Source organism: Magnolia sinica, chromosome 7, assembly GCF_029962835.1.
Source record: "Magnolia sinica isolate HGM2019 chromosome 7, MsV1, whole genome shotgun sequence".
Taxonomy (NCBI): Eukaryota; Viridiplantae; Streptophyta; class Magnoliopsida; order Magnoliales; family Magnoliaceae; genus Magnolia; species Magnolia sinica.
In genome coordinates, this window is record NC_080579.1 from 92,725,947 (window position 1) to 92,798,035 (window position 72,089).

Here is a 72,089-nt window from a genome sequence, read left to right on the forward strand (position 1 = left end):
CCTTTAATAGATTGGCCTGCGTGTAGATTGATGGTTAAGAAAGAAGACTCAAAGACTCGCTGGTAAAACGGTTAAATAATCTCTAGCTAGGATTTTCTAATCTTGGAGACTTTCAGTGCATCAAACACCTAGGGTGAGGCCCATCATACCAACGATTCGGATCACTTGAGCATGGACATGTGAAAGTCCAACACACTGCACCCCTTTGGGCTGATCAGTAAGCAAAGATGGAAACTAAATCAAACGTCAAGCATTCCACCGGCAAGAGAGGCTCCAATGGTGGGACACCCTCGACAGTGGATATTACAGCTCACTACAGTATCCAGGCATGTCTGTATTCACATTCAACGTACAAGTGGCCCACATGATCATCCAATCAGAATCTAGTTTTCGAGACAAGGCATTTGAATGGCGGGGCCCCACATGACGATCCACTTCCACCTTGCTCTGAGAGGCCTTGACGATCCGTAAATAAACCCAAACATGCCAAGACAGCAAAAGCATACTCTACAAAGCAAACAGCATTTCTACATAATCTTGAGAAAATAGAAATTGTGGAGAGAGAACTAATATCTTCAGTTCCTCAAAAACAAAGTATAAACAGTCACACAAGCGCAGCCCTCTGGAAACCCAGCACCAAACAGCCACTAAATTCAGGGATTGGGAGAAACAAGAACAAACAGTATATATATAGATGTCAAGTAAATAATATCCCTGATTCCATTTCCTTGTCGACCTTTGGGAGCAGCAGAAAGAGAGGCTACCCTGGATAATGCATTTGCCGGGCCAGCTCTAGTGACCGTACTTCTGAAATTCCCACTCGCTGTTATCTGCATACACAGAGAGAGAGAGGTTCTGTCAATGGATAGACAGACGGAGTGAGATATCTGACTGGCAAAGGTTTCGCTTAAAATGGGCAAAAGCATAAGAAGGCTGACTGTACCCAGCGGACACACTTGGCGAGTTTTGAGCCATCGGCTGATACAGTGGAAGTGGAATGCATGATTGCATACACCTGTCGAGATGAGAAGCACACATGATCAGGTTAAAAATACATAATAGAGATTAGAAACATTCTTAGGCTAGAGTTGCACCCTAGTCCTGCTCATGAAAATGGCATTTACATCCTCTCCATTAAACAAGAATGTCTGCTACAATCACAAGATAGAGCGCATTGATGCATGACATGAATCAAGAGAGAATAGCAGAACAGAAATAAGAAAGCAACCTTAACAAAGGGTCTTTTACAATAAAACAATAGCCATAATAGGACTAGCAAGGTGATTTCTAAAGAGACGGCACACGCATATACGCACTTCCGAATGAAGAAACTTGTCAAAACAACAAAAATACAATGAGGTAAGAAAGAGGATATGATTTTCCAACAAGGAATCACCGTCTCCCATCACATGATCTCCAGCAAGAATGTTTGCAAACTCATTATTAGCATGTAGGCATCACTAAAAATCCTAGAAACAAAGTCAAAAGAAATAAGCCCCGTCTCTCTTGATCAGGCATCATATTTTGGGAAGGCAACTCCCGAAGCAGGGGATTCACTCTACCAGCAAAATTACATGGACAAGCAACAAGACCAATGGCAAGTTCTACATTAGTAGAGGCCTGCTCCAGCAGCTCACATAGGGCCAGCAACTCTGAATACAGCCCTCATTAGAGACGTGACCTCAGTGCTAACTAAAATTCTCCGATCATTATAGTGATAGCGGGCACTACGACTGCTGCACATTACACATAAAGGACAAATAATTTTTGATAAATTTCACAAATGATGGAGAAGAGCTCCATGGTTCAGCACTGGGGAAAAGAAGCCCGCTTAATGACAGTGGGAGTGAAGCAAGACACGTTACACTACCAGCAGTTTGGAGGAAGAGAAGATGGGAGAACAAATCCACTGTATTTTTCAAGAGAAGCCTTTGGAGTCGCTTCTTCAAGCTTTTTGGGGTGTCCTCAACTATCAATGCCCCCTCTCACAGATCTATCTTATTGTGGGTTGGGAGAAAAGTTCATTTCGCGCCCCAGGTAATACTATTGGAAGTTGGTATAGCTAACAATGATTATGTATTAAAGATCTCGACCTCCAATGCATAATGAATTCATGTTAACAGTAATTATGTAATAGAGATCAAGCTCTCTAATACATAACTACTATTAACAAAAATGAGATAAATGGTGTTCAATAGCACTGGTCTAAATTACTTTGAATGGGTACTCATTTGGCAATCCTGGGCCTGAAAGGTGTTCAATAGCAGCGAGAGGCTATTAGCAGATTTCTTGGGCCTGGTAGGAGTTGCTGATTCAAATTATGCAGAGGCTGCCGCGGGTGTTTATGCAATCAAAGTGGCTGTTAGATACAACTTCGTTCTGGTAGGGGCCAAGGAGATTCTACATATGCGGTATATTGGACGTTCTCAAACACTTATCCTGGGAGGATGGCTGGTATAATTGATGAGTTGAGAGACTTGATTGTTAATCAAGAGTGATTTTCTCAAGGGTTAATAGGGATGCAGACGAGAAGCGGGAGCATGTAGAGACTCAATGTCGATGGGCGTCTTATTGTATTTTAGTTTTCCTTTTCCCTCTTGTTTGTACTATAAATAAATAATAATTAATTAAATGAGATGAACTCATTTTTAGGCATCTACCAAACAGGGCATTAGAATCTTTGAAGACAGAATTCTCTAGGGTGTTGTCCAAGCAGAAAAAAATCAAGTCATGGTGGCAAGGGCCATTCCTAATCCAAGTTCTGAGGGATTTCCATCCCTAACCTTATTAGAGATTGTGGTCTTTGACTGTCTCAAAGAGACGTTAGGTTCAGCTTTGTCTTCATGGAGATGGGGGGAGGCCTGTTCCCTTTGGGCTATGTTCTTTTCCTCTTTGGTTTTTTGGTATGACCCCTTATCATCACTTTTTGTTTCTTTTCTTTTGGTAAGAATAAAATTCCCATTGCAATTCAACTAAACATAGTAAATTGGGGAAGTTGAGTTTGGGCTGAGATATGGTAATTCAGCAGATTTGGGAGGGAAATTAAGGTCCAGGATGCAGCAAATTTTGAAGCAAAGAAAAAAGAAAAGAAAATCTAGGAATCTACTTGTTTTGGAAAAACAAATGACACAACTAAATCAAAAAGAATAAATTCGAACTAGCTACATACTTTTGTTGTTAATAAAGCTCCAAAAACAAATTTCATATTTAAGACCAAAGAAAGTGATAATGAAAACAAACATTTCCAGCACTTGCTTCCTTGGTGGTGTAACTCCATTTACCCCTTTCAAGGGCGTGATGTCTCTGATTGATTGGTGTGACTCCAATCAACCTTAGACCACTAATTCAAGATTGGAGTCACACCAATCAATCAGAGACAGCACCTCTGAAAGGGGTTAATGGAGTTACACCACCATAAGAAGCAAGTGCTCGAAATTGTTGTTTTCATTCATTCATGCTCAAAAGAGGACTAGTATGTAGCTTTTTATACAAGAGAAAACTTGCCAAAGAAGCTACATACTTACAGTTCCTATACAATCAATTCATCTTCCTCTGCAACTATCTTAATTTCCAATGCCACGCTGTAGTTGGAAAACCAACTTCAGAAGGTTCCCATGCACAACAACTTTCTCAAGCCAAACACCCTCTTTAATGACACTTCAAGAAAAACATAAACCTTTAGGGGGTGTTTGGTTGCTGCTTTTATATTTCTCAACTTAGTAATTCCCTGGTTTTCACAAATATATATATATATATGTTTGGTTCACACTTTTTTTTTGGTTTCTACATTCCTCAGGTCAGGAATTCCTTCCCAGCTTTCCTCAAAAAGCTGGGGAATGGAAAACCTAGAGAATCAATCAAAATTTAGACGTTTTCAAGGTTTCACCAAGAAACCCGGTTTATCATCCAAACAAAATTTAATCATTCCCAAGGAAATACTAGGCCAACTCTAACATTCCCTAGGAAATACAAAAAGTACAGAATGAACTCCCCAACAACCAAATGAGCCCTTAAGCAACCAGGGTTTACAAGATTAGATGCCTACCCCATGCTACTGTGCACTCCTCACTTGTTGCACTCGCTTGATTCGCTTGGCACTCGATACCTACAAAAGCAAAATCAACACAGATAATAACAAGAACAGCAGCAGCAGCAGAAGCAACAGCAACAGAAGTAGTAATAACAAGAAAATTAGCACTTAGGTTCTCTATTTTGTAACAAGCAAAGAACTTCCCTAGTTAGCATGGAGTCCATACAAGCATAGTTGTCAAAATCCTACGATTTACTACTCACAATCTACAATTTAGGGTGAATTTAAGCAGAATGAGTTGAATCCCACTTCCAATCCCTTTTCAGATGAATCCTACAATTTACATTTTGAATCCTATCCTTTAGGATTCAAATTATGCTTGCTCTCTTCTTTTTAATTTTATTTGGCTTTCATTTTATGTTTTTGAATTTGTGGGGGCTTTAGAGATCTTTTAAAACAGGTTAATTATTTTATTTTATTTTATTCTTATAAGAGATTAAATGATGGATCTTTTCTTCAACCTTAAATTGTGGATCTTTTTCTTATGATTTCCTACTTCTTTAACTGGTCGAGACACCAAACTGATCTATGAGTTCACTATAATGTTTGTTGTGATCATGTTAGCCTATATGTATTGTGATTTGTGCTAATGATGGTTAGGATTTGACTTCAACCTGAGTGTGTTTTCTTCTTCTTCTTCCTTTTGGAATTTACAATCATCCACTCTTCTAGGGGTCTCTACTCATGGCTCAGTGGTAGAAACTGTGTTTCTACCTTGAGGTCAGGGGTTCGTGAACCCATGTGGTGTGTGGGGGGGTGTAAGAGTGTGTGTACTCACCTTTCAACAAAAAAAATCCACTCTTCTAGATAAATGGCTTTGGAGGCTTGAGGAAGAAAAATGCCAGCTATAAAATAGAGTAGTTCAAAGAAATATGGATCTGAGGAAGGGAGTGGAGTTGCTCTTCAAAAAAAAAAAAAGAGGAAGGGAGTGGAGTCTGCAGCTATCTACGTTCTGCAGGACTTAGGGATTGTGGAAAGCAGTGTTGAAAATTGTGCCTTCCTTTAGAAGGGAGATCTCTTTCAGACCCAGGGAGGGATCCAAAACCCAGTTTTGGATGGATTGATGGGTGTGGTGATAGTCCCTTTGATGCTTTTCCTAGGTTATTCAGAATAGTGACCATGGGAGATGACCCCATTTCTCTGTTTGTGCCTGCTTCAGATGTGAACCTGAGGTGGGCTCCAACTTTTTGCAAAAATCTCAATGAGGAAGAGACCAAAGATTCACCCACCTCTTGGGCCTCATTCAGCCAGAATAGTGACCATGGGAGATGACCCCATTTATCTTTTTGTGCCTGCTTCAGATGTGAACCTGAGGTGGGCTCCAACTTTTTGCAAAAATCTCAATGAGGAAGAGACCAAAGATTCACCCACCTCTTGGGCCTCATTCAGCCATACAGGATAATATTGTCAGATCTACACATGCTGTTCAAAAAAAATGTACGATCTAGACTCGTGGGTGTGGCATGTCAACACCTTGGGAAGGTTTTCAGTCAAATCGTTGTACTCAACTTTAGCTGGTTGCTATTCCATTCAGTCCATTAACCCCCCTCTTATTTGGATTTACAAGAGTCCTTGGGTCCTGGCCTTTGAATGGTTGATGGGTAAAAACAAGATTCTTAGGATCAACAATCTCAGGAAGAGAGGGATGTGTTTTACAAATGGGCGCATTATGTGTTTGAAGGAGGCAGCAACAGGTTCATTTGTTTATCCATTGCCCATTTGTGAACCACATTCAAGAAATGCTTCTCTCTTTTTGAGATGTTGTGGGTAGTGCCACAATCCATGGGAGAGCTCATGAGAGCCTGGCGTGGGGACATGAAAGGTAGCAGGAGTATTGTGACTATTTGGTGTCTGTCAATTATCGTGGTTCGATGGGTGGAATGGATCGAGCACACAATAATAGAGCTTTCAACAAGTCGTACCCTCCTGATGTTGTATTTCTCAAAGCTAAGAGCTTTGTAATTGAATGGGCTAATGCGTCTAAGGTGTTTAGGATGAATACAGGGGCAGTTGTGAAGGATTGCTGGGGTGCTTTGTCTTCCTTGTAACTGGGATGATGCCTTGTCGACCTTCTCTTTTGAATAAAATCTTCAAAAAACAAAGTATCTTGAAATTTTTATATTTGCTTTCGGATAAGGTAATCGAAAGGATCGAGATGAAGTTGGTGAGTTGGAAATGTAGATATTTATCCTTGGGAGGTCATTTGACTCTTTTGAAGACGGCCATCTCCAATATGCCCGTCTATTTCATGTCTCTCTTCAAGTGCTCCAAGACGGTGCTAGATAGGCTTGAGAAGTTGCGATGAGCTTTTTTTTTTTTAAGGTGCTAAAGACGAGAGAAAGTTTCACCTTAAGTGAAGAGGTTTGCAAACCAATCAAGGCAGGTGGGGCCGGTCTTAGGTTTTTGGTAGACATGTATCTCGCTCTTTTAGGAAAGTGGATTTGGAGATTCGGGAAGGGGATGGAAGGCTTTGGAGGGAGCTTATAGCAAGCAAATATGGCATTGAGGAGGGTGGTTGGTTTGTTAAGAGGTCACCTCTCTATAGAGCTTTTGGCACTTGAAAGGTGATCATGACGATAGAATACTTAGTTCGGAGGGGGATTTCTTTTGCCCTTGGGAATGGGCATCGCATCCATTTTTTGCTTGATATTTGGTGTGGTGATAGAGCTCTTCAGGATCTCTTTCCTAAGGTAGCTTGCCTAGCTCCCGATCATTTCATTTATCGGGAGAGCTGCTTCTCTATTATCGATGGCCAGAGTATCTGGCATCCTCCATGCCATAGGGATACAAAAGATGTAGAGATTTCCGAATTCACCAAGTTATTGGGCCTCATCAAGGATGCGGTTCCTTCTCTTGAAGTGGACTCCATGGTTTAGTCGGCTCACCTGTTGGGGAAGTACTCTGTTCGCTCGCTATATGAATGGATTTGCAACCTGCATAACACCTTCAACCCGCCTCATCCTTTTCATCATTGGTTTTATGGTGCTTCTCGAATGGTGGTTTTCGTGTGGTTGGTGGGTTGGAAGAGGATTCTAATGGTTGACAATCTTCAATGAAGAGCTTGAAGAGCTTTAGTCCTCCCCAACATTTGCTAATGTGTATGGACAACACACAATCGATCAACCACCTTTTCCTCTATTTAAGGTGTGGGCTCATTTCTTGTCTTTTCTTCGTATCGATTGGGTGATGCCGGAGACTGTTGAAGACTTCACGTAGGCCCGGCATGGGGGTGGGGTAGGCGAAGCTAGGAAAGCTTTATGGATGTTGATTTTCATGGCCATGTTTTGGGCAATTTTAGGTGCTAGAAATGGTCATTGTTTTCGTAATGAGAACGTGGATGCAAAGGATATCATTAGGAAAATTGCCTTGCCTCATCTTGCATGTAAAAGCAAACATGGTTGATAATATGTTCGTTAGGGTGCTGTTTGGTTTTCGGGCTAATAATTCTTTTCTCGCTCTGTGAGCTTTTTTAATAAAATTGTTGTTATTTCTCAAGATGTGTGTGTGCGTGTGATCTTAAACTAAGAGATTTACTTAATTCTTCATATAGTAATGAAAGCTTATTAAAATATTATTTTGAAGACAACATTAGGAATTTACACTTTATGAGTTTGAATTTAAAACATGATAGCTTTTATGCTTTCTAGGAAACATTATTTGGAGTCATCGAGTTTGCGGAAATACTTTTGGGTTTAGGTTGGATATTATATAATACATCTATATGAGACTTTAAATTGATGATTTGACACAATTTTGAAAAAAAAAAAAAAGTCCTTATGGAATTTTTGAAAAATCTTTAAACGTCTAATTATCTCGTTTTTCTAATCATCTCATTCTCTTGATAATGTTTATCTTTAATTCGTGGTCAAGTTTTCAACTAAAAGCTTAGGTAATGACAATCAAAACCTTTTAAGTAATGAATAATTGTATTTAGCTTGATTTTATTAAAATGATGTCAAACAATGTATTATAGTAATATTCTCTATAGTTAACAACAAATTATGATATGGTGTGATAAAACAATGAGTATTTGCTCATATCCTATTTTTTACATTTTGGAAGTATTATTGCGGATTTTTCTATATTTTGTGCAAAAGATTATAAAAAATCCTATGGCTTCACATTTAAATTCTCCTGTGATTTTAGGATCAGTTTCGACTTTCAAAACATTGCATGCAAGTGGGGTTTGTGTTCCAGTTATCTGCTATCTAAATACTGATCCTATGGGTTCCCACCATGGATCGAACATTGATGCAAGCAGTCCCCATGTCACATGTGTGAAGTATGGGAGAAAACAGCGAGGCGGCGAGGCCCCATTTGGTCAAGCATGTGAAACTTTAGTCCAAGATTCAGTAGTTTTCTATTACTAACACTAGGGGTATAGCACAAGCAATGCATGTGGTGAGACTAGGGCAAGAGAAGTAGTTTTCTATTATTAACACTAGAGTATGGCACGTGCAACACACATGGAGAGAGTAAGGAAGAGAGAAAAACAAAGAGAGAGTGAGGGAAAGGGTGCAGCTACACGTAAGAGAAAAGAAAGAAGTGTTTTGTTGCTGGGAGACACATGCCCACTTCTTCAGGTGTTGTGACCCACTCCAGCTTTAGATCCGTCTCATTTTTGGACCGACATCCTAATATGAGCCAGAACAACATACGTACAGTTTGGCTGTTGATGATTCTTCATAGTGGGCCCCATAAATCCTTTGTCACACGGGCTCCCTAACACTGTCTTCCGTGTGGGCCACACACTAAGAAACTAATAAGTAGATGCAGGCTACTCCCAGGAAGGAGTTTAAAAAGGACTAAAGTTCCCTCAGGTTGACGGGCTACGCAAATGGAAAAACCGAAGGTTTTCGCTCCCCATGACAAATTACAGGAACAAAAATGTCCGAAAGCTACTCGCAAGTCACAACATATATAGTATAGATGCATACAACGTACATGTCAAATCACCACTTTCTCTAAAGGCTCGATTTGTCAGAGGATGGCATATCAATGTATATCAAGGGACCTTAACACTCTTAACACTTCCCCACACGTGCGGGGTGGAACTCCGCACGGGAACATATTGGGCAAGGGTGTAGGGACACTCACAACTCACACCCAGATGGAGGGATACTCACACCATAAACAGCCCCCGTGGGAGAATATATTAGGGAGGCATATTTGTTGCTCCCGAGATTCGAACACAAGACCTTCCGCTCTGATACCATGTCAAACAACCACTTGCTCTAAAAGCTCAAGCCGTTAGACAATGATGTATCAATGTATATTGACGGACATTAACACTCCAACACTCCCCCGCACGTGTGAGGTGGAACTCCACATGGGAACATACTAGGCAAGGTTGGAAGAACACTCAACTCACACCATAAACGACCCCCCATAGGAGAATATATTCCGGTGGCATATTCGCTACTTCCAAGATTCGAACCATTAACCTTCCACTTTGATACCATGTCAAATCACCACGTTCTCTAAAAGCTCGAGCCGTTAGAGGATGGTGTATCAATGTATATCAACTATCAAGGGACCTTAACACTAACATATGAAAGGGAACTTAGGCAGCGCCAAAAACAGAAAAAGAAAAACATCAAGGAAAACTAATACAAATGGCACAGCCTCGAGACTAGGAGAGAAACCCAAACAGACCCTAAAAGACTTGAGGCGCCCAATCCCTGAAAAACAATAAAAACCTACAAAACACCCTAGCTAAAAAGACCCTCAAATTTCAGAAATAACAAGTATTTCTTTCAAACCAAACAGCCCATAGAACAACCATAAGAAGTGTCTCCACTTCTTTCTCCAAATCACCCCTCATGAATCCACATGCCATGAACAAAGGAGGCCATTAATAGAGGCGGGCATTACCAACGAAATCCCAGCCAAATCGAGAACAGACCAAATTTCTGAAGTAAAAGAGCAATGAAGGAAGAGACGACCCACTGACTCGGCATCTTCAAGGCACAACAGGCACGCATTAGTCAACGGCATGCCTCTTTTCCTCATAGTATCAACTGTGAGCACCCGATTCTTGCCAACTAAACACGAGGCACCCCATAGAACCAAATAGTTCTCATGTGACAGCATCTCACTAACGAAACTGCGAGAGCAAGGGATCCATAGAAGGATCGCACCAAGAAGGAACCCAAGCTAGCAAGGATCCATGAATTTTTTGAAAGAAAATAAATAAATAAATAAATAAGAAGGATTTTTGTTTCTTGAGATGGGAATCCTCTTTCAAATGGTGTGATGCCTTTACAAACCCTCAGGGCAGTGCCTTAAGTTTAGTTTGAACAATTTTAGTTCTTTATCCTTCTTTTAATGATACGTGCTTTTATACTTTGTTCATATAATGTGTAACTGAAACAAGGATGTCGAGATGAATGAGTGGCAAGACAAGGAAGGATGGAACTGGAAATGAATGCATTCTAGGAAACTTAGCAACGGTAGATTATAAAATGAGGTAAAGTAGAATTAGATAGTTTGGCCTATTGCAATGGAAACGAAGAACCGCACTTGTCAGAAGAGTGCATTATTTAAGTTAAGGCTATAGAAGGGCAAGGGGAAGGACCAAAAAGACATGAAGAGAGGTGGTAAGAAAAAATTTGATCGCCTATGGTTTAACTAAGGATATGGTACCCAATAGTTTGGAATGACATAACAGGATCCATATAGCCAACCATCACCCAAAACCCGGCACCCGAGTATAGGTACTCAAATCCCGAATTCGATGGTGTTAACTAAATAATGAACGAATGCTTCTTTAAAACATATCATTTTTTTCAATCCACTTTACACATTCGCATGGTATACATCACACAAATGTAAAATAAACTGAACTTTGTAAATAGAGTTCAAATCAATACTTAAATCAACTAAACTTGTCCACTCAACTGGGGACTGATAACAAATTTAAATAATTTGTTTGAGTACCGATAGTTTTACCAAATCATAAGAAATAAATATGTTTATTTGTTGAGTTCTAAGAGTTCCGTTGCACTCATGTAAGGCATCTAGTCCACTAGATCCTCATTTGGTTCTTCAGTCGTATCTGTGTCTTTTAGTTATGCATCATCTATTGTTGTTTTTAAACATCGATGTGGTAAGTGGCAATCTCAATGAAAACTCTCCCCAAGATTACACATCCATCATCACAGTCCAGTATAGTTTACAAACATAAGACAGAATATACAATATTCACTTCACATGCGAATCTTGATTAATGCATGGATGCATAAATGCAAATCAGGCTAGCGGTATGAGTAAAACCTACATGCAAATAAACTACCACAATAACCCAACAACCACACGGGGCAAATCATCAGCATCATGACCTGAGAATAACAAAAGATATACATCGACATCATGACCTGGCATCTCGAAAGACACAATTCATCAGCATCGTGACCAAAATCACAAATGACATACATCAGCATCACAACCTGGCATCCCCGAAGGGACAATCATCGGCATCATCAAGTAGGAGTGCTATGAATGCATAATTAGTCAATCCTTTATTAGTCTGATTTACAAAACAACCAATTATGAAAACCGTATACACTTTGTGGCCTTTTAAATCACCAACCCATGATCAATTTAATAATCATTGTAAACATTAGTCCATTCATGGACACATAACAAAGGGTTCGTCACATATACCTCTTAGGGTATGAAACATGTCACATAGTGATGGTAAAATCACAAGACATCATGGTATGAAATCCATAACAATATAGACGCAATGATGCATGTGTAATCTTGGGGGGGTTCACTGAGATGATCGCTCACCACATCGATGTTTTAAAAAAAAAAACAACAAATGATGTAGAACTAGAAGACAGATACGACTGAAAAACCGAATGAGGATCCAATAGACAAGATGCCTTACATGAGTGTAGCGGAACTCTTAGAACCCAACAAATAAACATATTTATTTCTTATGCTTTGGTAAAACTATCAGTACTTAAATGGATTATTTAATTTTGTAATAAGCACCCCAACTAAGTGAACAAGTTTAGTTGATTTATGAAATAGCATCCATCCAATGCATCTTTAACAATTTATGAAATCTCCTTGATGAGCTTTGATGAAATCGTGTCCCCCAAGGAGGACCCATTTGTGTTAGTAATTCTTAAGTATGAGAGCAATGATCAGCTACAAACGTCTGTAGGTTAGATTAAGCTAGAACCTATAACACAAGCCAATGCATCAAGAGTTCACATCATCCAAGCCATGCAAAAGTTGGGTCCTGCCATCAAGATCGCCATGTTGAAATAATCAGGCTGGTCCAACCATCAGGCAGGCTGCTGTAAACAAACCAATATGGGGTTAAATCACACCTGCCAATAGTGTGATCCAACGTGCACATGCAGCCACCAAATGATTGGATGATGTAGGACAAGCTGCAAACAACTTCATGGAGCACCAGAATCAAAACAAAATCAGGCCAAGGTAGGACATAAACTGCCTAATGTGCACTATAGATTATGAATGCCATAGCCTTGCAATCAGTTATCAGAATCACTGTAATAAGATATTGTTGGAAAGTCACTGAGGAGCCTACAACCTGGCCAATTGACTACGGTCCACTGTCCCGTGAACGATTCTGCAAAATAAGGTTGTTTTAGGGGTTGGAAGTTGTCAATTTACTACTTTCAGCCACTTGAGGGTCGGTAAAGTCCAGATATAACGCAAAGTCCTTTTTGAGGATAGGTTTAGACTATCATTACTATCTTTAGTAAGTTTATTATTTCTGGAAAAGGTCCACTATTTTAAGTCACATGAGGAGTCTAGGCCTGTACAAGCCATATCAATGGCGTTGAGAGGAAAATTCAATATTTTCAATTTTATTCAATTTGAGCGATTTTCTGTTCTCGTCTTCTCATGGATTCAAGGTTAATCGTACAGTAAGAAGACTGATCTTTTTCCTCTCCTTTTCTCCACGCTCTCACCATGTTATTCAGTCACCATAACTTTCGTACCCAGCAATTTTCATCGTGGGTCCCACACTTATTGCACGGCTCAGATGCCATATGCACTTCACCCATCAACAAGTGTGATAGATATTAGCTTGAGCTAATAATAATAGAAACATCATGATCAACAACAATACAAAGGACTGGAAACAAGGGGCAAAAACGGAAAGAGAAAATAAAAGACTCACAGAGATCCATGATATGGTTCCTGCAGATGGCGCAGTTGTCAACGACGATATCTGCATCGATCCAACCCAACAAAAACATAATCAGGTGAGTCAAAAGCAGGAAAAAAAAAAAGAAGGAGAAAACCCTAACCCTAGCTGTCTAGGGTTTCGAAGCGGAAGAGGTAATAAGTGCGTACCCCAGGCCCAAAGAGCAACGGCGTTCCACTTCTTGATCTCGAATCGCTTCGGTTTCTTCGCAGAAGAAGAGGAGGACGAAGGGCCCGCACCGCTCGAACCCTCCCCTGCTGGGATCATGTTGATATCCGTATCCAGAGACGCCATCGTCAACAGAGAGAGAGAGAGAGAGAGAGAGAGAGAGATATATTCCTTTCGGTTTTTCTTTTTCTTAGTCTCTGAAGGAGATTTTCCCCTTCTTTTTTTATTCTTTCTTTTCCTTCCCTCTCTCTCTCTGAGGACGTGTATGTAAGTTGGGAGAGAGCGGAGAGTACTGGTTGTCACGGACTCGAATTACCTGCTGCACGGAAGCGGATTGCGTACTGAGTAACTCAGTACGCTTAAGGGGGTGTTTGGCGCATGGTATTGGGAAGGACCAGGTGGGATGAGATTAAAAAAACATAATTATTACGTATGGATGGGATAAGCTTAATTTCATGATATGTTTGTAATATTATGGTACATTTAATGGATATACTCATTATCATTTGAAACTATTGAGAATAACACATATATATTATATCCAAATTGTTCATCTGTTTTGTAACCTCATTTTATGGCATGGGCCTAAAAATGAGTCAGATCCAAAATTATGTGGCCCCAAAGAAGTTTTCAACAGTAGGTATTCAATCCCCACTGCTTTCTATGGTGGGGTCCACTTGAGCTTTAGATCTACTTGATTTTTTGGCCCATGCTCTTAAATGATATCAAAAAATGGGTGGATAGTGTGGATATAGCCCACCCATCATGGTGGGACCTACACAACTTGCTAACATTGAGTGGAATTGGCACAAGACCCAATGCAATTCCATCTAATCTAATTCCAAGCTTTTCCGGTCTTCCGAAACATGGAGTGGAATTAACACCGGACCAAATGCAATTCGACCTAATCCCATCTAATACCATGCGCCAAACGCCCCCTAAAGGGCCTGTTTGGCCGGGCAGATTGGATGGGATTGGATGGTATTATAGTGGATTGCATGGATTTCAAGGTAATGATAGCTGCATCAGTGGATTGGTGCAAGATCTATGGGATTACTATATCCCGGGATTGCTATATTGGGCCTGTTTGGCACGCTGGCCAATCCCGGGATTAAACCTTCCAGTCCCTTTCAATCCCTCGAGCCAAACATGTCTCAGGCAATTTTTAAGGGATTAGGGTGGATTGGATGGGATTTAAAGGTAATGATGGTGATGTCAGTGGATGTCTTAAGATCCATGGGATTGCTATATCCCGAGATCAGGATCCCGTGCTTGTTTGGCATGCCTGGCCAATCCCGGGATCTATCTTCCAATCCCATCCAATCTGCCTGGCCAAATAGGCTCTAGCATACTAAGTAAACTCTATGGAGTTTACCATGATTGATGTATTTAATCCACTCTGTCCATCCATTTTATTAGAAAATTTTAGGGCCTGCTGCCAAAAATGAAGTATATAGAATGTTCGAATGGATCACACCACAGGAAATAATTGAATCGAACGTCTACTGTTGCAAAAATCTTGGAGGTCACGGAAGTTTTGGATCAAGCTTACATTTCTGTTTCCCCTTCATCCATGCCTTTATGATCTCATGAAGAGGTTGGATGACAAATAAACATCACTGTGGGGCTTAGAAAGGTTCCAACGGTGGAAATCATTATCCCCACTATTTCCTGTGGTATGATCTACTTGATCTTTTGATATGTTTCAATTTTGGGGTCAACCCCTGAATTTAGATGGAAAAATGGATGGACGGTGTAGATAGACCATATACATTCAAGGTGGGCCCAACTGAGTTTACTTAGTAAGATAAGGGCATATTGAGTAACTCAGTATGCAATTGGATTTCCGACCGAATGGGGAGCGGATTAGATGCTGCCATTACCGCAGGGCTCACCTTGATGTATGTATTAAATATCTACTTGGTTCATCTGTTTTCACAGATCATTATAGGGTATGATTCCAAAAAATGAATAAGATCCAAACTTTTGTATCCCATTAATGGTCCATCGGTACTGTTTTTAGGGTATTGTCTACAGGCGGATTGGCTATGATGGGTTCTAGCGATCCCGCCACTCAAGTTACGTAACCAAATTCTTTGGGTCCCACTATGATGCAATTGTCATATGTACATTATCCATTCATTTGGAGTGAGATCATTCTAAGGCATGACCAAAAGAATGAGGTGGATCTAAAGCTAAGGGTACCCACCACAGAAAACAGTGGGTACAGTTACACACCTGCCATTGAAATTTTCCTTAGGGCCCCATGATATTTATTTGAGATCTTACCTGTTCATCAGTTAACACAGACATTTAAGAAGAGGAAACAGGGATATCAGTTAGATCAAAAAGTTCCGTGACCCCTAATAAGTTTTTAATGGTAGGTGTTCAATCACCACTATTTTTGGTGGTGGGGTCCACTTGAGCTTTATATCTACTTCATTCTTTATCCAATCTCTAATTATTGTCCTTGTCTAGGAGAATTGGATCCATTCATTATTGGACTCATGCACAAAAATGATTTCGCAAAACTGATGCAACGTTTGGATATGAAATACATGCATCAAGGTCAACCCACAGTAAAGAGGATGCACCCTAAGTAGCGGTCGGAGCCGTATCTAATCTGGTGTTGATTGCTTAGGCAGTGGAGAGGGTGCAGGGTTATTAATTAAAATAACTATCTGATCAGGTGTAATGTAGTAAATGAGTCGATATTAGATTTTAAAAACAATTTTTTGGGGGTTTTTGAGCATTTTTGGCCTTTTCCAATGATGAAAATATCCATCCGTCGGCCGCTCTCTCACGAGGCGGTAGCTTTTTGCAGGAGTTCAAATAGACTTTTGAAAATGGGGTACAAGTCCACTAAATCAACGATTGAGGCACCCCTCCGTTTACTTTAATTGGACAACCATGAATCCACGATGGGGTCATTTCAAAAAATTCTTTGGAGTTGCTTGTGGCCCACAAACTGCATGAGCGTTGTGCATTAATTTCATATTGTTTCCACTAATGTGGTCCATCTATGATGAGTCCTGTCATCAAATTACGTCTAATTGCCTGAAATTAAAATCCATTTCATGCGAACAACTTAGATTTGTTCTGAGACAATCTAGTGGACCGTACATAGGGTCTCGTGTGGGGTTCAAAAGGTGAGGCCCTTTCGGAGCAAGCCGTTTGGCCTCTTCTTTCTCTTCCTTTTTCATTCATCGAAGCATGGGACCACCGTGAAGAGGCAAATCACCCACGTCAATCCAATGGGCACCATTGTGGGATTGATTGAAAAAGGTGGGGGCCTTGCCACAAGAGGCCACTTGGCCTTCTTTGGCATCTTTCTTTTATTGTTTTTTTTTACGAGAGGGGATTACCCAAAGAGACAAAGCTTCTTTGACGGTTGGTAGTTGTATTTGTGGGACTTAACATATATGCGGAATAGGCCCACGGATCTATCTATGTATAGGATATGGAGATCGAGTGTTCGGATTGCTTACCTAAGTGGGACGCCATTGCTGAGAATAAGAATACCGGAATATCTATAGAGCTTAGGATCTTCCTCTCCTTCACACCCTTTCTGTAACTCAAAAGATGGAACTTAAATTCTGTCGTGGTGTAGGATTGGGGACCCAGCTCTCTTATATAGAGTCTGTGGAGAGGGAGTTTGAAACCCATCAAAACTCTCTCTCCCACACTCCACATCACTATGTCCTAGTTCGACTCAAATTGCCTTGTTTAAGGCTATAGCATTCCACCCTGAATACGCAGTGCTGCGCAGATATACTGCGCAGTGCATCACCTTAAGTGGGGCCCACTGATTAACTCAATCAAACCGTCCAACTAGAGTACAATCCAGACCGTTGATCAATAAGGCCCACTACATAGAGTTCTTACAGTCTCCCACTTGGGCCTCATTGAGCAACGTCAATGATTGTCATATATAATAATTTTGAAAACAAGTTTTGATTTTAAGAAAACATTTAAATGGTTAACCAATAAAATAGTTGGACAATATAAGTAATGCTATTCAATCTGGTCCATTAAGACTGTCAGTATTAAAACGTGGTAGTCGTCACCACATTTAATTTAGGCGAAGTGAGGCTAAGCGCGATCACAAGTACCTTCAATCTTAACGACATAGATCAAGAACTAGGAAATGTGGTATAAGGATTACACACTTTAGTGTGATGATATGTGCCTATCCTTAAGAGGTCCTGAAGCTTTTACATGTCTCCAATAAGATTCTGCAGTTCTACTTACTCAAAATTTACACATATATATAGAGAAACAGAAATAAATATTTGTATCAAAATCATTCAAAAAACAAACTGTATAAAATGAGATCTCTAAATGTCTGTGAAAATCAAAATACGTTCAACTCTCACTAACTGAAAACATCTGTGGGATCAATGACTCTCATGGATATCACATGCTCCTGAAATGGAGTGATGGGGAGCCCTTTAGTGAGTGGATCTACAATCATCTGCTTGGTGCCGATGAATTCCACGGACACTTGTTGATTCTGAACTCTTTCTTTTACAACAAGATATTTGATATCGATATGCCTCGACCTTGACGAATGCTTGTTGTTACTAGAGAAGGAAATAATATCTGAATTATTGCAAAATATTCTCAAGGGTTTCGAGATATACTCCAGTATCCGCAAACCTAAGAAGAAAGTCTGTAACCATAGCGCTTGATTAGATGCCTCATGGTAGGTAATAAATTCAACTTTCATGGTGGACGAGGCTGTGGTAGACTGTTTCACGCTTTTCCATGATACAACTCCTCTAACCATCATGAAGATGTATCCTGAAGTGGACTTCTTAGTGTCAATGCAGCCAACAAAATCTGCATCTTAGTATCCAATCAACTCCAATCGATCAGATATTCCGTATGTGAGTCCGAAGTCCTTCGTTCTCTGTAGATACCGTAATACTTTTTTTGCAGATATTCAATGTTGCATTCCTTGATTAGATAGGTATTTTTCCAACATTCCAGTGACAAAGGCAATGTCCGGTCGCATACAAACTTGAGCATACATGATGCTCCCCACTACTGATGCATACAGAAATTCTTTCATTCAATTCTTTTCCAGATCATTCTTTGGATACTGAAATAGGTCAAATTTGTCGCCCTTCATAATGGGCGATTGTCCGGAAATACAATTTTTCATGCCATACCTTTCAAGTACCCTAGTAATATAGGCCCTCTATGACAGGCTGAGCAGTCCAAGTGATCTGTCAATACGAATCTCAATGCTAATGACGTAAGAAGCTTCACTAAGATCTTTCATTTCAAATATTTGAGATAAGAATTTCTTGGTGTCGCTTAACATCCTAGTATCACTGTTAGCCAATAGAATGTCATCAACATACAAAATCATCATAACGAACTTACTTTCACTGATTTTAATGTAGATACATTCATTTGCAGTGTTTTCTACAAAGCCGTATGAGGAAATTACTTCATGAAACTTTAGGTACTACTATCGCGATGCCTGTTTCAACCCATAGATGGATTTCTTTAGTTTGCAAACCAAATGTTCTGAGCCATTAGCTACAAAACCTTCGGACTGCAACATGTATACATTATCATTTAGATCCCCATTAAGAAATGCAGTCTTTACATCCATCTGGTATAACTCTAAATCCATACGAGCTACAAGAGCCATTATGATCCTGAATGAGTCTTTCTTAGATACCGATGAGAAAGTCTCTTTAAAGTCAATGCCCTCACGTTGGTTAAAACCCTTGGCAACAAGTCTGCCTTTATATCTTTTGACATTACCCTTGGAGTCTCTTTTGGTTTTAATTATCCATTTACAACTAATCGGCTTTATTCTAGTTGGTAACTCTACAAGATCTCATACTTTATTGTTCCTCATAGATTTCAACTCATCTTTCATTGCATCAAACCAACGAGAAGGATCAGCACTTTGTTTGACTTGTGTAAAGGATTCAGGATCATTTTTTACCCCTATGTCAAAGTCGTGCTCCTGTAAGTATACGATGTAATCGTCTCGATTTACAGGCCTTCTTTCTCTTTCAGATCTTCTAAATGGTTCGGCTTGTTGGGTCTGATCTTGATTTTCCTTATCAGTGGTTTGTATATGAGGTTTTATGTGGTGTGCTGCAGTGACTGTAGAATTGACTACATCATTAATATCCACGTGATCTGGATTGACTATGACTAGAGTCATAGTCCTTTGTTCCTCAAATACAAAATTTCTTATGTTTGTGCTCCCACTATTTTCAGTGTCCTCAATGAATCTAACATTCTCAGTCTCAACAATCCTAATAGAGTGGGAAGGACAGTAGAATCAATAGCCTTTTGATCTTTCTGGGTATCAAATGAAGAAACAACTTACGGTTCTAGGATCAAGCTTCTTTTCAAGCGGGTTATAAATTTTGGCCTCAGCAGGACAACCCCAAACTCAAAAGGAGTTTTGTTTACTGCTTTGCTGGGAACCCTGTTAAGTATATGAACTGTGGTTTTGATCGCATCACCCCACAGAAATTCTGACAATGTCGAATTGCTGACCATGCTTCGCACCATATCCATATGGGTGTGATTACGCCTCTTAGTGACACCATTATACTCTAGAGTACCAGGCATAGTGTACTGTGCGACAATGTCACAATCTTACAAGTATCTAGCGAATGGCCCTGGATTGCGTACTTATTCGTCATATCTGCCATAGTATTCACCACCATGGTCAGATCTGACAACTTTAATCTTTTTATCGAGTTGATTTTTAACTTCGGCTTTATAGATCTTAAAAGTATTTAGGGCATCTGACTTCTCAGTAATAAGGTAGAGGTACCCAAAACAAGAGTAGTCAGTCATCTTTAAAGGTAATAAAATATTTGTATCTACTCCATGATGCTATAGGGAATAGTCCAAAAATGTCTGTATGTATCACCTTTAATAGACTTACACTCCTACTTGCACCTTTCTTTCTGGTTCTAGTCTACTTTTCTTTTATACAATCAATGCATACCTTATAGTCAGAGAAGTCTAGAGAATGCAAAATTCCTTCTTACATAAGTCTGTCTAATCTCTCACGAGATATATAGCATAGCCGCCTGTGCCACAACATGGAGGAATTCTCATAGTCTAGCCTTCTCTTAGATTCCACTTTATTTCCATGCAATGAATTAATATTATAGACGTGAGAGGCAATTAAGTCTAACTAGTATAAGTTGTTTACCATAGAGCCGGTCCAAACTTTAATCGAATTAAAGTAAATGCTAAAGTTATTATTTCCAAATTGAAATGAATATTTCAATTTATCTAAACAGGAAATTGAAACTAAATTGTGTCTTATAGACGACACACAAAATGTATCTACTACATCCAAAAAATAACCAAACTTCAACTTAAGCCTATATACTCCTATTGCCTCCACGTCTACCTTGACACCATTGCCTACATATACTGAGTGCTCTGCATCAGTTGGTGGCCTAGCCTGTAGTAATTCTTGTATAGAATTGCATATGTGAATAGTAGTTCCTAAATCTATCCACTAGGAATCCCCCGGTACATCGGTAAGATTAGTTTCAAAACAAACAAGAACAGAATAATTACCTTTCTTTATGAGCCAACTCTTAAACCCTTCGCAGTCTTTCTTTAGATGACCTGTCTTTTTACAAAAGAAGCACGGTTTGCCTTTAACCCATTTGTGTTTAGATCTATTTCTAGATTGATTCTTATGGTTTCCAGATGGAAGACCAGAGGATCCATTATTAGAACCTTGTTTCTTTTTTCTTTTACCTTTATTTCATTGCCCATGCCCTTGACCTAAAGTCACCATATTAACATTTTGAACTTTGACCATCTGCCTGATCCTGTCTTCTTTTTGGACGTACTGAGTGATAAGTTCATCCAATGTCTACATATCCTTCAGAGTGTTATAGCTTACTAGGAACGTGCCAAATTAGATAGGTAGGTTGTTCATGATCAAATGAACCAGTTGATCATCAGTGAGTACAAGCCCTAGAGAGCGGATCTTAGAAACAACCTCGATCTGTTCTACAATGTATTCACGAATATTGCATTTTCCGTCGTAAGATGAGCGAGTCAATTTATTCAAAAGAATGCCCACTTCAGACTTATCAGATTTCTTAAATCATTTTCTCATTTCAGTCAGAAAAGTTTTGGCCTTATCTGTTTCAGGCATGGCACCCTTCATCGATTCAAAAATTAAATACTTAATGACTTTCAGGCATGTATCATTTGATCTAAACCATGTCTCTCATCGATTATATTCTGCTTCAATGGCATTATCAGATGGTTTTGGTTGTTCTGGTGTTATCAGGGCAAGATCTAATTGAAGGCAGCCCAGTACAACTTCAATGGCGTTCTTCCATTGAGCATAATTAGACCCATTTAGGGCAGGGACTTAATCTGTATTAGTTGGAATTGAGACTGAAATATAAGAGATACACATATACTCACATTAGTTCATTATTTCACAAAGCAATTTCGTGAATGCAAACAAATATCAGGCAAAGTTAATTAACTCAATTGCTAAGAAAGGTATCAACTGAATCATCCAAGATGAAGATGGGCCCAACCATTACATCTTGATGAGAATGTGTAATATCATCATCATTCCTCCTGTGGGCGGTAATAATAACATGCTAGTGACCTTCCTGAACATGAAGCTAAGTGATGTTAGTTATGTAAATCTGAGACACTCAACACCTATGGGTGAGATGAGTCTTTCAGCTTTATATCACTAGCACCATTTACTTCACCCGTTCACATGACTACCAAATGATAATCGTCTGTGTTTTCGTTACCGTACGCATGAAAATGTGAACGCAACTATATACAATCCTCCTTATTCCAATGTTACAAGTCTGTACTTGTAAAAAATTTCAGCGATTGAGGTCACCATGGTGGCTAACACAACCAAACCCAACATTACAAATATACACTTAGGATTACGATTATAATCTTACCTCTCAATGAATTATATCTTAATTAGTCTAATACGGCCCACAAGATGGTTGGTATTGATCATCAAAAAATATGGGAACCTTAAAGTAAAACATTCAGATAATTTTCACATTATATAATCCAATGGTTCATATCAACTCCAAGGATGGGTGATGGGCTAATTATAAGGCCGAATTAGTACTTTTATGTGATCTACACATATTCAAGTGAGCATAACTAAATCTGGCCTTTAGTCATTATATGATAGATGGTTAGAATGGGATGATTCATATGGATGGTTAGGTCTATGTATCAGTGTCCATTGGATGGACAGTCCAGACCTAATACTAAAGAATCCTTATGATTTATGGCACATGTAATTACATTGTCTATCTAACGAAAGGAGCAAGTTATATGCCCAAAATGAACTGACCAGATCAAATTATGAATTTTACGCAATGATCCAATCTGGGATCAATGGACGTGGATAGACGATATGGCCCACCAATCAGAATAAAATAAAAACCACATGATACACATGATTTGAAATCCACATGATACATATGATGCACATGATGGGCCCACGTATATAAGTACAAGGATGGTATAGGGTCCCAAATTGGATCCGAAATCCATTAATCGGGTCTGCATACTTGATTGGATATAAACCATCCAACTGTCCTAAATTGGATCGGAAAATCGAAATCCATCAATCAGGTCTGCATACCCAATTGGATATAAACCATCCAACGCCCAAAGTAGGGAAAGAAATCCCTAATCCATAATCCCGACTACTCCCTTTCTTTCTCTCTCTTGGCAGCCGTTCGAACGCTGGAAGATGGAAGATGGAGGATGACATCTCCATATTTTCTGGCGATACGTGACTCGCTGATTGGCCGGAATCTCCAGTAGGATGCTGATTAATGGAAGAGAGGGAAGATCGAGAAGAGGGTGGTCAGGCCGAAGATTGGGCTCCTGTTTTCCTCTATCGCAGTCGAATATCGGTGACAATAGAGGATGCAAGTTTGAGTAAGATCTGGAATCCCTAATATTGAGATTGGAGTTTGATAATGGCAGTTGGCTCCCACAATCGCAAGTAAGGGCCCACTGGATGAACCGATTTCAAAATCCCCAATCTGATATGGGATTCCGAATCTCTGGATTTGGGATCCGAAGATCCCCAATTAGCATCTGGATTTGGGGATTTGAATTCAAAATCCCTAATTTCACAATATGGGATTCGAATCCGAAATCCTTAACAGCTGATTTGGGATGGAAATCCCTAATTCCTGATATGGGGATTCAAATCCCTAATAACTAATTTGGGGATTCAAATTCGAAATCCCCAATTGCTGATTTTGGATTCGAAATCCCTAATTGCTTATTTGGGAATTAAAATCCCCAACTGATCAACACAAAATTATTTATGATTTTGAAATTCGAAATCGAAAAACCCTAATTGTTGATTTCTGAATTCAGGGAAAAATCCCTGATTTCAACTTTTCCAGGAATTTGAAAATCTCTGATATGACTGAATTTGATCATCTATACCTATGCACAGATGGCTCTGATACCAACTGTGGGACTTAACATATATGCGGAATAGGCCCACAGATCTATCTATGTATAGAACATGGAGATCGAGGGTTCAGATTACTTACCTAAGTGGGATGCCATTACTAAGAATAAGAATACCAGAATATTTATAGAGCTTAGGATCTTCCTCTCTTTCACACCCTTTCTGCAAATCAAAAGATGAGACTTGAATTCTATCGTGGTGTAGGATTGAGGACCCAACTCTCTTATATAGAGTCTATGGAGAGGGAGTTTGAAACTCATCAAAACTCTCTCTCCCACGCTCCACATCACTGTGTCCTAGTTCGACTCAAATTGCCTTGTGTAAGGCTATAGCATTCCACCCCAAATATGCAGTGCTGCGCAATCATGCATCACCTTAAGTGGGGCCCACTGATTAACTCAATCAAACCGTCCAACTAGAGTACAATCCAAACCGTTGATCAGTAAGGCCCACTACATAGAGTTCTTACAGTATTACTATATTCCACACTATCTGGGTGATGTCGAGAAACTTCATACAAGATTTGTTGAACAGAGGAGGTTGTTGTTGGGTGGTTCTGTTCCCTTATGGTGTGGTGTGGTAGTTCTGTTTCCTTCAAAGTTTTTCTCCTTTTTTTAATAAATTGTTGGAGTCTCCGAAAAGGAGGAGGATTTGGCATTTGTATGAAGGTAGAGAGTATAGTGGTTCCATATGTTTATTTTTATTTTTTGTAAAAGCCCAAGTAGTGAGGATCACTTATACAGAATATGGATCACGATACACATTGTCGATTGTCAATATTAAGTGTGGATCGCCAATATCGAATGTGTGATTGCCGATATTTACAGGGATTGTCATTACAACACAGTGAATATCGTCAATCCACACTATGTATCGGCGATCCTTGGTGTATTTTGGCAATCCACAGTTTATGGATCGCCAATGTCCACTTGTATTAAATGCGTTGTTATTCACTTGTATTATATGTTTTTTAATCATCAACCATCTTGAACCCAAACCTTTCAGCTTTAATATCTTTCACTATGGCTTCCGTTACCGCTCATTATGCCGTTACTTTCATGGTTTCTATTTTTTCGGTTAGATTTGTTGGATTTGAGTGGTGCAAATTGATGCACGTATTCGAGGACCCCATCGCTTATAAACCATAGACATTTATGTGTGGAAAATAGCCTCCGTTTTACGGCTGGTTTGAGCCATTCTTCATGAATTTTAAGAGGCCCGGTAATTTTACATTTTGATGTCACAATGATTTCGTTCTCATCAAACTCTCCAAGAACATCTTAGAGAATTGCGGGAAGACATTAGCCATTCCCAAGCCACAGTAGATGTCCTCCACACGGATCACCGTAATGGTCGTATGATGTTCATTTGCTCTCTACGGTCATTCACAGATTGATGCGTCAAATCAGAAGAGAAGGTTGCCATGCAAAACTGCAAGGTCATTTTCATGAAGTCATTATTCCACTTCAAGAAGGCAGACACGTAGCACTAATAACGTTTAAATTAATGGAAGAGGTCGAATCTCTTACACTTCAAAGAAGAGTTATGCCCGAGTTTACTCAACCGATATGAACGGGAAGACGTCGAAACAATTTTCGTTATGAGAGCAATTATCGTGGATTGATGTGGTCTTGGCCGACTACACCTCTCGATATGAGTCGTTGTGAAATGGGTCAAATTAAGATATATTTTCTTTTGCACATGCAGTCTTCCAATCATCATTTTATATGTACTCTATGACCATCTTCTTGTATGAGTATTCGCCATAGTTTTGTCTTTTGAGCCTTAGATCGAATGAGGTTAAAAGAAATGATAGCGAATCCATAGTTGACCATTAAGCACTGATACATGTTGAGGATCATTGATACATGTTGATGAAAAATCTGGTTAGCCTTCCTTGGACCTTCAAGTACTTACACAAAGAGCGAATAAAGGAGACCTTGGTTGGTGCAGGGGACCTTCTGATGCCTAAGTCAGGTAGGGAATATGGGTCGGTCGTGAATAAGATTTTAGGCTTAAGATTGTGCGTACCTTTCACCATTAGAGACTTATCCTATTTATAGCGGAGGAGAGGCGGTGGCGTAAGGGGGACCTCTTCACTTGGTAGGTGCGTATTATAGGGGGATTTAGATCTCGTATGTGTCAGGAGGATCTTCCGAAATCTTCGGCTAAGATCTCAGGCAAATTTGTATTGCGGTCGCCTCCTTAGATTTTCAGCTAAGATTTCGGGTAGACACTGTCAGGATCAGGTCATAACTAGTATAAGAGGGGTCCTGCCGATCTAGGGTTATGCCAACTTGGGGTTATACCGACTCAACTCCTTTGGTGGGTAATGGTTGAGTTCCTTTTGGCATTGGGAGGATTAATGGGTTTTCCGACCTCTCGAGGAATGATGAGAGGTTGATTTCGACCTCATTTCCTACTCGGTGGTTAAGTCTTTAGTCGTATCTGTCGTTGACCGACATGGAGAAGCACACGGTATTTCGACCTGACCTTATCTTATTGGTTAATCTATTTTTCCCATAACAATACACATTGTGGATTGATGATTGATGTAGAGCGGGTCACGGACACTTTCATGTCCAAGATGGATCAGAGAAGGCCCGTTCAAAGTAGAAGTCATTAAGACCGTCAGAACCTTAAAACAGGCATATCTCGCAAATCGGAATGAGTTACTCGATGTATCATATATGATTTTAGGCTGGGACGAGCTACTTTAGCCAACCAACCTGGCCATGCAGGGTTGCTCATGCCGAATTTATGAGATTCCATCATATCGACGGCCGAATTCCATGTTTAATTCTGTTTTTACTATAAATAGTAAGTTTTAGTTTGATTATAACTCTTCATCCGTTGGGCTTTAAGAGTTGTGTCTAACATGAAAAGTTCTTAAAATAATTAGGAGAATAATGTGGTTAAGCCATACAAGACACCATAAAAGTAAATTTACTATTTACAGTAAGTGACAAATTTTAAGGAGTTTCGTTATAGTTTGCTTCTGATTTCTTTACTATTGCTTGGTATCCCTATTTAAAGGGTTGTGAACTCATTTATTTCAATCATTAATCAATTTCAAATTTTATAGAATCTATTTTCTATTTTTCTTGCTTTCTTTCTCGTGGATTCGAGAAGCCTCTATGAGGAGTCCAGATAAGCTCCGTGGATTCGAAACAGTTATCCTCTTAAGGGAGACGGTGCTCGACCTCATCACGTTCATCCCTGCGTCAACGATACTACTTGTGGGTCGCAGTTATTCTCTTGCATTAAATGCGTCATGCAAGCACCCAAACCCTTCATAAAAAGGAAAATTTAACTTAAAAACCAAACCCCCTAAATGCGTCATGCAGTCACCCAAATCCTTTGTGAAAGAAAAATCAACCTGGAGAATCAACCCTTCCTATATGCAACCCTTGGTAATCATGTCCTTCTAACTAATATCTTATGATTTTCAGTGTCTATCCTCCTCATACATTCTTTATAACCATCGACCCTTTGTAATCCTATCATTTCAGCATTATAATCTTATTGCAAGAATCAATCTTGTAACCATAAACCATCCTTATGGTTTCCAAAGTTACTTGTCATGTCATTGCCTTCGTGGTTTCCATCTTTTATTTAGATTTATCATCTTTAAGTTGTGCAGGAAGAGATGCAAAGATTGTTGCACATCTGCAAGAATTTCATCCCTTTGAAGATTCAGACATTCTTATGTGGGAAATCACTACCATTTTATGAATGGTTTGAGTTATTCTTATAGGATTCAAAAAAGCTTGACAATTTTACATTCTGGTGACTGAACGGCTCTATTCTCGTCAAAATCTTTAGGATTAGCTTAGAGAAGTGAAAGAAGATATTAACCACGACCAAGCCACCATAAAGACCCTTCGGGTGAAATACCATGACGCCTGGCTATATGTCCTAAAACTCCATAACCTCAAAGAAAGTCTAGGATGTCAAGTTGAAATAAAAGGTCGTAATGCAAAGCTTGAAAGTTGTCTTCATGAAGTTATAATTCAAATTCAAAAAGCCCGATAAGTATAACTATTAGTAGGCAAATTAATGGATCAAGCTTAAAGATCTCATAACCCAGGAAGTTAGCCTCCTTGCGAGAATACTCACCTAGTATGAATAATAAGAGGTCCTAACATATTTGTGGATGGAGAATTTATCAGTCTCTGCCGCGGTTTTGGCTAATTGGACCTCTTGATACGAGTCGATTCAAATTCGACCAAATTAAGATATATTGCCTTTTATATATGCAGTTGTCCAATCATCTTTTTAATGAACAAATCGTGGTCCACCTTTTTCCTATATATGCCACTACACTTTGTGTTTTTGTGTCACATTCTTTGGAACGCATAAACTCTGTGGATTGCCAATACACACTTTGTATTGCTGATAAACTCAGTGGATCACTTATATATATTATGGATCGTCGATACATACTAAATTGCTCATACACATTATAGCTTGTTCACTCCCCAAGTATAGGGTTGTGATGTAGTAATAAACTCGGTAAGACTGAGGTCGAATCCACAGGGACTGATACTTGTACGTTATCTGAAACCAAGTAGAACCAGAACTAGACTAAGATGTGATCTAAACTAAATAGAATTTAAGGAATAATTGTGGAATAATTATCTAAAACTTTAAGGAATTCAGAGGAAGGAAACTAGGGATTCAGAAGATCCACTTGTAGAGATCAGGGAGATCTTATGCCTGCTTCAAAAATCATGGAAATTAAACTGAACTTCTTCTGATATAATTTTAAAGAGATGAAAGGTATATAAATTAGAATGGATTCCATCACCTCACCATGCACAGGAGACAAAGTTAACAAAAGAATTAAACTAATTACCAACCAATCAACATGCCATGAAGGTCAGGAAGGGTACCATCATCCAACCATGCCCATGAAACGATGGCGAACAACAGGGCTTCCTGACGTCATAAACATAATAAGAAAAAAGAAATACTCAAAGCCATTGCAAATCCATTGTAATTTCAGTCACAACAGGCCATTAAAAGTTAAAAATATTCCCATAATTAAATCAAAAATCCCTTCAATCTAAACAAAAGGCACCTACATAAATTCTCCCATCAGACTACAAGCTTCATCTCTTAGCCCTAGCTAAGAGGTTTAGCCTAACATGATGAGGCTAGAACACATAAGAATAAAATAAAACAAAATAAAGATCTCTAAACGAACAACTCTCCTTATCTCTAACTTCAAGTCCAGCCCAAGCCTTCACTGCTCACGTCCTCCTCCTTGGAATTGAATACCCACTCTCTCTCTTTATTCTCCCTTTTATAAGTGTTGCAATCGGTGGCTGGAGTCGGTGGAGAGTCTTTACGCATCACCGTGCGCATGCAAAAGAACAACGCAAATCGGCTTGCGTTTGACTTGAATTTCTGGACAGTGGACATCCCATCTTTGGTTCTGACTGCATGGCCATGGTCTTGGCCACCTGATGCAACGTGTGGACGGTCTGGATCAGAGATCCGACCGTGATCTCGTTCACAAAACGATCGCCAAAACCGGACAGCGTCCGGACTCGCGTATTGCGTAAGAAGTGCGAAATTTCAGATTTTCGGCGTCAGTGGGGCCCACGATTGATGTTATAGGAGAGATCCGATCCGTCCATTGAATTTCTCTCGGAATTTCAGTCAGGAAGGTGTATTTTTGACATTCTTTTGATGTGGCCCACAGGATCTTTTATTCCGCCGTCCATCCTGCGTTTAACGACTAGGATCTTTCAATCACTTGAATGATGTCAAAAGGAGAGCTAGGCGAGACTTACACGTCCCCTCTGGACACAATAGACGGTCCAAATCCTTCAACTGACTGATGTGTGGGGCCCACTATCTTCCGCAAGACGGACAGAGTCCGTCCATTACACGGACGCTGGCGAGTTCCGTTTTAGGAAGAAAGGTCGGTCAAACCGACTTTGACCAGCCTGGCTGGTCCGGTGCACAGCTAGTGTACATGTGCACTTTGCACATGTCGCTCGAGGTGGGACTCACTGTGATACTTGTGGGAGATCTAATCCGTCCATCCCTTCCATCATATCATTTAAACCGTTGAGGACAATTTAGAAGAATATCCAGATTGTAGGTGGGCCTAAAATTGGAGATTAATGGGCTGATCTGTCCGTTAGGCCACTTCCCAAGTGATCCAATGGCTGAAATTTAATATGTACGGTTTATTTATGGTCCCCATCACATGTATGAAGCTTCGAGTCAATCGGATGGCAAGAACCCTGTAATCTTGCATTCTGGACCATTTTCGGGCCTCTTTAACATGAACGGTTTGATTTTCTCGAATACTTGGCATGTAAATCCATTGATCTCAGTCCTCTGGAGTCCCCTCCAATGCCTTTGGTGTCATCAGAGCGTTAAATCTATGCTTTATCATTCTTTTTCAATCTAAGCTCGTAAGTACACTCTGCATCACAAACATGATTAAATCAGCCATTAAACGGTATTATGCTTGTAGATCCAAGTAATAACTGGGGTCTAATATACAATATTTGACCCTCAACACTTGTCAATATTCATTGAACGCATATGGATATTGTTATGGATGTAGTGTGAATGTTGAATGGACAACTACATAGGGCCTGCCTTCATGGTTACTTCAAATGTAACTTGTTAATAAAGTCACGAGTGATCATCATTCCAGTGTGCAGATAACGATCAAAGCTGGGGTGAGTTGTCTGAGATAACCCGTACAAGATAGTAGTCAGTCATATACCGCTCTCCCAATGCTTCTTCACCATATATGATGTGTATTTGACACCAACGATTAAATTCATCAATAATTCTTGAACTCATATAGAAAAATGCAACTGAACCCCTTAACACATGAGATGGAAGAATATTGTAATTCACTATGGATCGTCGATCCACAATGACTATAGGTGACCCACAGTGACTATCGACATTCAACAGTGACTATTGGCGATCTAAAGCGAATATCGGCAATCCACGTTGATTATCAGCGATCCACGGTGACTATCGATAATCCATAGTAAATATCGATGATCCATGTTGACCATTGATGATCAACAATGAATATCGGCGATCTATGTTGATTATCAATGATCCACAATAAATATCGGCTGTCCACAGTGAGTATCGGCGATCTAAGCTGACTATCGGCAATCCACATTGAATATATGTGATCCACGCTTAATATTGTCGATTCACAATGACTATGAACACTCCATGTCAACTATTGTTGACTATCGGTGATTCACGTCGATTATTGACGATCCATGTTGATCCATTGTGACCATTGGCGATAGAGCTGGGCATCGGACCAAGTCGAATCGGATTGGGCCCAACTCGACCAGATCCGAGTTCTGCATGGCCTGACCCGAACTCGGTCAAAACCGGGACCGAGTCCTGGTCCTCTGACCCAATCCGATCCTAACCCATGTGGCCCTGGACCGATCCGAGTCCAACTCGGTCAGGAAAACCGAGTCGGATCGGATTGGCCCAGGTTCGGATCCGATCCAAGAAAAACAAAAAAGAGGAGAGAGAGAGAGGGAGGGAGAGAGAGAGAGAGAGAGAGAGAGAGAGAGAGAGAGAGAGAGAGAGATTTTGTACCTTGATATGACATCGCTTCTTCTTGTTGAATCTGAGATTAGTGTGATTGAGACTGCAGTAGCCATCTAAACACCAGCCTGGAATGGGACGGTTTAAGGAGCACAGACCCACATTACCAGCAATTCAGCAAATCCCTAAATCATGTGGTTAGGAATGTTCCATCACCACACTCTAGGCCAGTGATCTCATCCAAAAGTGGCCCACCAAATCAGCAATTTCCCATCATGTGTTCAGTACATGAACAGCCAGGCTGAAATAGAATTTGTATGAAGTCCACATCAAAGTAGCATTTCTCCAACAAAGAAATTATTGTTCTTTCTATGGCTCCCTCGCGCCCCACCTGCAATAAATCAAGAGCTTTGTGACCATGTGGGACTCAGACTTGTGGTCCAGTCCAGTGGGATATATACGTGGGACTTGTGATCTACTTGCATCAAAACTATAACTTGTTGATGAGTACCCAAAGTTCCTCATAAATATTAAATCAAGAGGTAGTGTGCACTTCACGTGCTTGGAGAGTCGGTTGTACCTATCTCCCATTGTCTTAGGAAAATAGATGGAATCCCAACATGTTTGAAAATAGGATTTGAAGATTTAGTTTGGAGATACATACCATATTCTTATCCACTGTCGTCGAATGATGGGAGATATGCATTCGTCGTGGATTCTAACTAGGCATGATGAGACTTGTTTACTTTATGCTGGAGGCATTACGAAACTCTTTTCATATAGAGAAACTTCTTGACTAAGTTCATATCTTCACCTTTCCTGTACACTGTAAAAAAAGATGCAACCTTTAACACAACATTATATCTCCTGATTAGTTGTGAACGGGTGTTTCATGTTGGTTCTCGTTTGCAATTTGGGATGGATAGTTAGGCAATATTTCGAGTAGATATAAACAACCTATTATATCTCTTGATTAGATGGAACACTTGCAATTCAGTTGACTTGTACATCCAAACAAATAAGTAGGCCACATTTGGAAAAACTTGTGGTTTGGAAAAACATCCAACTCATGGGCATGTGCCTTAAGAAGTATTTAGATGTGTGGATGAGGTTGCTCATGGATGTGGAGGATTTCCTAAAAGTTGATGGTGGCTACCTTGAAAATCACCATCAATAGCTCACAAAACAAAAGTTATTGAGACAATGTGTTAGATTGCACCATTATTTCATGAAAATATCACGATATTTTGTGCCACATTAGACACGATATTTAGTGCAACCAAGATGTTAAGAAGTTGTATGGATAAAAAATTGTTATGGTTGCGGCAAATACCATGAAATTTCATGACTAATCAGTCTAATTTGGTGTAGATTTTCATGAAATTTGGTACCAAACACACTTTAAGCTAAATTTTAAAAAAAAAAAAAAAAAAAGAAAGAAAGAAAGAAAGAAAAAGAAAAAGATTAGGTAACATGCACATACTAACATAAACCATGTCCAACATCATGTCCAAAATCAAAAGTAAAAAAACCTAACAAGTACATACTGACTATAGATTAGGTAAAACTTTCATACATTCAAAACCCTCTATATGATGAATGCCTTTGTGACATGTAACTAAATGAACCTTGTCCATAATAGTAACCCCCTCCTCCACCTCCACCTTCGTCGTCAGATTCGTCCTTTGGTTCTCTTTTTACTGATTCAACTGCAGGAGAACTCTTGGGCGGCTCCGAGCTGGATGTGTCCAAAAAATGGTCGTTTACCTCTGCTGAATCGGATAGTGGGGATCCCTTCCCATCGTCGTCATTCACAGATGCAAGAACTTTTTTTAGACGCTTTTTATAATCCGATTTGTACGGGATTCCCAATAGCCTATAAAATGCTGCAAGACTTTTAACAAACTTTGATGGTCTACTTGTGCCTGCTTCAGCATCATGTTGTTTCGGAAGTGAATGTTGTTGTTTGGTACTTCTTGATTTGTATGTCATTTGCATGCTTTCTTTGATGACCTCTTTATAATCTCGTTCTTCTTGCTCCCTTAAAATTTTATCTTGTTCCTCTTCTCTACTAATGGTGGTTGTGGGAGGCCTGGAACTAAGGCTAGGGCCAGTTGCAGTTCCTCTGCTAAACCCTTCTTCATTTATAAGAGGCCTACTTCTATATATTTTTTGGTTAGTTGTATTGGTTGTAGTTACAGGGTGAGGGTTGTGGGAAGTCTTTGTATTAGAATCGAGAATGGCTCCAAATAAATCTCGAACATCCTGAGAAGCTTTGCTACAAGGTGCGACATCTCCTCCTCGACAAGCCAAATGTAATTTGAGTCGATTTGTTTTGTTAACAAACTGTTTTCCACACAACTTACATTTCAACTTTATCTTTCCATCCTGGGAGTAGGTTTGGACTCCATAATCCCAAATATCCGCCGATGCATCATCTTCCGATGACATATCTACTGTATATCTGGTTAGCTTAGGACAAAAAAAAAGAGTTATGAATGAACACAATTACCTAAAAATATAATAAAAGATTTAAACAACATTATCTAATTGAATAGTACTAATGAAAAAAGAGAAATATTCATCCACCCATAAAACATAACCATAAAACTTCAATGTAACTGTTTTAACAAAATTACAAAGAATATGATATGACAAAATTAGAAGACATTAAAATCATATTGCAGCTGCAGGCACTGTCTCTTCAATCTTATCACTCTCCTCTTCATCGAACTCCTCATCAATAGAGGTCTCTTTCCCCCACATCGGACGCAGCTAATCCTGAGTACAAACAACGGATTCAGGTGTAAGTGAGCTTCTATACTTACTTACGACCCTACTCCCCGTACTAAAAGCGGATTCTGAAGCCACAGTTGAAATTGGAATTGATAATTTATCGCGTGCCATTAACGAGAACACAGGGTACTGTAACTTACCAGATCTCATCCTCCACCACTCCAAAATGTCAAAATCATCGCCTTTGTTTAGAACTAGAATATCCTCCTTTCTGTGCTTGAGTCCCTTTCAACTGTGTATAGTAAGACATGAAATCATCTGTCGTGTCTTCTTGCGATTCATCAACAGCAGAACTAGAACTCACATGAGGAGATTGTTCTTTTGCGGCACATGCATACAAATTGTATAATTCACTGGCTGCACTAGAAATCTTTTCGGCCTCAGCAACACCCATCACACCATACAACCTATTACATATGAAGCAAACCATAAACATCTTGTACCGAGGATCAAGAACAACTGCAACACCCATTAACAGACTACACTCAGACCAATACTTATCAAACTTTACCTACATACCTATGATCATGAAGTGTAAAAAGTCTTGTCCACTACTACTTTTACGCAAGGCATCTTTTACCTTCCAAAGTTCAGGCAAAAATATATTTGCTGTTGGATACTTGCAGCCTGAAAATTTCTTTGTGCTGTTGTAAAAAACAGAAAGGAACTTACGAACTGATTCAGCTCTTGACCAGTCATCTTCAGAAGGTAGCCAAATATACGCACTATCATGCTCCGCATAGTGAGAGAAGGCAGGTCTCAAAGCTATAGCTGAATCCAACATTTCAAAAGTTGAATTCCAACGTGTCGTGACATCTAACTTCATTGTTCTCTGAGTTGACAAATTCAACCGCTTCACGATCTCATTCCATGCATGTAATCGTGAAGGTGACCCCCGTATGTACTTTACACTCTCTCTTATATTTTCGATCGTGGGATCGATTATTTTAAGGCCTTCTTGTACAATCAAGTTTAGGATGTGGGCACAACACCTAACATGGAATATCTTTCCACCAAAATACAAGTTACCAGTGGCCTTAAACTAGTTGCGCAAATTCATTATCACGCTATCATTTGCAGAGGCATTGTCTAGTGTAATTGTCGAAATCTTCTTCTCTATTCCCCACTCCATTAGACATCTGTGTATACAGTCTGAAATCATCAAACCACTATGAGGAGGCGCAAGATAACAGAAGTTTATTATTCTCTTGCAAAGCCTCCATTCAGCATTAACGTAGTGAGCAGTTAGGGACATATACCCCTTTCATTGATTGGATGCCGTACACAAATCTGATGTCAGGCTAATTTGAAAAATCGTGGCTAACTCTCCTTTCAACTTGACCTTCTCGCTTTCATACATCTTCATACACACCCTCCTGATTGTTGTACGAGAGACCTTCTCGTATCTGGGGTTAAGGCATTTGACTAGTCCAACAAAAGCAGCACTCTCTACCATCTGAAATGGTCTTTCATTTGAAATAATTAACTTAGTCGTCCACTCATTCACTAACTCTTTGTCATACTTGTAGATGGACACTGATGGACCCCCTGCAGATTGCGAAAATAAAAGTGTTTGTTGCCTTACCCCACTTCTTGCTTTTTTAAGACACTTTGCTAGATGTTTCTTCAATGTTGTGGTCGAATTATCTGCTTGCTTAGCGTACTGACTCTTGCAGTGTTTGCATTGTATCTTCACTTGGCCGTTCTTCAGGGTTACTTCTTCAAAATCTTCCCATACTGCCGACCTCTTTTTCGTACCCGCAACATGTGACTGTGTGGTACTAGTATCAACCATGTCGACGGGCACCTCTTCATGTTCAACACATAATCCTTCATCTTCAAGGATCATCGGTGATGTAATTGATCGACCACCAGGGGCCGGGGACAGGGTATTGGAAAGACCCTCGCTTTCCATCTGATAGTTGAAATATACTAAATCATATTAGCATTAGCAATCTAATGCTAACAGAGTTATACTAAATCCTAAATTAGTTATCCATCCAAGGTTGGATAGATTGTAATACTTTCATATTCTCATTTAAACATCCACGCCGAAAATCCGGCAGCATCTCCCCATGCCTCTCCAGATAAGTTAATCTTACGTTACATTCCGATGCCAAATATCTAAAGCAATGTAAAGATATTTGGCATTGGATATGAAACGAAAGAAATATATCTAAAGAGAAACGAGGAGATGGACCGCGGATCAGGTATGAACATTTAAATAGGTTATATGAAAACATACTATCTATCTAACCTTGAACTGTTCAAAAAGGGACAATTTGAGCGATTTCTATGTCATAAAAAACATACTATATTTATGTATGGCCACATAGAAATCCTCAAACGGGTAATTAATTATCTAACTTACGAATAACAATCACAAGTCACAACTATAAACCAACAAGTCACAATAATAATTTAAGAAGAAAAAATATAATATATATTAAGCTAACTATATAATGAGAAAAGCGAAGAAGCAATGTAATACAATTAGTTAATTATACAATTGTTAGCCATACAAGCACCTTTAGACATGCAAGTTATACAATATTTTCATTGCTTAAGAAAGTGATAAAATACATTGCATTACTACACGTGCTCATTGGTCTGCAAATGTCCAAATCAGTTTTTGAAAACAGGACTGAACGGTCAGATCTGAACTGGCTACAAAAATGAGACGGGTCATCAGAAACATTGCTCAACCAATGTAGTCAACAGCTTTCATTAAAAAAATATTGCCATAGGTGAAGTTCATAACCACCACTTCTACTTTAAAAACAAACACCTAACTACCGTGCCAAATATGCATTATTCATTAATTAATTTTATTTATATCAATCCAAATTAACTAGATTTCTTGCCCAAGACAGATTAACATGGGTTTGAGTCTGACTGAATTGGCTGGTGGTTGGATTGAACTGCCCAAAAACTCAGGCTCACTTGTGATTAAAGTGGGCCACAACAAAGGAAATAATTGACCGAGATTTTTTTCATGGTTCATTATATGATATACACTCCAACCATTATATGTCACGAGAAAAAGTAAGCCTGTGATCCAAAACAAGAACCCCATATGTAAAACAGGTGAGCCACGTCAAGGGAAACAGTTTAGAGGGTCAACATTACCCTGTATGCTATTTCTAATTATATGGTCTCCCAGAATCATGGATGAGACTTATTTTTGGGCCTTGGTTTGGTTCTACCATGCGGTGATGTACCTAGCTGTCACAGTGGATTTTACATAACTAACATGGTGCGGTCCATTGAAGGCACTTTCTTTGTCACTCTTTCTCTCCTCCCTCTATGGGCACCATTAAGCTTTTCATTGCGGAGCCTTCGACTGAAGGTGCTTTCTCTGTCACTCTTTCTAACCACGAGAGACATCCTTATCATTTATCAACCTCCTCCACCAAGGAAAAAAATCCACCGCACCCTCAACCCAACCCAAGTCCAACTTGAGCCTGGCCTGAACTCAACTTGAGCCTGTGCTAAATTTGGACTTTGGTTCAAAAAAAGCAGGCCGAGTCTGGACAAAGCTTGTCACAGCTTGGCACGTGAGGTGGAAGGCATCTAAACTAGGGTGTCAATGGGTCGGGGTCGGGCTTTAAAAATTAGAATTTTGAGTAGGTTGGCCTGACAACCCAACCCAAATCAGATCAAAATCCGGGCCGAGACCTACCTCAAGCCCAGCCCATTGACAGCTCTAATCTAAACCGGTGTTGGATTAGCAAGCCTGGACGCTATTTGCCTGTGCCTCGCCCACAAAAAGGTCCCGTGGTTGGAAGTTATGTGGGCCAACAGAGACTCCAGTAAGCAATCCACTCCCTTAATCAGTTTATAAAGCTTACAGTAGAATAGAAGTCCAAAAATCAGATAGATCCAAAACTCAATTGAGCCATGCCAGTCCAGGTAGGGGTGATCTTATCAACAAGTTGGATGACAAAAAAATAATAATTTATAGTGGGCCTTAAAATGGTTTTGATAATAGGTGTCATTATCACATGCTTTGTGTGGTATGGTCCACTTTAGCTTGGGTATTTTTCATTTTTGGGTTCATGTTATAACATGAGCTGAAAAATTAGAAGGACAATATGGATATAAAACACATGTATCACATTGGGTCCCATAATGTTCCTGCAAATCAACACACCACTGCTGCAAATAAACATTACAATGGGCCCTACGAAGTTTTTTAACGGTGGATATTCAATCACTAATATTTTCTATAATGCAGTCCACTCAAGATCTGGGTCTACTTAATTTTTGGGACCATACCTTGAAAATGAGCTGGTAAAACAGATTGACGGTGTAGATATATTATATATAACACATCTATCAAGGTGGCCACGGTCATTGCCTCACTGAAGTATCTGTCCTCCACCTCACCAAATCCCCTCTCAATTGATGAAAAGTAAATATTGTCAGCACGAAATGACATTTTTGTCCTTTTAACTGTGGGCCCATGCCACTATTTGGATGCATGCAATTCACATCAAACCATTTTAAAATGTGGCCGAATTTTAGATGTCTGGTGAACAAATATTAAGCTTGCTTATTATCATAGGACATTCATATAAATGATTAAAAATGAAAAAAATAAAATCCAATGGTCCTACTTCAACCAACAAGTTCCACAAATCAAGAGTTAGGTTTACTCAACAAATGTATTTTAATGGATAAGATGATCATTTTTAAATTTTAGGTGAACCCAATTAGTTAATATAAGGCTTAATAATTTCCTCATCAGTTTAATTTAAATTGGTGTGGGTCACGACTCACGATGCCACAGAAAAGATTGAGGATTCAACACCCACCATTGAAAAATAAGAAGAGGATTTATAAGAAGAAATTATCAAAGATTCAAATCAAAATAGAATCCTCACCAAAACCTGATTCAATCAAGGAGGAGGAGAGGAGACTGGCGTCGGGCGACGGGCAGGTAGCAGAACGGACGTTGAAGAAGAAGAGGAGAATGGAGAGGAAGAACCGAAGAAGATTGTCCGTCGACCGTCGGGCAGGCAGCAGATCGACCGTCGAGAGGAGACTGGCGTCGGGCGACAAGCAGGTAGCAGAACGGACGTTGAAGAAGAAGAGGAGAATGGAGAGGAAGAACCGAAGAAGATTGTCCGTCGACCGTCGGGCAGGTAGCAGATCGTCGGGCAGCAACGCTCGTCCGTCGTTCGGGTGCAGTTAGGGTAAGAAAAGAGGGGAAATGGAGAGGGTAGAAAAGTTAGGGTAAAAAAATCTGAAAAAAATCTTTTATAGCACCCGCCCGCCGTTCGGGTCGGGTTGGGTACATTCGGGTCGGGTATACGGGTCGGGTCGGTCCGGACATAGGGCTATTCGGACCCGACTAGAAAAGAAACGGATCTGGAAATTGTAACCCGATTAGGCCCGATCTTGACCGTCGGTTCTGTTCGAAACGGGCTTGATCGGGTCTGATCGGGTCGGATCCGCCGGATCGGGTAAAAAATGTGCACCTCTAATTGGCGATCCACGTTGACTATTGACAAATCGACTAAGACAATTGACGATGCACATTGACTATCAGCGATCCACACTTAATATTGCTCCATTATAACACTACATTGCAATATTCATCTATTAAAATATTACTCCATTACAATATTCCTCCTTTGCAACATGTCTCCACTATAATATTCATCTATTACAACAATCATCCATCTCAACAATTATTGATTACAACATTCATCTATTTCAAAGTTTATTTAAATCAATCATCAATTTCAACATTTATTCATCATAAAAAATAATTACTATATTAATGAACCAATAATTACAAAACCCAATGCATATATTTTTCAAGCAAACAAAAAAGGAATGGAAAAGAAGGTGAATGCACCACACATCATCAATTGTCTGCTTTATCTTTCGGAACGAGTATTTGTGTGTGTTTAGCTTCCTATGGGGGTGCTGAATTTATAAATTATTAATAGTCTACCTCTTCTTCTGCCTCAATCGATTCAGTTCCATGTCTTGCGGCCTTTATAAACTGTTAAAGACGGTCGAAAGACAATGTTTTTTGTTTTTTTTTTTTTAAAGCAGGGACCAAATTATGCAGGTTAACAAGAATGTGAGCCCCACACACGCCAGCCTAGGCGTTCGCCATCCTGGAGTTCTGATTTTGGGATGTGTCCGTCTAGTGGGCCACATAATCCAAAATCACACCAATGAGTAAATCCTACCCACTGAATACTGACAACAGATGCTCTGTTTGGACAGAGAGAATCAGTGGGCTGAGCAGGCCGATGCACTCTCACGCCCGGCCTACTTAAAGTGGGTCTTGGGCTCTACAAGCTAGCACGGTGGCCTTAACTCATGTCTGGCCAACATCAAGCACCCTTTGGGATGGTTTTTCAGACTTTAAAGAACCATGGACTGGGCTTGTAAGACCCAACAAGTAATTGGGCTGGGCCGATGGTCGGATACGCACAAACGCTCAAACCTTGATTATGGGCCATTCCAATACGTACAAAGCTCCATCCAAGACATCGGTCTCCATGTCGAAAGGAGTTTCCACCGTTTGGATTCAGCTATCACTGGAGATGTATGGCTACAGGTGCAACTCGGGCAGATTGGGTTCGATTGAGGGTCAACCCAAGCCCAACTCAACCTTAATAGGGCCCAACCCACAACTCGACCCGACCTTAATTCTAACCCTGGATGCTCAGCCCCAACCCAACCCAACCCGAAGTTCTCTACACTCTATCCAACCCGACCCAAAGTCGGGTCGGGTCTGTTGTGTCCGGGTTGACCAGCGGCACAGGTCACAGGTGTCCATTTGATCAGTTTTTTTTTTTCTCTGGGTGAGGATGGAACTTATTTTGTGCAATGATCTAGCCATGTTGAGGCCCACAACTTGGACGGTCTGGATTGACATACATAACCCGGGGGCGTAATGTGGATGAGTCAGCACAACATACTGTGGCAATTGCAACAGGAAATTCCAACTCTATGAGTGGACCACGTAGTGAAAATCCTCCAAATGCTTAGCTGCCACACGTTAGAGCAATGTTGGACTAGGCCCACCTTCCCATTTGGGCCCATCAGATAGGGTGCCTAATTAAAAATTGAGTTTTAATAGAATGTGGGGTCCGCATCACAGTGACCACGTGGGGTCTGGATCCCACGGTTGGATGGCACATCTGTGATCAATTTGGGTCGTTCATTAGGTAGAATATATCCGGTGTAAAAAGTAAGGATGCAGATTGGCTAATGCAGGGATTGGTGCTATGTGGGCCCCACAATGATGTATGTGTTTTATCCACCCGGTCCATTATTTTTGAATTATTATTTTAGTATAAGATCCCAGAGATGAGGCAGATACAATTATCAGGTGGGCCACACCATAGGGAAAAAAATGGTGTTTATTTACCATCCAACCTGTTGATTAAGTCACAAAAACCTTGATGAATTTAAAACACAAATATCAACTTAATGAAGGGAATTCAATCCCTATTGTTTTCTGTGTTATGGTTCACTTGAGATTTTGATTTCCCTTCTTTTTTAGGTCATGCCCAAAAATGAACTGACAAAATGGATGGATGGTGTGGATAAAACACATAAATCATGGTGGTCCAACAAAGCACCGTCCGAGAAACTGATAGTAGGCGATCCGCATCCTTCGAAACATCTATGGCCTTGCGAATATTTCATCCGTGGATGTTCAATCCTCATGTTTTCAGCCCACTTGATCATTGGATCCGGCCCATTTTTGGTGTGGATAAAACACATAAATCATGGTGGTCCAACAAAGCACCGTCCTTGCGAATATTTCATCCGTGGAACGGTGGCCCCACCTAGGTTTCCGGCACACAACTTCCTGCAAAAGGTTATCCGGCCAGGGCTAAAATCATCATCTAATGGTGCGAGGGGCTTCCTGCCAAAGGGACGATGACTTACTGCGAAAGCCTCTAGCAGGAAGTTCCTGCGCTGGAAACTGAGATAGAGCCCACCGTGATGTTTGTAAGGAATCCAGTCTGGCCATCCGTTTTCTGAGCTCATTTCGGATATCAAACCAAAATTGATCAGGATTCAAGACTCAAGTGGGCCGCATTCAAAGAGAAGGTGGTTAGGAAAATTACTACCAATGAAACCTTCCTGGGGTCAATGATGTTTACATGCCATATATACTGTTCGTAACCCCATTCCCACTGGGATTAACTGAAAACACAGATATTAAAATGATTCAAAACTTCCGTAGCCCCATGAATATTTCAACTGTGGATGTTCATCAGCCCACTTAAGCTATAGATTTCATTTTTTTTTTCCTAATATCCAAAAATTAACACAAAAAATGAATGAACAGGATGAATTTCTCATAAACATTGCAGTGGGCCCCACTGGGTTCCCTGTGCAGGAACTTTCTGCCAAAGGGTTTCGCAGGAAATCCGCGTCCCTGCCAAAGCCTTTAGAGATGTTTGTGAGAAATTTACCCCATTCATCCGTTTTTTGAGTTTATTTTAAGATGTTCGGCCAAACATTAGTTATATCACACTCAAGTGGGACATACGAGGGCATTCATTGAGCACCATTGAAGCATTCTTATTGCCATAAAAGTATTGTATTAGGCTATATATTTTTTTATTTTTTCCACTTAGTAACATTGTAATAACATTATAAATGGCTTTGATAGCATATAAATATCAGGAAGCTAAGAAGGTTTCAACCGTAGGAATTTCTTTGCCTAATTTTACCTATCCTGCGACCCACTTGAGTTTTGTATCCACCTAAAGTTTTTGTTGCACTTCCTAAGCTCGCAAAACGGATGGACAGAATGAATTTATCACATACATTGCAGTGCGCTACACCCAGCATCCTTGTGCCGTAACTTGCTGCCGACTGGAATGAACGCACGAATTCCCGCGGGGAGCCTTTCGCTGGTACTTCCTGCAGAACGATGATGGGTGGGGCCTCTAAAATGTACATGAGAAACTTATTCTGTCCATTCATTTTTTGATCTCATTTTAGGACGTTCATCCCAAGATGAGATGGATATAAAACTCAAGTGGGTCATGCGAGAGGGAAAATTAGGAAAAGAAGTTCACACCGTTGAAACCTTTTTAGGCTATACCTTAATGTTTACATGCCATACAAACCGTTTATAAGGTCATTTCTAATTAGATGAAGTGAAAAAACCTAAAATATAGACTGATACAAAACTTTGTGGCCATAAAAATGGCGTCAACAGTGCTCACTGAATGCCCACTGTTTCCTCTTGTATGGCACACTTAAGTGTTTGATAAACTTCATTTTTAGTCACACGTTCTTAAATGAGCTCGCAAAACCGATGGACAGGGTGGATTTCTCAAAAGCATCTTTGCTGGACCCCACCCAGCATCATTGCCCCGGAAGTTTCTGCGCAAGAAATCCGCGTCCTTACTTTTGGTTAAGAGAAATTTCCCACTGTAAACCCCACCTTTTACCCACCGTCTTTTCTAAACTCTCCCAAACATTACTTACCCAAACTAAACCATTCGGTACGGACACTATTTTTAGACGAAAATACCCTTGCATCCACATAGTTGCAGCAGCCGTTCTGTGGACTTATAGCTACGGATTATAAACGTAGCTATGGATACGTTTAGCTACGCAGATTTAAGCTACGTTTATAGTCCGTAGCTCTAATTCTACGGTTATAATCCGTAGCTATAGGTCTACAGAGTGCTGAATTCAAAGGTATTTTCGTCTAAAAATAAGGTGTCCGTACAGAATGATTTAATTTGGGAAAGAAAGTTTGGGAACGTCTGGAAAAGACGATGGGTAAAAGGTGAGCTTTACAGTGGAAAATTTCTCGTTTGTTAATGCTTGGGCGAGGATGAACGTAGGCTGGTTCCTACGTTGCCTGTTCCGCGGTAGGAACCGGGAGGGGCTTTGAGTGGCTTCCGTGATGTATGAGTTTTATCCACACCTATTTATCTGTGTCATTTTAAGATATGGGCTCACCAATTTATCCGTGTCATTTAAAGATATGGGCTCAAAAGTGAGGTAAATCCATGGCTCAAGTGAACCACACCACAGGAAGCAGCGGTGATAATGATCTTACCGTTGAAACTGTCTTAGGACCCACCGTGATGTTTATTTGCTATTCACCCTATTCATAAAGTCACGTAGACCTGGATGAAGGGAAACAACAAATATCATATTTGAAAAGAGTTTAATCCCCTTCGTGTGGTTTGCTTGTGTCTTGGATCTACCTCAATTTTGAGATCATATCGTAAAATAATACAGCGAAATGGATGGACAGTGTGGATAAAACCCATACATCACGGTGGCCACTCAGAGCACCTGCCCGTTACTAACTTCCCGTTCGGAAAGCATATGATTCATTGAAGCTAACATTCATTTTTTTTTTACCAGGACACATCATTTATAAGAGGAATCCCCTACAATCCCAGTCGGTGGCAATCCAGATCCAAACATCGAGCTAGTATACTCATCACATGGTTGGGCCATTGGATTTATTTCCGGACCGTGCACTTAGTTAACTCAAGTGTGTGATCAACGGTCAGGATGGCTGAATCATGGCGCACGTGAATGGAATATTGTGTCCCATCAAAACCATAGTTGATAAATCATACTTCAACATGTCCACGAATGTTGGGCACCGACCCATAAACCATCATATTCATCATAGCTTTGCTGGAATTGTCTTGGGTAGGTGGTGGACCGACTAATTTATATCAAAACAGGCGGTTACTTGATACTTGAACAGGGACTCCGAATGCATGTTCTAACACACAACACCCACATGGTGATATGTGGTGCCGGAAAAGTTACGTGGGCCTTACTAGGATTATGTGTTTTATCTATGCCGTCCATCTTTAAATGGGTCAGATCCAAATCTCAAGTGGACCATACCATAGGAGAAAGTGGTTATTGGACGCCCACCATTAAAATCTTCTTAGGGCCTACAAAAGTTTGTAAAGGTTGCCCATCATTCGACTCTGTTTTGACCTGATTAACAGGTTGGATGGCAAATAAACATTTCAGTAGGCTCAAAAGTCCTAATGGTGGGGGTTCAATCACCACCATTTTATACCATGGGGTCTATTTGAAATTTATTTATTTATTTATTTTTGGCTCATGTCCTAAAATGAGCTAGCAAAGTAGATGGTTGGCACGGATATAATGCAAAAATCATGGTGGGGCCCACAAAGCTTTAATTTTCCCTAGCACATAGTATCGAGGTGGGTCGTATATGCTACCCTACACAATCGTAGTCCATATGACACTTGATGCCTGGGCTTTTAAAAATGATAAACAAGGCGGCTGGTCCACCCTCACCTTAAGGCCTACCTTGGTGTATGCATTTTATGTTTACTTAGTCCATCTATTTTGCTAGATCATTTTTTAGACATGAATCCAAAAATAAAGTAGATCCAAATCTCAAGTGGACCATACTATTAGAGATGGTGGTGATTGATTAATAAAACCTTATTATTAGATTGTAAATCTCTAGCTATGTAATATCTTATATTTAGCATCTAGGATCTTTCTTTTAGCTATGTAATGTTCTCTCTAGCTATGTAATATCCTATATTTAGCACCTAGGATCTTTCATACAGCTATGCATATTGCCTATCAATATGTTGTAATCATACTATAAAGAGGGTGTTTTTTCTCCAATACTAAATACGTAGAAATTCCAAACGTATTATGGTATCAGAGACAAGTTTGATGAGGGCCGTTGATCCAAATTTTGCACGGTCAGGATCTCTTGACTGATCAGAGAATACACTGATATTCAGTGTATAATCTTCCTCAATCCATCTCTACTCCCACCAACCCCATTAGTACGACGGTTCTCATCCTCTGCTGCAACCCATCTCTCCATTACTGTGATTTCATCATCTGCTGCGATTTCATCATAAGCTGTCTGACGTCTGCCAGCACTAGAATCCAAGACAACAACAACATGGCCACTTCAAAGTCTCCTGAGTCTACTATAAGCACTACTCTTGCATCACAGGATTCTTCCAATCTACTCTACCTTTATCATTCAGATCAGACTTGGCTCAAGTTAGCTCAAATTGACTCAGCTTGAATGGCCGACTTGGGCCAAGTCAAGCTAATTTTTTATAGCTTGAGTTGAGTTCAAGCTGAGTTCGACCATGGGGCATTTCAACTCGACTCGAATCGAAGTTCAAACTCGAGCTTGACTCGGCTCGATTAATAAGTATATTATTTTCAAGAGAGAGAGTCTCTACTTTACTTTTCTTATAACCCATCAAGTGAAATTTTTTTATTTCTTCTTTTTATTTCAGCTCTACAATAATATGATTTCAATCTCTTGAGATATACTTCTTAGGCAAGAAACTCAAGAAATCCGAGATGGGTTCTTCTCAGATTTGTTAGAGCTTCAAGGAAATCCAATGATCTGATTGGCTAGAGCTATTTACTTGGATTTTTGATATGTGTTCTGCTCTGTTTCTTTTTTAGTACTTGGATTTCTGCTGGTGAAAGAAGATCAAGAACAGATCGGTTCTTACAGGTTTTCTCATCCGATTCGAAGCTTTGGTTTTTTTCATTGGGTTTTGCTTTGATTCTCCTAAGATTTTTGAATTTTTCATCAATGAAGGATCAAGAACAGAATCCATTACTCTCTCATTTAACAAGCTCGAGCTGGACTCGAGGTAAATTCAACTCGACTCGAACCACTAGTTCGACTCGAACTCGACTCGACAACTTTGGCAAACTAGCTAAGCTTTCAATGTTGAGCTCGAGGCCGAGCTTATTGTGCTTGTTTCTCAACAACTTAATGGAGATAACTATACCAGTTAGAGTCGTGCTATGATTGTCGCTCTTAGCGCGAAAAATAAATTGTGTTTCGTTGCTGGTTTCTACCCACCACCACTCACTACTTCACCTGATTTTGCCTCTTAGACTCGATGCAATCATATGGTTCTCTCTTGGGTTTTTAATGCCCTCACAAAGGAGTTATCCAATAGTGTTGTTTATACTGACAACGCTCATGATATTTGGATTGATCTATGTGACCGCTTTGCTCAAAGCAATGGTCCACGTATATTCCAGCTTCAACGTTCCATCTGCTCTCATATACAAAATCAGTACACCATTGCTTTATATTTTTCTCAGTTGAAATCATACTGGGATGAATTATCTTCTTTCTCTACAGTTCCCACGTGTACTTGTGATGCATCCAAGGATCTCGCTTTTCATCAACAGAAGGAACGTCTCATGCAATTTCTTAGGGGACTTAATGAAAGTTATTCCACTATACGAGGACAACTGCTTCTTATGAATCTTCTCCCGACGATTAATAAAGCATATTCCTTATTGCTCCAAGAAGAGAAACAACGCGAAGTTGCTTCGTCTCCCCAGCCTTTTGACGCTACCATGACACTGGTTGCTGCCAATCCTCCATCTCCTATGGTTCCCAATTACAATCCTGGACGTAACTCTTACAAAGACAACCAGGGCAAGCATCGACTAAATTTCACATGTGATCATTGTGGCTGGATTGGTCATACAAAAGACAGATGTCATGCCCTTCATGGATATCCACTCGGCCATCGTTTACATGGCTCCACTCCATCAAGACCAATCAGAGCACCATCTTGTGACAATACAAGTGCTACCACTTCTGCCCCATCCACTCCATCTCTTACTTTAGATCAGTATCAACAGCTTTTATCTCTACTCAATAAAGGTACAACACAACCTGAGGCACATCTTGCAGGTAATTCATCTTGTCTCTCTGCTTCCTCCTCTCCTTCCACATGGATTATCGACACTGGTGCCGCAACCCATATGTCTCATTTTCCATCTTTATTTCATTCTTTCTCCCAATCCACCAATTTTCCCCCCATCACATTACATAATGGTCATCTTGCCCCTGTTATTCATATGGGGATTGTTCCTCTTACCCCATCCATTTTCCTTACTGATGCACTCTGTGTTTCATCTTTTTGTTTTAATCTTCTATCCGTTAGTCAATTGATTCATTCATTAAATTGTTCCATTACCTTTTTTGCTGACTTTTGCCTTTTTCAGGACCTAGCTATGAAGATGACGATTGGACTGGGTAAGGAGCAAGGCAGTCTCTACCATTTTCTTCCACAAGATTCTTCCACTGCTCTATCCACATCTTCTCCTTCTTCTCCTCAGTTATGACATCAGTGCCTGGGCCATCTCTCATAAGCTCACATCCACACTTTATCCACCACTTTACCTTTTATTGTTTTTTTTTAAACAATTTCATTATGATGTTTGTCCTCTAACAAAACAGACTCGTCTACCTCTCCCTTCTAATTCTATTTCTACTATTGGTATTTTTAATTTAATTCATTGTTATATCTGGGGACCCTATTCAGTTCCATCTCATTCTGGTGCTCATTTTTTTTAAACAATAGTTGATGATTTTTCACGAGCAACTTGGACATATCTCATGCAATCTAAATCTAATACCTATTTTTTTTTCTTAAATCTTTTTTTGCTATGGTTAAAACCCAATTTCAAACACAAGTTAGACAAATCCGCACAAATAATGGAATGTAATTTTTTTCTCATACAATGCGCTTACACTTTCAAGACATTGGTGTTATCCACCAACATTCTTGTGTTGCCACTTCACAACAAAATGGCGTCGTAGAACGAAAACATCGCCACCTTCTTGACGCTGCCCGTGCATTGCAGTTCCATGCACACCTTCTGCTTGAATTTTGGGGAGAATGCATTCTTACTGCTATGTATCTTATTAATCACATTCCAACTCCTCTCCTTTCTGGTATCACTCCATTCCAAAAACTCACCACAAAACCCCCTTTATACACACATCTCCAAGTTTTTGGTTGTCTTTGCTATGCCTCCACTTTGTCTAGTCATCGTGATTAATTTCAGCCTCGTGCTCGAAAATGTCTTTTTTTGGGGCTATCCATATGTATAAGAAGGTTATCGGGTTTTTGATCTTTCTTCTCGTTAACTTTTTATCTCTCGGGATATTATTTTTCATGAGGACATTTTTCCTATGGCCAATCTTCCCCTCTCTACTCCTCCAGTCCTTCCATTTCCCACTCCAAATATTTGAACCCCTCCATCCCTAACAAACCTTCATCCAATCCACCCCTTGCCTCACTTCCAATGGTGCCCTCTCCATCTCCTCCTCCTCCCCTTCGTTGCACTGCTCGTCCCATACATTCACCAATTTGGCTTCATGATTTTGAGTACTCTAATGCCGCCATGCCTCTTTCCCAGGCATCGTCTATTTTCACGAAGGTCTGTCCCTTGCCCTTATCTAATTTGCTTTCTTACACTAATTTTTCTTCCTCCCATAAATCTTTCCCTGCTAGTATTTCTTCTCTTGTTGAACCTACCAGCTATTCTCAGGCTGTGAAGGACCCACATTGGCGCGAAGCTATGACTGTTGAACTAAAAGCCCTTGAGCACAAGAAGACATGGACTCTCACTTCATTGCCTCCTGGCAAAACTTTAATTGGTTGTAAATGGGTGTATAAACTCAAGTTTTGTTCAGATGGTACTCTTGAAAGGTATAAAGCTCGCCTTGTCGCTAAAGGCTTTACTCAACGAGAGGGATTGGATTATCATGAGACATTTACTCCTGTCACTAAAATGGTCACCATCTATTGCCTCCTCGCCATTGCTGCCATTTACAAATGGTCCCTCTACCAATTGGATGTTCATAATGCTTTCCCACATAATGACCTGGATGAAGAGGTTTATATATCCCTTCCGCCTGATTTTTCCTGAAAGGGGGAGTCTCAAGTTTGCCTTCTCCACAAGTCTCTTTATGGACTCAAACAGACATCTCAACAATGATTTGCTAAATTTTTCATTGCCTTACATACTGCAGGCTACATACAATCTAAGGCTGACTATTCTCTCTTCACACGGCACCATGGCAAAATATTTACTACTATTTTGGTTTATGTTGATGATGTTAGTATTACTGGTAACAATCTCTCTGACATCAATGCTCTTAAATCCTTCTTGCATCGCCAGTTTCAGATTAAAAATCTTGGATCACTTAAATTCTTTCATGGCATTGAGGTATCTCGTTCCCGTCGCAATATTTATCTTAGCCAACGTAAATATACCATTGATATCCTTTCTGATTCTGGATTACTTGGTGCCCGACTGACTGAGCTACCTATGGATGTTAACACTAAGCTTTCTGATGATATCGGCGATCTGCTTTCTGATCCGACCCCCTATCGTCGCTTAATTGGCCGCCTTATTTACCTTACTATTACTCGACCCGATATTGTCTACTCGGTCCAGACTCTTAGTCAATTCATGAGCAAACCACGACGACCACATTGGGATGTAGTACTTCGAATTCTTCGTTATCTCAAAGGAACACCAGGACAAGGCTTGCTCATATCTTCTTCCAGTCCCTTCACCTTGAAGGCCTACTGTGATTCTGATCGGGCTAGCTGTCCTATAACTCGTCACTCTCTGACTGGTTATTGCACTTTTCTTGGTGACTCTCTTTTTTCTTGGAAAACAAAAAAGTAATCAGCTGTTTCTCGTTCTTCTGTAGAGGCCGAGTATTGCTCCATGTTTGCTTAACGATCTTAATGTTCGTAATGTCAGCCCAACCTTATTGTTTTGCGATAATCAAGCTACTCTTCATATAGCTGTTAATCCTATCTTACATGAACGAACAAAACACATTGAGCTTGATTGCCATCTCGTTCGTAACAAGATTCAATCAGGATTACTTCGGACATCATATATTCCATCACGTCTTCAAATTGCTGATTTATTCACCAAACCTTTGGGAAAAGAACTATTCCACCGTTTGAGCTCCAAGTTGGGAGTCTTTAATGCTCACTCTCCAACTTGAGGGGGAGTATTAGATTGTAAATCTCTAGCTATGTAATATCCTATATTTAGCACCTAGGATCTTTCTTCTAACTATGTAATATTCTCTCTAGCTATGTAATATCTTATATTTAGCACCTATGATCTTTCTTACAGCTTTACATATTGCCTATCAATAGGTTGTAATCATACTATAAAGAGGGTGTTTTTCTTCCGATACTAAATACACAGAAATTTCAAACTTATTACTTATTGTGAGCCATGAAAGTTTTGGATCAAGCTGATATTTGTCTTTTTCCCTTTATCTAGATTTGTGTGACTTATCAATAGTTAGATGGCAAATAAACATAACGGTAGGCAGGCCCATGAAGTTTGTAATGGGGGAGCTTTCAATCATCACTTATTTCCTATAATATGGTCCACTTGAAATCTTGATCCGCTTCATTTTTGGGCTCATCCCCTACAATGACATGGAAAAACAGATGGATGTCATGGATATAGAATACCTACACGAAGGTAGGCCCTACGGCAAGGCCACAACTAATCTCCTCTCAAGGTGTGTATTAAACTGATTAAATTGTGAAACGAACGTTCTTTTAAGTTACGGTAAAAACATCAGATTAGTTGAAGGGTGGATGTGGAATGCATATGACATATGATAAATTGAAAGTTATATAATGGACGGTCAACAACTTCCGATCCAAAGACTTGAGAGCTTCTCTAGAAAAATTGAATCTTTAAAAGTTCATTTTAAAACGCATGACGGATTCCTACCCATGGTTGTTGGACGGTGAGATATATACAAACCCCTCTGCCCATAGATGCATGAATCTTGTCCTAAAAAATAAATTAAGGAATCAAGGTTGAGAGAGAGGAAAAGGTGAGGTTCTGACTTTGGAAAAAAAGATTAGTTTTAACGCTTCCAACCAAGAGTGGAAAAGGAAATAGTATTGCAGATTAAAATAAAAATATCATTTGACTTTTTGTATATCTCATATGAGATGCCCATGGAAAACACGGTGGACCACCAATTTATCATTCAACTATGGGATAATTTCCTTTATATATATATATTTTTTATATTCAATCCGTCCAAAAGGTTGGCCCACCTTCACCTTCATCTTATATAAAAATTAGTATGATTCATTTATCAAGGGATGCAAATTGCCTATAACCTGGTTAGAATCCTCCATGACCATTGTCATTATTCGTGAAAAACTACCGCTAGCGTATACCAGATGTGGAAATTTATAGTGAAAAATAGAAGTATTCGGTATCTTGACACATGCATGATTCGCTTTTTCACTAAGCTACGCTACACGTTACAAGGGATTCTATAACCCTTCGTAAATAGGCAATTCACATCTCTTTATAAAGTGAGAAACAAGTATTTTTTTTAATTATATAATTAGTATCTATTGTTTTATATGGTATGGCCCATCTATTCAAACTAATGTCTGCAATAGGTGCTTCATATGGTAGGGTCAATCTATTGGATGGGTCCCATCTCCCATGCATACGGTAGGTTGGAATGGAATCACTTGTTAGACATTTGAAATAAAAAAAACTTACAAGAAGTTGAGTTTGAAATGCTTGTAAGATTTGTGGTGGATTGCCTGATAACCTTGTTATTGGGGATATGCTTGGTGACCCATGTTGTGGGTTTTGATGGACGCAATTTGGTTAGTGACCCAAGTGTCAAAGCTCCACGAACCCCACCATAATATATCTATTTTACCCATGCCGACCATTTATTTTGACATCTCATTTCAGGGCATGAGTCCAAAATCACATACATCCCATGGTACAAGAAAACTATATTGGTCTAAGGTCTTCCATTAAAAACTTCATAAAGCCATGTTTATTAGCCATCCAACCTGTTGATAAGGCCACAGACCTAAATGAAGGGAAAACAAAAATATAAGTTTAATCCAAAACTTTTATGGCCCCTAAAAGGTTTTCAATTTAATCCTCGTTGTTTTATGTGGTGTGTTTCACCTGAGATTTGGATCTTTCTCATTTTTGGGCTCATGTCTTAAAAAGAGCTGATAAAATGGATGGATGTATATCATAATGACAGGCTGTACACAAACTGAGTTAGCTTGGTTAGGTTGCTCGGCTCGGCTCGAAAAAGCTTGATTCAATTCAGTTCGAAACTGAATTCGAGTTGAGTCAACTGATTTTTTGAGCTCGAAAAAATAACCCAATCGGGTTCTGGTCCTTGCCCGAGTGGTAGACTTGGAGGAGTTTCGACATGAGGTCTTGGGTTCGAAACCCATAGGTGGTGAAATCCCACTACGGCGTGCGTGGGTGTGTGGCGGGTATGTGTGTTTAAAAAAATAAAAATAAAAATTGAACCCAACGCGAATCGAATCAGTTCGATAACTCAGTTACCTTGATAATGATGTTACTTACCAAGTGTTCGATGAAATGACACAATGAAGTGTGACCAGTGGCAAGAAAGGTATGTATGTAAAATAAATATCTTTAAATTTTTATTTTTTTTTATGTTGTTTAGAAGGTGTTTGATAAAATACCTATAAAATTAATATTGTTGTTTTACATACAATAAGATTTTGAAGGTACAATTTTTGTATCGTGAAAATGCTGCAATGGCAAACCCAGCTCAAACTGGCAGAACTGCTGATCGAATCAATCTGAGCTGGCCAATCAGGCTAAGGACCGAGCCCAGCTGAGTTCGAGCTGGGGTAGTAAGTGGTCCAGCCTAGTCCAGCTGTACACCTCTAGCCAGGTCAGGTCCTAACAGTGGTATAATAAGATTCTCGTAGCAATCAAGGAAGATGTGACGGCACGACTTTAGCGACCTAATATGTTAAAAAATGCCTGAAGATTTTAAAATGTTCACATCCAACCAGCGGATAATAAATTGGTGTCCATCACATCTACCCCTTCTGATATGCTAGCTCCAGTGTGAGGTGACCGTGTGCAAACCTAATGTATAGCCACTGATAAATAACAAACTACAGGTGTGGTCCACCTGACCCATATAATGCATGGATGAGGCTAATTTTGTACAGAATTCAGGATGAAGACCTGCTCAACGGGTTGGATGTTGCAAGTAGATGCCGTCTTGTAAGTTACCCACTTGGTGTACAGTAACTTATGTACCGCCAGTTGGATGTGACATCTCTTTCGGGAAAATTGCATAAATCTGTGGCTGGCAATGCTTAGAGACTATAGCAAGTCGTTTGGCACCTTGGATTGGAGGGGATTCGTGGGAATTTAATCCCCGGTTGTTTGGCAGCATAAAATGGGGGCTCTTTGAGGGGATTTGTAATCCCTGGTAAGAGCTTGGATTACACCTAAAATCATTTCAATAGTTACAGGTGTAACATGCATCGCTATACACTACATGACCCACTAATAATGATCAGCACCATCCAAACATTATTCATGTAAATCATTGGTTAGTCACTTAGACATGATCTTGTGCTTGTAGCCTGTCCAAGACTTGAAATTTCATCATTTTTAGGCAAAGCATATATTTCAACGGGCTTATCAAAACCATTGTGTCAAAAATTACATATCTCATTAATTAAAGATGTTAAAGTTGATTTAGTAATTACATTCAAACCCTTATAAATATACCATAGATAGACACTTTTGAATTAAAGTTATTCACACTCCAGAGGTGCCAAACACATTGGGAGGATTGCAAACCTAGGGGGTTTCCAATCCAGGGGGTTCCAAATCCACGCTCCCAAACAGGCCCGAGTTTTGTTACAACCAGGCTCTATGGCCCATCATGATGTGTGTGCTCGAAGTGGGCCTCACCTCATAACAACGAGGATGTGGATTCCGGCAATAGGAACCTTTATGGGGCCACTGTGGTTGTTTACATGCCATCCAACCCTTCATCAGGTGAGCACCAACAGGATGAATAAACATCCCAAAAATGTCATGAGTTATTTTTTACATGGTTTCTCAATACAACTCATCTATGTTTTGAATTGGGCTGATTTTTGTCATGTGTAGTGAACATGAGGCGATGCAATGGAAGGAGCGGATTTCACACATAGCTATCACTTGGAATCTTTTACAAAATGCATTTTAGGTAGCAATGACAAAGCTCTGTGGGCCAAAATGGGCAGTTCATGAGTCAGGTGGGCCACACCCTACGGAGTATGAACATACATGACAATCATGATTTGTGTGAGGCCACCATGGTGTTTATCTTTCACCAAACCTGTTGATCAGGTGTGAATCACAGGGATGAAGGGAAGATAAAAATCAGCTTTTATATATATATATATATATATATATATATATATATATATATATATATAAAGGATGTGGTACTATAAGGTCGACCTAATGGGAACTTCCCATGAGGTCGAGCTGTGTGGACCCACCATGATGTGTAGAACATCAATCCCATCAGTCAAATGCAACATTTCCTGGTGGGCCACAAGCTAAAAAATCAAGTCAATCCATGAATTAGGTGAGCCACACCACATACAACAGTTGAGAGAGGTTACCCTTCCATTAAAACATTCATAATCATTTCTTGGGCCCACCGAGATATGGTTTACAAATCCAGACCATCCATTGTGTGTGTCCCACTTGGATGAGGGATCAGACCAAGTTTCAACTGCATCCAAGACTCAGATAGGCCCCACCAAGTGCTTTTATATGTTTTAGGCATGTCTTTACATGGTTTTAGATGGTATGACCCACCTAAGTTCTATATATGGTTGATTTTTGAGATATCCCATAACCTAAAGGGACCCATCAAATGCATGGTGTTGATGTTTGACACAGATCATGTTGGGGCCCACACAGCTCGACCTCATGTAAAGTTCCCATGAGGTTGACCTTATAGTACCATTTCCCTCTCTCTATATATATACACGCGATGTGGGCCTAAAATCTGAACCGTCCATGTGATGAAGCACCCCATGAAAACCTCGGGACCTGACTGTTACCGTATCCAAAACTTTAGTAGGCCATGGAAAAAGAGAGACAAATCAAGGGAGGAAACTGTTTCCATTTTCCATGGCCCACCAAGGTTTTGGATCAGAGTGAAAGTCGGTACACAGAGGTTTCATTGGGTGCTGCATCACATGGACGGTTCCGATTTTGGGCCCACATATAACGTGTGATGAGTTCTGAAATAGTTCTTACCAGTTCTCGTGAGAACTGGCACACTGTATATATAATGAAAATCATACCACGGTAGCTTCAACCGACACAATTACCCACTGACCTACAACTACCGATCATACATGCCCATCATGGTATATATACCTACTGACTACCGACATTGGCACTGGTTGTTGCTACGTGGGCCCACCACAGAAACAACGGTGATTGAAGGCCCACAAGTAAAAAGGTTTTTTGGGCCACGAGTTTGGATCAAGCTGATATCTATGTTTTCCCTTTTTGTTAGTGTGTGTGACCTAATTAATATGCTGGATGATAAATAAACTTTATAGTAAACCTTTGGATTTTTTAATGGTGGGCATTCAATCACAACTGTTTCATGTGGTGTGTTCCACTTGAGATTTGGATCTGCCTCATTTTTGGACTTATGCACTAAGATAAGCTGGAAAAATGGACGGACGGCATGGATGAAACAAATTGATCATGGTGGAGCTTAAATAACTTTTACAGCACCAACCAGGTAAAGGAGGGGTCACTACCGAATCCGACTCCGGCCTCCACACAACCAACTACTTCAACTAATTTATGAATTTGATTTTGATAAAAATTCTACAAGAACAGAGATGTGGTTGTAGCTGGCTAACGGCCATTACTCACCTCTAATTCAAACTAGTAAAAATCTCAAGCTTTTATCTTTAGCACGTGTAGGGAACTGACCATGCGCAAGTACACGTGCGAAGAGAGATTTAACGCGTGCCAAGGCAGTAGGTTTGTACGTTGGGTGGGCCCTACTACAAATGGTCATGGATGATATAGAGCTTTTCCTAGTTCAAATGTGGATCGTTGATAACATCTGTTCAAGCAGACATCTTGGTGGGCCCACAGAGGTTGTGGTTAGTGGTAAATTCACATCTTATGTTGCTTGCGTAAGGACATCTGAACCATTCATAAGGTTGGTCCAAACATAGAGATTTGTCCGTGCAAAGATCAGGGCGGTCCATTCGCCAAGCAGGCCATACGTGCACATTAGTCATACACCGGCCAATCTGATGTAATCCGTTCATTGTTTTCCAGGCAATGGCCTGCCTGATGAATGGACAGGCGTGACTTTTGTGCAAGAGGGTCTTCGGGGCGGTACCGACCACATGCACATATACGGTGTTATACACGTTGTGTTGGCACATGCAACGTGTTGTAGGTGAATCATTTTCTCTTTCCTTTAAAAGCAACTGACAATCAGGCCCGGATTTATAGGGCCATGAGCTAATTTGCAGAACTTTCAATTTGTTGATGCTTTTAGTTCCACACATGTGGGCCCCATCGTGTGGGTCCTGTGAAGCGGTGATCAGACAATTGTTTGATTGACCGACGCGGATTGGGTCCTACCCTGCCCGTCGCGGTCTATGCCTTCTCTCACATCATTTTAAGGCATGTGCACGAAAGTGAGTCATATACGCCCAAGTGGACGGACGCGATTAGATACTGACTGGTTGAGTAGTGAGTGGGCTACTGAAGTGACGTCACCAAGTTCTGTGAGCCCCATTATGATGTATGTATTATATCACACCGTCCATCCATTTTGAGATATCATTTTAGGGCATGAGCCAAAGAAAGAGGCGGATAAAAAGCTGTAGTGGACCCCACCACAGAAAACAGTGGGGAGAGTGATTCCCACCGTTGAAACTATCCTAAGGCCCACTATAATGTTTATTTGAAATCCAACCTGTTCAAAAGTTAAAAAAGACATGAAATAAGGGAAAACAAAAAATTAGCTTGATCTAAAATTTTTGTGGCCTTTAGAAGTTTTTAATGGTGGAACTCACTATCCCCACTGTTTTCTACGCCGGGGTCTACGGGGGTTTTGGATTTAACTCATTCTTTTGATATTGCCTAAAATTATCTCTCCAAATGGATTGAAGGTGTGAATACAAAACATATATCATGGTGAGGCCCATGGAACCTGGTGACATCACTTCAGCAGCGAGCCTCGCTGCTCAACGTTACAGTAACAAATACGCGCCTCAATTATACCACACCAAATAATAACCTTGTATTGCATTAAATGTACAGAGTAATAAATGCAAGTATCTTTAAATGTAATAGCCATATTTAGTGTCATCCAATTGAGCAAGTTAGATTGCTTATTTTTGTTGGGACCCACCATCAATCGATCACCATTCTCAATTGTAACCCCATGATCATTGGCCTTTAATATGGACGGTAGATGATGATGATGGTAGTGGTGGTGATGATCTAACTAATCCATACATGGCTGGGAAAATCGACGGTTATAAAATAAGGGAAAAAAATCAGGGATGGATTGGATCATCCAATCAGTGCTTTTGCATAGTATCCGTAGATCCGATTGTCCAAGTGAGCATTTTTTCTAAAATGCGACCCACGAAAAAACAAAGGCCGTGATACCATAAGCATTTCTCTGAAATGCGACCCACAAAAAAAGACAAAAAACAAAGGCTGAGATAACTAGATCCAGCGTCCGTTTAGCAAGCAGCATCTGATGTGGGGCCCACAGAATCCTGCACCTACCGTCCTGTGCATTCATGTTTCTGACCGTCTCCCCATTATTTTTGTGGTGTAGCATCACATTCGTTGCTCTATTATATGTGGGGGTGGGGCCACGGGCGGTTTCCGGTCTCCAGATTATTAGTTTCATCTAGAAGCTTCGAGAAGGTGAATGGATAAACGAGTGGCCCACCGTTTTAATATTTTACCGAAGGGGATTGAGTAATGAGTAACTCTGTGAAGTCCACCATGATTTATGTATTTTATCCTCTCCGTCCATCCATTGTACCAGATACTTTTATGGCTTGAGCCCAAGATTGAAGCATGTACAATGATCAAATGGACCACACCATATAAAACAGTTGAATTGAACATCTATCGTTGAAAATTTCTTTGGGGCTACAGAAGTTTTGGATCAAGCTTATATCTGTGTTTTCCCTTCATCCATGTCGGTATGATCTTATGAACAGGTTGGATGACAAATAAACATCAATGTGGGCCCTAGTAAGGTTTAAACTGTGGAAATCATTATCCTCACTGTTTCTAATAGTATGATCCAATTTATTTTTGGATATTTTTCAATTTACGGATGAACAGCGTGATAGACCACATACATTCAAGGTGGGCCCAACAGAGTTTACTCAGTACGATAAGAGCGTTGGCAATCCGATTTCATATTTTACATGATTCAGACAGTTAATTTCTGGTCCCACCCACTATGGATGTTCCATAACCTCCAAGCCCCAGGAAGTGAATTATTGGGTGGTGGTCCCAACACCGACTCGGATTGCCTAGTGCACGGGGCACCGACTTCAGTAGGGATGCGGATTAGCTACTGATGGGCTTGGCATATATATTGCTGCCCAAGTGTCGCCACCAAGTTATGTGGGCCTTGCCATGATGTATGCGTTGTATCCATCACGAGGCAGATACAAAGCTCAAGCGAACTCCAACACAGAAAACAATAACAATTGGCCTACCATTAAAAACTTCCAGGGCCACATAAGTTTTAAGCTGATATTTGTTTATTTCCCTTATGGTGTGAACTTATGAAATCTCAAATAAATACCATGGTGGGCCGTAGGAAGGTTTCAATGGTGAGTGTCACTGTCCCACTATTTTCTGTGGTGGTTCTACTAATTGAGCTTTAGATCTACTTTATACTTTGACTCATTTTCTAAAATGATCTCCCCAAATGGATGTAGGGTGTCGATACGACACATATATCATGGTGCGGCCCATGAAACATGGTAACATCACTTTAGCAGCGAGATGGTCACCTAAGGCGAAAAGCTACGTGCAACTACCATGATGCATATGCTTTATCCCCCACCCTCCATCCATTTTCTGGCTAATTTTAAAACACGAGCTCATGAATGAAGTAGACCTAGATCTTAAATGAACCAAATTATAATGTTCATTGAATGGCCATCATTAAAAACTTTCCATGACATATTGTAATGTTTATTAGCCATAGCCAACCAACATGTTGCTTAGGTCAAACAGATATGAATAGATGAAAAACACAAATATTAGCGATAGAAAACTCTTATTAATCTAAGAAGTTTTTTCTGGTTGGTATTCAATCAAAATTATTTCCTAAGGTGTGGTTGTCACATTTCGAAATTCGTTATTTGAGTATGAAGAATCTGGTCCCGAGTTTCTGAGTATGAGCCTTAAATTGCTTGTGTGTGTGTGTGTGTGTGTGTGTGTGTGTGTGTGTGTCTATATATATATATATATATATATATATATATATATATATATATATATATATATATATATTAAATATTTTTAGTTACTAGATTTTTTTATTTTTATTTTTATGTTTTTTTGTAATTCATCTTCAAGTTTAATTTAACATCACCAAATTTCATTTCATTTTGAGTTTTAAAAAAATTCTGAAAATTTTAAAAGTATCAGCTATGTGAAATCAATGATTTTTTATACAGTTTTTAAAATGTCCTAAAATCAATTTCATTTTAGTTTTAGTATTATTATTTATTAATAAAAATAGACTAATCAAGCTTCAATTTGACTTTGTAATTATTCTAATCAAAGTTGTAATTAAGGAGATATGAATTTTTGAAGTTAGCGCACTAAAAATGTCTGTTGCCAAACATTGATGTCTATTGTTGAACAAAGAGTGACGATAACACCGTCGACCGCTGCCTAAAAATACTCATTTTTCACTGTGGCAGTGTGACTTGCTAAGTGGCACTATGCCCTACTTCCCCAAAAACATTCATTTTCATGATGACACTTTGGGAGTTTGTCCATATTCCATAAAACTCGCAACTTCCACTCGGTCGGACGATTTTGGTGGACCCAAAATTACACTTGATGGTCCTAAACACGTGCGATAAACGCATGTACATGCACTCAATTTGAGAAATCAAAGGTAATGCCCAAAAACATCCCATTCCAAAATTAGTAAAAATATGGAGATTATAATGGTCCAAAATGAAGATGGGCTAATGGGGCTTTTTCATCAGCAACACACAATATCAAAGTGGGTGTTGTTTGCTACACTATATAATTTGAGTCCCGCCTAACAAGTATTGTGGGGCCCACCATGATGTATGTGTTTTATATCCACATTGTTCATACATTTTGTCATCTCAATTCGAAGTATAATTAAAAGCTTAAGTGGACCGCACGCATAGGAAACACTGGAAAAATGACACATGTTATGTCAATTCAATTAAACATGAGGCCACATGTATGATCGAGGTATTATATTTGAATTTTATGTACATGATGTGCATTTGTGCTAGAGTCTACTTGACTCAAAGTTTGATTGAACCACTTAAGTCCCCTATGTTGAGTCAAACTGATTAAAGACTAAGTGTGATGATCCAACTATTCTCTCAACCACTAGCTATTATCAATGATCAAGCAATTTATCAAAGGGTAGCCATTCACTTCGTGGCCCACCTCCTGCATTTCCAATCAAGATGTTGGACAATTCAGATTAAACTACCTTTTGTATTTAACCATTCACTTCATGATGGTTGGGAGTGTTTGAGAGGATAGAAGGCTGTGATCCTCTTAATAATGATCTGTTATTGGAGATGGGTCAAACACGATCTTCCAGCCAGTTCTCCCATTCTCTTGCCACAACCACGAGATTGGGTCCTCAAGCTCTCTCGTTCTTTTATCTAATCATTATACAGCTTGGGACCTAATGTAGCCACTATCCATTTCATTTATTTATTTGGGTTTGAAGTATAATTGAATTTGCTTAGAAAGTAGTTCACTCCTTCGATATTCGGAATTTCTCAAACGCTATAGACTTTCCAAACATCTCTAAAAGATCTCCTATTTTGGGAGGGCCATGAGAGACGACATCACCGGATATTAAATATGTGATAAGATATGTTCTTCCAATGAATATAGACATGTTGAATATGGTGCCTCATTCATTGATATGCTTAATTGTGGTCACTTGACTTTAAAAGGATGCATAATGGCACATGTCTACACATTAATAACGAACCCATAACACTAAAAGGAAGATCAAGTGAAAATACTATCGGCATAAGTAAAATTTCTGTCCACACTAATTTATTAGTGTCAACATGTGGCAGCTCGTATTGATTCGTGTGTGGCATTAAAAATGAGTGTGAACATGCCTACCGTTGTAACTTTCATGGGTGCTGTAGTGTTTATTTGCCACCGACTTGTTAATGAGGTTATATGGACTCGTGGCTTAGAATTTCCTTAATTTTCATCGTGCGCACTCAATTATCACTTTGTTGTTTATGGTATGGTCCACTTAGCTTTTGATTACTTCAATGGGCTTATGCCTTCAAATGAGAGCAGAACTATGGATGGCGTAGTGCCCACACGCCCAATGCCACCAATCTGGGCGCGGATTAGCCCTCTTTTTTTTTTTCTTTTTTTTTTAAAACTTGTTATTACAACCACTGTCAGTTCATTCCCTACCGAAACCTCAGCGGCGAAACGAGGTATCTTTCACTGAGGATTAGCTACAACCCCTGTCTGTACGTAGCTCGGGACAGGCGGCTCCAAGGGTGTCCACTGTGATGTATGAATCTTATCTACGCCGTCGGTCCCTTTTTTCATATTATTATAAGAAAATGGACCAAAAAAAGGTAGATCTAAGGCTCAAGTGGACCACACCGCAGGAAGCAGCACTAAGGATGCCCATCATTGAAACCTTCCTAGGGACCACTGTGTCTTTTATTTTCCCTCCAACCCTTTGATATGATCATATACACAGGTATGAAGTGAAAAAACAAATATTATCTTGATCTAAAACTTATGTGCTCCCTAAGAAAATTTCAACAGTATGAATTTAATCACCACCGTGTGTTCCATTTGAGATTCTATTTTTTATGATAATATTCTAAAATAATATGAAAAAAAGGGATGGACGGTGTGGATAAGATTCATACATCACGGTGGCCCATCAGTGGCCTTCGGAGCCTCCTCCTGTCCCGAGCTCCGAACAGGCGGGTAGTACCTAATCCGCGCGCCATCTATGTATGTGGTGTTGGGTCACCACCCAATCCGCTTCCAAGCCCAAATTATTTGTCGGCCCCTATCCATCGCATTCATGTCGCTGTACGTCAATGGGTTTCTATCAGCTGTCCTCCCACCGTAGAAACTATCATCACTAGGACGCCACACACGGTTCGCGGCCCATACTCTCGCAACCTGGCATTCCTTCCGACAATCCTTCAATCATCGCACGTGGACGCATGGGTCAGTAATCCAGGCCGTTGATCTGACACGATAAACAGATCACCCACCTTCCACCAGAATGTGGAGGGTGGACCCCACCATGAAGGTTTATCTGTAATCAGGCCGTCCACGGTTTTAGGTGGGCCACACCTCTACGTTGATCGCTCTTTCATCCGTACATTTGGCCCGTCCGAGTGTGAGCCCACCACTTGCCTGGCTCGGGTGTCAGCCGGCTGCAGCCTGCGGGTGACCATTTCCCAGCCATATTCAACAAAACACGACTAAAACCATCAAACCAGAGCCCAGCAATTAGACGGCCAAGAAATAAAAGACAGCAACTCTCGCTTTTCAAGTAAACAAGGGCCAAACATTGGACGGCTAGAATCTTCCCATGTGAACTTTTACATGCAGGGTCGAAAGATACCGAGCCCAGCTTAGGGATAAAACAGGGTTAATTACACTTACGTACCTCGGTTATATGAAATCTATACATATTACTCCCCCTTGCTTTTAGTTTATAAGAGATACCTCCTCTCTGTTTGTAAGACTTGTTGCAGATTCCCGCTGCTAAAAGACACCATTTATGAGCACTAGTGGATACCTAACAAATCAGGTTAATCCAACCATTAGGTTATCCAGCCTTGCTAATCTAGAGATTTTTGAGTGCTTACCCATTATTTTTTTTATGGTGTGGCCCATATCGAATTACCTAATTTTCTAGGTGTCTAATTTTTTTGGGTCGAGTAATTTGTTTGATGAGCAACCTCACATGTAGGCAACATGCACAAGTGCAGATTAGGTGTGGTCCAACCTTTATTATAGGGCCCACCTTAATGTATGTATATTTATGTATCTACTTTATTCATTTGTTTTACTAAATTAATTTTGGGCATCATCTTAAAAAAAAAAAAAAGAAGTATATTCAACTCTCAGGATCATACTAGAGGAAACAACCGATTTTGACCTTTTAAAAGTACTCATGGGCAGCAAGAGTTTGATGATATTTATTTTTTCTCTTCAATTAAGTTTGTATAACTTTATTAATAGATTGGATGGAAAATAAACATTATGGTGGTTTTGGAAACATCTTACTGCCAAGGCACTTAATACTATTACTTCCTGTAGTATGGTCCATTGGAGATTTGAATTTATTTTATTTTTGGTTTCTTGCCTAAAATTATTAAAAGATAAAGGATGAATGGCGTGGATATAGAAAACACTTATCTGCTCCCAAAATTCTTGGACTCAATTTAAAAAAATTCTAAACGAGGGAGGTCTTTGTAATAACAAAAAATAGAGGAGATATTTCCAATCGTTAAAAAAACCGTATATGGCATCCTTATCCTGGGGCGGAGGACCATTTCCTCCTTTAAATACCCTACCCCCATCTCTCTTTCACATACCATGTCCTATCTCCCATCTCCCATGGCAGCCAACGATCACAACCCTCTGATCAGCCCCCGCCGGCCCACCCTCTTCCACTTGCCATCTCGTCCAAAGCCCACCACCACCTTCTCATCAAAAACCCGCACAAAGCGTCGGAAGCTCCCTTCCATCCGTCTCGGCGGACAACGTCGCAAAGGCCGGTTTTTCATCGTGGGGCTTCTCAAACGCCTCAAGATCCGATGGCTGAGATTGCAATATTCTTACATGCTCAAGAAGCTAAAATCCTTCTATTCGTCGCTGGTAGAAGATCTGGTGCAAACGGGTGCATCGCTCGAAGAGATACAAAGGCGGGTTATGCTAGATTCGTATTTCTCCGTACCCGTCGTTGGCATTGGTGTCGCTGCCGTACCCTCGCACGTGGACAGGGGCGTCCGCACGTGAGAAAGATAGGCCGATGGTCCCCTTTCTGTGGGACCCACCATTTGCAACTGCACCCACCGTCTGATTCGCACGGCTATTTCTCTTCCGCTAACGTGTCGCATCTGCAGAGTATCAGATCGGTGAAAAGGTGGGCCACACGCCATGATCGTCACATGGTATGCAGAGAAGGCTGATCCAACCACTCATCAAGAGAGACACAACGTCAAAATCAACGGACAGAAGATGGTGTGGCCTACCTAATGAGTTATCGGCCTGATTTTTATACCAGGTGATTTATCATGGCGTGGCCCATCTTTTTAACGGATCTGATATTATACACGTATGATAAGTTGGTAGGAAAGCAGGAAAGAAACGGCTGTACGTGAAAGGGCACGTACAGTCGCTTGTATGTGATGGTACAAAAGTGTATTATTTCAGTTCCCGGAATCGAGAAATGGGAGTGTATTAGTCTATAGGAGGGTGGAAATATCAATTCCCTTACTTTTGTTTTGTTTAATGAGAAAAGAGCCGGATACGTGATCTGGACCGTTCAGCAGGTGGGTTCTACTTTGGATGAGTCAGTGGACTGTTAATCACGTTTACCGTTTATGTTTTAGTGAACATTTGTGGGTGCAAGATGGATGGCTAAGTTTCCAACGATCGATGTGAATTTTTGAGATATGGACACTTCAAAGTAATCAGCCCTGATGAGTGGTCTAGATCTAGTCCACGTATGCACCTAACCCAGTGGTCTCTGTTCTTTTTTCTTTTCCCATTTGTAAATATTTGATGGTATCTATGAGAGATAGATGTTTACTTCAGCGTGGATTTTTTCCTCTCTTTCTTTCTGTTTTTGGTCCTCCTCATTTCGTTCTCACCTTTTTTTACTTTTTTAATACTATGTTAAATACGATAATTCAAAATAAATTGTTTAAATTATTAATTCCAATTTATATGTATCATGGACCAAGTATTACCCTGATTGGATAATCTGACGTGGATATCTATTGGACAGTTAAAAAAAACCAACGGTCCTATTTCAACAGACAAGTGTCTACAATCAAAATGTACACTACTCTATTAGTGTCCCACTGGGTGTTTGGTGTATGGAATTAGATGATATTAAGAGGAATGGAAATTTAAATCTCTTAGTTTGAAAAATTATTCCTGGTTAGTTCATCATAGGTTTCCAACACTGGATCTTGTGCACGGAGTAAAGAAGATTAAGGAGGGCTTTCCGCGACTCAAATCGGATTCGAGAAATCTATGAAATTTCCTCCTAAAGGCATGAGCTAGAAAGTTCTTACGTTTGAAAGGAATGTGGGGTATTCGCGTCATCCATAGTTTTACAATATCATTTTAAGATAAGTGACCAAAAATAAGGTAGATTTAAAAATCACACAAGAGAAAATAATAAAGATTAAGTGATCACCCTTGAAACATTCATGTGACCGCGAGAGTTTTGTATCACAATAAAGTTTTCTATATTGTCAGTTTATCCTAATAGGAATGAACTTATAAACAGTTGGGATGACATATAAACATTAAGGTGGAGCTTGGGAAGGTTTCAACTGTAAGATGACATATAACATGTGTGCCATGCCACTCATGATAGTCATGCATGGGATGACATATAAACATCAAGGTTGAGCTTGGGAAGCTTTCAACGGTAGGATGACATGTAACATGTGTGTCATGCCACTCACGGTAGTCATGCATGACATCCACATGACATCCCTCTATTGGATTGCACTTTCTTTGTATTTATTTATTTATTTATTATTTTATATATCTTTGGTGGCCTCTCAACAATGTGCATGTCCGGTAGATAAGAGCAGTTGGTGAAGTGATTGCGACTCCATACGTGCATTATGTCAAAGTTAGGCCCATCCAATTATTAATTGCACCATGGTTTTTTTTTTTTTTTTTAATGAATAAGGGAAGCCACACTCAATGAACGGAGCTGATGTTACACAAATAATATTAATTGACCCATTTTCTTTAACTTGTCAAAGCTTATGCAATGAAAGACGGAACCTTTTAATTATTTCACATGTAAGTGCGTCGTTGGCTAAAAAATGTATCTTATCTTAAAGCGGGGCCAACGTTGTATTATAAATAATTTGAGATTCTAAGTTGAATTTCTCACAAGAATTATATTTTACCAAACATATAAGTTGAAAATAAAATTATTATTATTATTATTATTTTAAAAAAATGTTATTGATAAACAAACATGAGTAATAATATTTCCTTTTCCACATTTTCTTGAAAATAAGGTTTATGGAAAATGCGTATTTTTCCCATTATTTTCACAAATCCAAATAAACCCTTGGCAATAAGAGAATAATGATTTTAAGAGAGAGAGAGAGATAGAGAGAGAGAGAGTGAGAGAGAGAGAATGTTTACATCTATGTCAGTGGTCTACAACGAGCATGCAGAGCCAACGTGTCATTACATGAGAGGTTAGACAGGTACATTGGTTAAATCCATTGTTTGTCCATTGGTTATCAATTGTTTTCTATGGTATGCATTTATTGAATGGACTGATCTAATTTACTAGCCTTATGATCTTTTCAACAGCTTGGATGTATACTTATGGCCCATCTAACAGAAGACATTTAAAATATTTTGGTTTGGGAAGATGATAAGGGTATCTTTGGCTGCCACCCATTTTCATTTCTGACTAAATATGAAAGTGCTGCTTTTTTAAAATGAGGTCAGCTGACAGTAATGATTAAGTCTCACACACATGCTCTATGTACCATGTGTTTGAAAATCTCAACCATTCATAGCTTACCATCACAAAACAAGACAATTCCTCCAAGCAAAAATAATAATAATAATAATAATAATAATAAAATCTGATAAAATTTCCGGCACATTAGATGACTATATACTCTATAATGTGGAGTTTAATTCCGGGGGTTGGTATGCTTCCGATAAGTGCTTATGCTTGATGGGTAAAAAAGATTGTTAAAATGATTTTTTATAAAACATCTTTTTAAGTAGACTTTAAAGGTCTGTTTGGATTAACGATTACAATTTTGTGGTAAATAAGTAATGATTATTATTACTATGGAAGTAAAATAAAGTAATTTCGTTAATATGTGTTATATCCATGCCAGTCTATCTATTTTATAATACCATTTCAGGTCATGTCTCAAAAAAATGAAGAAGATCCAAAGCTCAAGTGAACCACACCACAAGAGCATTGGGACAATGACACTGGGCCCACCAAGATGTTTATTTGCCATCTAACTTGTTTATAAGGTCAAACAAACCTGAATAAAGAGAAAACACAAATATCAGCTTGATCCACATTATCTGTCATCAAGCACATGTGATCTACAAGCTTAGAGTGCCATCAAAATCTTCTACCTCTACCAAACAATGCCAAATTATCTTTTGGTGGTTGAATATGGCTTCCACCAATCTTGTTCCCATTATTAAACCAATGGTGCGCAAATGATGCTAGGCCGTAGAGAGAGAATTGCCAGTTATTTCATTAGCTACATGTATGGTACATGATTGTTATAGTGGCATTGGTAGCATCTTGCTTGTGGAAAAGACCCATCAATCCAAAGTGATCCATTCCATGAAAATCACAATTATAAGGTGGATGAAAACATGAAAGCATAAACCATGACATAAAAACTGCTAAGTTTCATTTTCTTTCACAACATAGTACTTTATTAATAAAAATGAATTGAAGTTGAGAAATGTATGGGTGCGCTAAGTGCGCAATGGCTTTAAAGTCAGTTGGTAGAAGCTTGAGCATTCAGGAGTTCCCTCAGTTCCTACCTGCAATTCTGAATTTGTATATGTAGATGTGCATCCCATAGTTTATACAAGCCATTGATTTGATGGGCCCCATTATGGATGAACAATTATCAAACTAAGTCCAAAAACCGTACGTTGTTTTTTTTTTTTTTTTAAATGTGACAAAATATTCATACATGATAGTAGGATTTGAAAGTATTAGCCTCTAGCATAGGTGTTTACACCCATTTTTGTCGTACCTACGAGGATCAATAAGATGTCGCCACGTGTTGTCACTACGGGCCTAATAATGACAAAATCGTATTTGCGCCTAAAGATATTTGTCATAAATGAAGTGGCATTTAACTGTATGCATGTCTTAAGGGGAAATGAAGTGTCGAATGACACGTAGTCCTAATTCTTATAGCACGTGATCAAGGAAGCATACCTAACAAGTCTATAAAATATCCATCGAAGCAATGATCTTATCATAAATTTGGATATGCTAAGCAAGGTTGTCTCTCACAATCCATTCAAAATGAAAGATTTTTCAGAGATGTTTAGAGCTCTCATATTATACGAAAATTCCGAAGATACGAATATCAGACTAATATATGAGTGGATTAGGGCTCAATCTGGATTTGGTGGGATTAGTTCCAATAGTTCCCTGGATATTTATGGTCATGATAGGGGATCTCTGAAGATGGCTTTAAACAAGCCATGATTAGATGCAATAGAGCCCTGAAAATGATTTTTGATCTATGAGATCGTTTCAGCCACGCTAGCAAAATATTTGAAAACAATTCCAAATCTACGGAGATCTCTTGTGGAAAGGCCACATAAAAAGCTGTAGTTGTGAGGGATCCTAAACCAACAAGGAAACCCAACGAGGGTTTTGCTACCTCCTGAAGTTATAAAAGGAGACACGATGAAAAGCTCGAGGCCCACGTTAAACACAATCTATTTACGTGGTCTTTACCTTTATTGTTCTTAGCATAGCTTAGATCGCTACTGTTCAGCATCACTGGTACAGTGTTGTAGGAGTAGGGTAAATGTCTGTTACTTTCCATTGTTGGATTTTGATCAACTGAGTTTGTAGTTAGATGATCAAACACCTTAGTTACATATTGTTAACCATTTGCTTAGATCAACTGTTCATACGAGCGGATTAGTTATTTATCTTTCATTTTATTTTATTATTTAGTTTATTTGACACCATCGATTGTAACTAGCATCATCCATGAATCAATAAAATTAGCATTATTTTAGCCTCTTTCTATTTTACTTGTCCATCTTTATTCATTTGAAAAATATATTGATTGCAATTACTAGTGAAAGAAGAAATATTTGAGACACAAAGGAAAAAAGAATCCGTCGGGAAGGACCAACCCTTATTCATCCAAAAATCACTTGATAGCTATTACAATCGGTGGCAGACGAGGAAGGCTGGATCATAAAATCTAGTCTTAATCGGTCCATCTTAATAGGGACACCAGAGTTCAATCAAACATTGAGTATGACTCTGATACGCCCACACTTCTTAATCACACACACGACTCTGATTAAAGGTCCTCATTCACACACACACACAACCTCATGTTTGAATGAATTGTGCCAACAACAGGTCATTCCACCCACTTTATTATTAGGTAGGCCACTAAGGATATAAGATGGGATCCGAGACGCACATAATAATCCGAGTGCTGCAAGCGCATTCTTTTATATTTGGTGCTGACAGGACAAGTGGGCTTCTTCACATCTCCATCATTTCCCATCATGTTTACATGTAGACGTGTAATTTGATTTTTTTTTTTTTAGAAAGTTTTCACATCTTGTTCAACATGTCATTGTACAAGTGAGTCATGGTTTGTACCTACTGCAGATGACACTATCAAAAATAGATACTAAACGGGGTTAGTTTCGAGAGGTTCTATGGTTACTATTAGAGCATTGCATGAGGACCGTTGATTGCATTAGCAGGTTTGAGGTCTACATTATCTTGTTAATTACATGGATGACACTCGGACTGTTTAATCACCAATCTGTAAAATCCATTCATTGGGTACACGGATTCTAACCGTCCAATCAATGCAAAATTCATACTGATAAAAGAATTCTAACCGTCCAATCAATGCAAAATTCATACTGATACAATGATTCTAACCATCCAATCAATAGCATGAAAAACTTAACGATCAAGATTAAACAGAGAAAAATGTTCAATCATCAACTTGAAACATGTATTTGATGGGCCTTTCATCGGAATGCTTTAGTTAAATGATCCAAACCATCCACTCAATGAATTGTATATTTAAACGGTTGCAACCAAAATAATCAGCATTCAAAGGATCAGAGATACCTTAGTGGTATGAATTTTACACAGTGGCCTTCTAATATTGCATTGAATGAATGGATAGTGTTGGACGTGGGCTATGGGGCCCACTTATGATCAATCATTAATGGGTAGATCCCACACAATTAAAACTCAGAACATTCTTAGTTTAATATCTATTTTTTCATTTATTTTCTCTAAAAATTCAAATTTAAATTAGAAAAGAGAATCAGGATTAAAAAAAGAGATTGGAAGTGATAGAACTAAAGCCTGTGGCATCCAAACTCCTCCCACATCTTCTCAGTTCCTTAATAAATGTTTCCAAAAAAATAAAATTTGGAGAGAAATTTCAAAGAGGATTAAGATATTAACCATTAAATTACTTTAAAATATCTAAATTGTTGATTGTCCATATGAGTTATTTTAACTATAGGATCAAAGTGATGATTAAATTATTTTTGCTTTAGTAGTAATTAGTTAAACCACTAGACGTTACTAGAGTTGGGCATGGGACGAGTTAACTTGGCAGATTTAACTTGTTTGACTGGTTCAAACGCAATTGACTTGACCTAAACCGAGTGGGTGAGTCCATCCGAACCGAGTAGATTTCGCTCAATCTAAACTCAAATCGAGTCAAGTCTGGGTCACACAATAACTCAACTCGACTTGACCCAAA

At 39.6% G+C, this 72,089-nt stretch overlaps 2 protein-coding genes across 3 annotated transcripts; both read right to left on the minus strand.

Annotated features, from left to right (window-relative positions):
• Positions 1 to 513: 513 nt before the first annotated feature.
• Positions 514 to 13,612, minus strand: LOC131251730 (RING-box protein 1a). Of its 2 annotated transcripts, XM_058252643.1 has the most exons (5): positions 13,436 to 13,612; positions 13,260 to 13,310; positions 4,046 to 4,105; positions 944 to 1,015; positions 514 to 830 (listed from the first exon to the last, which is right to left on the minus strand). In XM_058252643.1, the coding sequence occupies exons 1-5, from the start codon at positions 13,578 to 13,580 to the stop codon at positions 793 to 795; spliced, it is 366 nt and encodes a 121-aa protein (XP_058108626.1). In that variant the 5' UTR covers positions 13,581 to 13,612; the 3' UTR covers positions 514 to 792. The 2 variants fall into 2 exon arrangements, with proteins under 2 accessions (XP_058108626.1, XP_058108627.1); XM_058252644.1 differs by lacking the exon at positions 4,046 to 4,105.
• Positions 13,613 to 34,206: 20,594 nt separating this feature from the next.
• LOC131250714 (zinc finger BED domain-containing protein RICESLEEPER 1-like) lies at positions 34,207 to 35,152 on the minus strand. Its single transcript, XM_058250993.1, has 3 exons — positions 34,846 to 35,152; positions 34,631 to 34,785; positions 34,207 to 34,305 (listed from the first exon to the last, which is right to left on the minus strand). The coding sequence occupies exons 1-3, from the start codon at positions 35,150 to 35,152 to the stop codon at positions 34,207 to 34,209; spliced, it is 561 nt and encodes a 186-aa protein (XP_058106976.1).
• Positions 35,153 to 72,089: the final 36,937 nt, after the last annotated feature.

Bases quoted from the DNA above. Each gene is read 5' to 3' on its own strand.
- LOC131251730 (XM_058252643.1), bottom strand. From the start codon at position 13,580: ATGGCGTCTCTGGATACGGATATCAACATGATCCCAGCAGGGGAGGGT. The intron at 4,106-13,259 runs GTGAGTCTTTTA...TTGCTTTTGTAG, and splicing joins GAACCATATCATGGATCTCT to GTATCGAGTGCCAAGCGAAT. The intron at 831-943 runs GTACAGTCAGCC...CTGTGTATGCAG, and splicing joins TCGCCAAGTGTGTCCGCTGG to ATAACAGCGAGTGGGAATTT.
- LOC131250714 (XM_058250993.1), bottom strand. From the start codon at position 35,152: ATGAAGTTAGATGTCACGACACGTTGGAATTCAACTTTTGAAATGTTG. The intron at 34,786-34,845 runs GTATGTAGGTAA...TGGGTGTTGCAG, and splicing joins TTTACACTTCATGATCATAG to TTGTTCTTGATCCTCGGTAC. The intron at 34,306-34,630 runs GTGAGTTCTAGT...ACTCAGGATTAG, and splicing joins CAAAAGAACAATCTCCTCAT to CTGCGTCCGATGTGGGGGAA.